General features: G+C 40.5%; 5 protein-coding genes and 1 pseudogene across 15 annotated transcripts; 4 read left to right on the top strand and 2 right to left on the bottom strand.

Annotated features, from left to right (window-relative positions):
* Positions 1–7,132: 7,132 nt before the first annotated feature.
* On the top strand, positions 7,133–11,179 carry fam169b (family with sequence similarity 169 member B). Of its 7 annotated transcripts, none has more exons than XM_023985446.1 (9): positions 7,133–7,245; positions 7,494–7,636; positions 7,897–7,999; positions 8,102–8,187; positions 8,527–8,701; positions 9,115–9,297; positions 10,045–10,170; positions 10,427–10,495; positions 10,856–11,179. In XM_023985446.1, the coding sequence occupies exons 1-8, from the start codon at positions 7,209–7,211 to the stop codon at positions 10,483–10,485; spliced, it is 912 nt and encodes a 303-aa protein (XP_023841214.1). In that variant the 5' UTR covers positions 7,133–7,208; the 3' UTR covers positions 10,486–10,495; positions 10,856–11,179. The 7 variants fall into 7 exon arrangements, with proteins under 7 accessions (XP_023841214.1, XP_023841213.1, XP_023841216.1 ...); XM_023985445.1 differs by having other exon boundaries at positions 10,807–11,179; XM_023985448.1 differs by having other exon boundaries at positions 10,045–10,186.
* Positions 11,180–12,385: 1,206 nt separating this feature from the next.
* On the top strand, positions 12,386–14,602 carry arpin (actin related protein 2/3 complex inhibitor). Of its 2 annotated transcripts, none has more exons than XM_070443037.1 (6): positions 12,386–12,604; positions 12,882–12,957; positions 13,187–13,319; positions 13,553–13,759; positions 13,879–14,067; positions 14,230–14,602. In XM_070443037.1, exons 1-5 carry the CDS (start codon positions 12,513–12,515, stop codon positions 14,064–14,066), a joined length of 696 nt encoding a protein of 231 aa, XP_070299138.1. In that variant the 5' UTR covers positions 12,386–12,512; the 3' UTR covers position 14,067; positions 14,230–14,602. The 2 variants fall into 2 exon arrangements, with proteins under 2 accessions (XP_070299138.1, XP_023841210.1); XM_023985442.1 differs by having other exon boundaries at positions 12,392–12,604; positions 13,879–14,042.
* Positions 14,603–14,927: 325 nt separating this feature from the next.
* Positions 14,928–30,279, bottom strand: LOC111962384 (aminopeptidase N). The gene is made up of 21 exons (XM_023985437.2): positions 29,609–30,279; positions 29,443–29,484; positions 27,984–28,126; positions 27,079–27,221; positions 26,666–26,792; positions 26,257–26,411; positions 26,009–26,122; positions 25,741–25,884; positions 25,545–25,610; positions 25,302–25,367; positions 25,011–25,159; positions 24,509–24,594; positions 19,777–19,910; positions 19,332–19,387; positions 17,263–17,410; positions 17,063–17,142; positions 16,871–16,981; positions 16,461–16,628; positions 16,227–16,367; positions 15,772–15,853; positions 14,928–15,553 (listed from the first exon to the last, which is right to left on the bottom strand). The coding sequence occupies exons 1-21, from the start codon at positions 30,196–30,198 to the stop codon at positions 15,392–15,394; spliced, it is 2,907 nt and encodes a 968-aa protein (XP_023841205.1). The 5' UTR covers positions 30,199–30,279; the 3' UTR covers positions 14,928–15,391.
* Positions 30,280–31,708: 1,429 nt separating this feature from the next.
* LOC111962387 (uncharacterized) lies at positions 31,709–37,576 on the bottom strand (annotated as a pseudogene).
* Positions 37,577–37,608: 32 nt separating this feature from the next.
* LOC111962386 (lysine methyltransferase 5B) lies at positions 37,609–45,362 on the top strand. 3 transcript variants are annotated; one of them, XM_023985440.2, is made up of 11 exons: positions 37,609–37,752; positions 37,865–37,916; positions 39,371–39,556; positions 39,719–39,866; positions 40,085–40,250; positions 40,346–40,455; positions 40,567–40,733; positions 40,841–40,860; positions 40,956–41,092; positions 41,198–41,394; positions 42,078–45,362. In XM_023985440.2, exons 3-11 carry the CDS (start codon positions 39,424–39,426, stop codon positions 43,751–43,753), a joined length of 2,754 nt encoding a protein of 917 aa, XP_023841208.1. In that variant the 5' UTR covers positions 37,609–37,752; positions 37,865–37,916; positions 39,371–39,423; the 3' UTR covers positions 43,754–45,362. The 3 variants fall into 3 exon arrangements, with proteins under 3 accessions (XP_023841208.1, XP_023841207.1, XP_023841206.1); XM_023985439.2 differs by lacking the exon at positions 37,609–37,752 and adding an exon at positions 38,619–38,842 and having other exon boundaries at positions 37,765–37,916; XM_023985438.2 differs by lacking the exon at positions 37,609–37,752 and adding an exon at positions 38,619–38,842 and having other exon boundaries at positions 37,765–37,916; positions 39,282–39,556.
* Positions 45,363–45,763: 401 nt separating this feature from the next.
* Positions 45,764–65,026, top strand: LOC111962383 (choline kinase alpha). 2 transcript variants are annotated; one of them, XM_023985435.2, is made up of 12 exons: positions 45,764–47,033; positions 47,450–47,558; positions 51,739–51,792; positions 55,823–55,936; positions 58,551–58,684; positions 59,230–59,334; positions 59,638–59,696; positions 60,590–60,677; positions 61,463–61,571; positions 61,675–61,781; positions 62,209–62,290; positions 62,665–65,026. In XM_023985435.2, exons 1-12 carry the CDS (start codon positions 46,798–46,800, stop codon positions 62,722–62,724), a joined length of 1,257 nt encoding a protein of 418 aa, XP_023841203.1. In that variant the 5' UTR covers positions 45,764–46,797; the 3' UTR covers positions 62,725–65,026. The 2 variants fall into 2 exon arrangements, with proteins under 2 accessions (XP_023841203.1, XP_023841204.1); XM_023985436.2 differs by lacking the exon at positions 51,739–51,792.
* The last annotated feature ends 7,063 nt before the right edge of the window (positions 65,027–72,089 follow it).

The following is a 72,089-nucleotide window of genomic DNA, read 5'->3' as shown; positions in this document are numbered from 1 at the left end:
TTTTGCACACCAGTACTCTACTTGCACATCATCTCATCTGCTCATTTATCACTTCCAGTGTCTGAAGCTATTTTGTAGATGACATCGCCGAAGTCGAGGATCGGTAGGATAGTCAGTTTTACTAGGGTAAGTTTGGCGGCGTGAGTGAAGGAGGCTTTGTTGCGAAATAGAAAGCCGATTCTAGATTTGATTTTGGATTGGAGATGTTTAATATGAGTCTGGAAGGAGAGTTTACAGTCTAGCCAGACACCTAGGTATTTGTAGTTGTCCACATATTCTAGGTCACAACCGTCCAGGGTAGTGATGCTAGTCGGGCGGGCGGATGCGGGCAGTGAACAGTTGAAAAGCATGCATTTGGTTTTACTAGCGTTTAAGAGCAGTTGGAGGCCACGGAAGGAGTGTTGTATGGCATTGAAGCTCGTTTGGAGGTTAGTTAACACAGTGTCCAAAGAAGGGCCAGATGTATACAGAATAGTGTCGTCTGCATAGAGGTGGATCAGGGAATCACCCGCAGAAAGAGCGACATCATTGATATATATAGAGAAAAGAGTCGGCTCGAGGATTGAACCCTGTGGTACCCCCATAGAGACTGCCAGAGGTCTGGAGAACAGGCCCTCCGACACACTGAACTCTGTCTGCGAAGTAGTTGGTGAACCAGGCGAGGCARTCATTTGAGAAACCAAGGCTATTGAGTCTGCCGATAAGAATACGGTGATTGACAGAGTCGAAAGCCTTGGCCAGGTCAATGAAGATGGCTGCACAGTACTGTCTTTTATCGATGGCGGTTATGATATCGTTTAGTACCTTGAGCGTGGCTGAGGTGCACCCGTGACTAGCTCKGAAACCGGATTGCACAGCGGAGAAGGTACGGTGGGATTCGAAATGGTCAGCAATCTGTTTATTAACTTGGCTTTCGAAGACTTTAGAGAGGCAGGGCAGGATGGATATAGGTCTATAACAGTTTGGGTCTAGAGTGTCACCCCCTTTGAAGAGGGGGATGTCCACGGCAGCCTTCCGATCTTTAGGGATCTCGGACGATATGAAAGAGAGGTTGAACAGACTGGTAATAGCGGTTGCAACAATGGCGGCGGATAGTTTAGAAAGAGAGGGTCCAGATTGTCTAGCCCAGATGATTTGTACGGGTCCAGGTTTTGCAGCTCTTTCAGAACATCTGCTATATGGATTTGGGTGAAGGAGAAGCKGGGGAGGCTTGGACAAGTAGCTGCAGGGGGGGGGAGCTGTTGGCCGGGGTTGGGGTAGCCAGGAGGAAAGCATGGCCAGCCGTAGAGAAATGCTTATTGAAATTTTCGATTATCATGGATTTATCGGTGGTGACCGTGTTACCTAGCCTCAGTGCAGTGGGCAGCTGGGAGGAGGTGCTCTTGTTCTCCATGGACTTTACAGTGTCCCARAMMTTTTTGGAGTTAGAGCTACAGSATGCAWATTTCTGYTTGAAAAAGCTAGCCTTTGCTTTCCTGACTGACTGCGTGTATTGGTTCCTGACTTTCCTGAACAGTTGCATATCGCGGGGACTATTCGATGCTATTGCAGTCCGCCACAGGATGTTTTTGTGCTGGTCAAGGGCAGTCAGATCTGGAGTGAACTAAGTCCTACATTTTTTGAAAGGGGCATGCTTATTTAAGATGGTGAGGAAATTACTTTTCAAGAACGACCAGGCATCCTCGACTGACGGGATGAGGTCAATATCTTTCCAGGATACCCGGGCCTTTGCCGATTTTTGTTAGGGAATGCCTACTCTGTGAAGTGTGCGTGTGCAATAACTCCTTCTAAACAACGTAATTTTTTGAAACTTTGGCAAAGGTTAAAGTCTACAAAACTTAGTCCACTTTGTTTGTAACATATTCTCGTTTTGGAAACTGAAAACTGTATTGAGATCAAATGTTTCATCATTGAGAAAATGTGCAGAATGTCGGCCAAAATCTCTCGCTCCATCTTCTTCCACTGCCGGCCACTGGGCTTCATCTCACCACCATATTTGGTAGTGAGTGGAAAGACCAACCGGATGCTTCACATTTATACATCCAGTGAAATATCTATCTGTGGTGGTATGCTGTCAAACACAAACATAAGTGACAAATACTTTAATAAATTAGCTAGTTGATAACCAGGGGTGAACATAGAACAAGGACCAACAAGGTTAACACTAACCATGTTGTTGTTAGTGATGAAAAAATAATTAACATGTTAGCTAAGACTTAGCTGCTAACGTTAAATAGCTATCTTCTTTCACAGCCTAACATTAAGCTTAACTAGCTAGCTTGCTATACAGTTAACGTAACAGATACATAAAGACGGTTATGTTACACGTAATTAAAAACCTAGTAGCTAGCTACATCTATGAAGAACATAGATACTGGTAGCTAGCTAACGTTRCAGCAAATACAGAGCTTTAAGTGAATAGCAAAATGTTACATTAGCTGAAATACCTAGCGCCATCTCTGCCGAAGAACACAACGGCCAAAGCAGCACCTAAAACGGTCCTGAGTGGCAACATATCAGCCCAATTGGCACTGCTTGTTCTTCTATAGTACCCCTTGCAAGTCTTCATATGTAAAATCCTTAAATCGCAAAAACTGCCGCAGTCACAATAATGTCCAGTTTCTTAGACTTCTTTGAGACTTGTGCCGTACAGTTTATAACTGTGGCAATGAAATCCACAAAATCCACCTTTTAACACACAGGGTATCTTTTGACTGACAGCAAACATTTAAACCAGGCTGTGGTGCATCCACTACCATATCTTCAACTAGCTTACAATTGGCTCATTCATCCCCCTCCTCTTCCCTGTAACTACTCCCCAGGTCGTTGCTATAAATGAGAATGTGTTCTCAGTCAATTTACCTGGTAAAATAGGGGCTTACCCTAAAATAGGGGAAATAAATAAATAAATGACTTGTTTTCTCAATTATTTTACCGTCTCCGCATAGGAGATTCGATTGATCGCTCTAACTGTTGCCACCTCAATCTGCTTCACCCTTACAGGGCACTCCAGGAACGCGGGATCATGATCCCCACCACAATTGCAACACCTTCGTCCTTCTACACACCGTTCTTCAGCATAATCTGTCCTTCTACACACCGTTCTTCAGCATAATCTGTCCTTCTACAGCACCGTTCTTCAGCATAATTCTGTCCTTCTACACCACGTGGTTCTTCAGCCTAATCTGTCCTTCTACACACCGTTCTTCAGCATAATCTGTCCTTCTAACACCGTTCTTGCAGCATAATCTGTCCTTCTACACCGTTTTTCAGCATAATCTGTCCTTCTACACACCGTTCTTCAGGCATAATCTGTCCCTTCTACACACCGGTTCTTCAGCATAATCTTGTCTTCTACACTACCGTTCTTCAGCATAATCTGTCCTGTCCTACACACCGTTCTTCAGCATAATCTGTCCTTCTGTACACACGTTTCTTCAGCCATAATCTGTCTTTCTGCACACACTTGAAACAAGGCCAAATCCTTTACAATTCTTCACTCTGGGTGAATGGGAAAAAAAGAAAGAAAGTATGTCGGTCCTGTTATATTTTTATAAAGAGCAACTACCTACTCATGTGAAGCTTGGTTATGTAAGATAGGCTACGTTGTAAGAGCTTTTGTCCCCAAACCACTGCAGTGTTCAGACGCTGGGCACCAACCACACCAGGAATTCTCTTCAGGTATTCAACTTGAACAAATGTCGTCACCCCTGAGATGACTCCTTTGACGGGTGCTCTACCCCGAAGTTCAAAACACAAAACTTTTGTTGTCTGCATTATTTTGAGGCCCACTGCAATCTTCCTCTGTTCTTCAGAAATACAATTACAGTTTTTGCCGATTGCTTACACACTGAAAGTGAATGCTTAAACAAAAGCATCAAAGCCTTAACTTTTGTAACCATGTCGTAAACAAAGGCACCAAAAGTACAAACGCATTTTCTGCTTTGCACTTTGTTTGCAATTCTGCACACACTTGCAAAACACTACACACTGTTTCTTACATTAGACACATCGTTCAAGAATGAAATCTCTTGCAATCATTGAAAAAACACTTCTATTCAAAATGCAAAACATACCTGAAATTGGCAACACCCCCACACACACACATGAAAACACTTCTACAGTAATTGAACACCAGTTAGTCTGAGCCTTAGCACTACAAATAGACCTCAGGTAAGATCACCTCTTTTGTGAGAACTTTGCAAACAAGGAGGCAGTGAGAGCGAGAGGAAGAGGAAGATGAAGAGAGAGAGGAGTAGGACCAGGACAAGAACAAAGAAGGGGACCAATCAATAGACGGAGACATATTTCTGACGACATTAGGGCCACTTTGGTGGACCATGTCATAAATCATGGCCTGACGATGAGGGAGGCAGAGAGTCCAGCCCAACCTGAGTCGCTACACGGTAGCATCCATAATACGGACATATAGACTGGAAAACAGGTATGTCTTCAACTTTCTACACTAGACTGTACCTATGTAATTGTTGCACATCATTCTGCATCACAGTACAATACAATGTAGTCCTACAATATTAGGTCTATGCTTCACAGTGAACAAAACAAATAGGTATAGTGCTATGAAGTACATGCAATACAGTTTTGATTTTACTGTGTACAGTATGACAGTACAGTATGTAAAAAAGAACCTAACCAATGACATCATATTCTTGCATTTTCTACAGAACTGCCAGACGACCTCTTGAGGGTGGAAGGCAACGTCTGTTAACCATGAACAGGAACTGGCCATTGTCAATCTAGTGTTGGTAAACAACACCATCCGCCTACATCAACTACGAGAGCAAATTATCGCAGGTCACACAACATTCCATAATATCAACCGTGTCAGTATGTCTACCCCTATTTTACCAATCTTGCATCAACACCAATTTACGATGAAGCAGCTGTACAGGGTTCCATTTGAGAGGAACAGCGTTAGAGTCAAAGACCCTCACTATGACTATGTGCAAGTAAGTGTCATTGTACTATACTGTAATACAGTAATGGCAGTAGATTGTGTCCTATTGGCACTGCATAGATACATTCAGACAAAGCAGTATCTGACCTGGGCAGTGTGGCGGGGTGTTGTCTGTGGGGGCACCTGCCTTGCCTGTAGCTTGTAGTTTTGACTGAATGTGCCTGACCCAACCCAACCCAACCCAACCCACCCCCCACCCCTACCCCCATCCTTGTGTGACAATGTAGACATTGTAGTCCTGTGTTTTGAGTTACACCATATTCACTGTACAGTGTATGCATTTTCTGTTGCAGAGTCCTGGACTTTGATGCAGCTGCACAGCCTCATGAGTTTATTTCATTGATGAAGCTGGATTCTAGCTAAAACCAGGCGTTGGGGCCGAAACGTTATAGAACAAAGAGCCATTACGAATGTCCCTGGGCAGCGTGGGGGAAATATCCCCTTGTGTGCCGCCATTAGTCTGCAAGGAGTTCTCCATCACCATGCCACCCTAGGTCCCTACAATACTGCACACATAATCATATTTCTGGATGCACTATATAATGCAGTTGTACAGGACGGACCAGAGCAGCCCAGGTTTGTTGTCATCTGGGATAATGTTAGTTTCCACCAGGCTGCTCTGGTCAGGGACTGGTTCACCAATCACAATAACTTCACAGTTGTATACTTACCTCCTTACTCTCCATTTCTCAATCCGATTGAGGAATTCTTTTTGGCTTGGCGTTGGAAAGTGTATGACCTCCAACCACATGCCCGCCTGCAAGCAATGGAAGAGGCATGCGGAGACATTGAGGTGGGGTCAGTCCAGGGTTGGATATGGCACGCAAGGCGATATTTTCCCCGTTGCCTAGCCAGGGGTGACATTGCTTGTGATGTGGATGTGGTGATGCGGCCAGACCCTAACAGAAAGCGGGATCCATAAACCATCCATCCCATCCCTTACAATAGCTTACAATACATTTTTTTGTTTACCATTGCACTGTAATTTTACTGTAATAATTTTTTCCCCTTGAGTTTACGGTAACATATTGTATTGATTACTGTACTGTAATTCTACTTTTCTTTGTGTTTATTTGTTGTTGTAAAAACCTGCAATGGCAAAAAAATAAGCTGTCTACATTTGTTTCTGAAGCCTTTCTATTTTATGTTCATTGAAATGTGAGTAGATGTACTGCACTGGAACAATCTTTCACAGAAGCCTGTATGAGAAAATTAAAAAGGTTTACAAAGAACTAAAGACATCAGTGTTTTGTATAAAGTACATCAGTGTGTTGCTGCTTTGAAAGAGTAATTCAAATGGTGCATGTGTGTATCATTTTGAGGCAAAAATGCCATTTTGAAAGGATTTAGGTTTTGATTGCAGAGTTTCATTCTGACATAGAAGTGAGATGTTTACCTTCAAGTGTTGTGTCTTATTTGGCTTGTGTGTAGAGTTCTGACACAATGAGCCAAATTCTGCAACAAGTGTGTAAGCAATCGCAAAAAAACTGTAATCAAATAAGAGCACTCCTGGTCACTCTGACAGACTCATGGTAACTCTGTGACATACTCCTGGTCACTCTGACAGACTCCTGGTCACTCTGTGACAGACTCCTGGTCACTCTGACAGACTCCTAGTCACTCTGTGACAGACTCCTGGTCACTCTGACAGACTCCTAGTCACTCTGTGACAGACTCCTGGTCACTCTGTGACAGACTCCTGGTCACCCTGACAGACTCCTGGTCACTCTGTGACAGACTCCTGGTCACTCTGTGACAGACTCCTGGTCACTCTGTGACAGACTCCTGGTCACTCTGACAGACTCCTGGTCACTCTGTGACAGACTCCTGGTCACTCTGCACATACTTCACCATTTTCAACACMTCAAACGGATTTCCCACATATGCATCCTTACTCAACAAACGCATCACAACAAGAAGTGATTCATTATCATTCATACACGTATCCTCCACTCCAATTTTAGACAATTTCCTTTTTGTTCCAGTTTTCGATACTACTGTTGTCCATTCAGGACATTCTTCCTCACCAACTCTGTTCAACGTGGTGCTTGTTTCGAACTCAGCATCCACTTCCGCCATCTTCTCCCCTCCTTCCGGCTTGCCAATTKGAATTGCTCTTGATCCTCCCATTTCTTAAACCCATTGCTCCCCATCCCCACACTTTCCTTGTCGCCACAAGGTGGTAGTGTTGCATAACATTCGTCGTCGTCCAGTTGACAGAATTTTCAAGATGGAATCCAATCGGACCTCGCAAACACAGAAGACAGGTAAAAGAGAGTAACGTAAGCCCATTATGTGACACAAATGGCTAGAATGTTCAGTAGACGATTTATTATACGTTTTGTATACTCTTAAGATGTTGCTGACAGTCAAACACGTTACACAGTCGTATTCCAAGCGTCTTGTAAAGTTCAGAGTTCATTTGCAAGCAGTCATAGACGCTAGACAATGTTTCAAGTTACGTTTAGACCTTGCTCGAATTAAAGTTTAATGTTATGTTTTACTTTTGCTCAAGGGGAAATCACGGAAATATATCCCATTGACCTCCCAGATCTAGATTACAGGGAACTAAGTTCAACCTCTGAAAACATATTGACCTCCCTGGCGTCAAACACCTATGAAGGAGAGCGTTGCTTTCTACCCTCAAATGGCTCAAAGGTATGTTTTTTTAATGATGAGTTTCTGGTTACACTCACTCCAAATAAAACATAATGCTTCTGTAGGCTACAGATGAGCATCTCCCCCTTATAAAAAAAWTATTACAGTCAGAGTGCAGTATAACTGCAGTACACTGCAAATACTGCATCCAAAATAACAGTGGACTGCACTTTTAAAACTGCAATCTTTTTTTGTACGGGTCTTACAAAAACAATGTTGGTGACAGATCTATCACCTGCCAAATTGAACCCCTTCATCAGGTGGAGGTGACACATGACAACGTGGGCAGACTCCAGCTGTTCGGTGATGATGATCCACCTTGCACTCTGCTGACTCTGCACATGCCTGCAGATGGAACTCAAGGTTGATACCCTACAGGGAAATGTTGCCTTTCAGATCTGCTGTGTTTGGTTGATGTTATGTAGGCTACAGTATAATGTTACATAGAATGTTATGTTTTCACAGTGGTGGCCCTGAACCTGCATGGAAAGTGGTGGTCTTTAAATGATGTTTTGAAGACATCCATCAAATCCAGATCTGGTCTTGTGATGGTAYGTTCTTTACATTTGTACTTGTGTCCTCCATGGAATGAGAGTAAAGGGCATCCCACTAAATGTAGACCTATACCATGACTTCCCATTACCTTCATTTTGAGATGGAGTAGGCATACATAAATTAAATATGCACTAAATTAAATATTTTTACATGGTTATTCCATCTAAAGGGTGTATTATTACATGTAATAACATGCAAAGGCCCCTCCATACCTTTTGATATAATTCGATTTAAATTACTAGTCCCACAAATACTTCCAATTAGGTTTTAAACCAGTGAATGTGGCTTTTGTCAATGTATTTAGGATAAGGCTTAGATGTGTAGGTCATTCACAGGTGCWGTCTGTTATGGAGAGAGTGATACTTTTCCTGCTTAGTCAAATCATTTTTGGAGTTTTGGAGAGGCCTTCAGGGGAAGAGGTTTACTTCTCACCTCACCCAATGAGGGAATTTGGCAAAATTCTATGGCATAATGGAGAGGCAGTTGGATTCTACACCATCAAAAAGAAAGGTAAGGCATTGTGTTAGTTTCTCATTTTCTGCCAGTTGACAAAAATAGTGTCTTACAAAAAGATTCTCATCTGCACTCAATTTATATTTTGAACAGGGAGGGTTGCTAGGTCAACACAGTGCATTGCAACAAAATAGTAAGGCTGCACAGGCAGAAAATCAACCCCCCAAAATATAAAAAGAATATGTACGCTGTCGGTTTACACAATAGGSTCTGTATTTGTATGTGTACATGTTGAATTTGGGTGAGTCAGAATTAAAGGAACGTGTCACATTCAATCATCCCATTCCTGTTTTCAAGTCAATCATTTATAAAAGCTAAACAGTGCAGGGAGGAATTTATTTTCTTTTGGGGGTTGCATATGTTTTTGATCATTTGGTCAAAGCAACATCATGTATAATTGGCTCTTTCAGGAAGTCTGTGTGATGGATTCACTCGTCGAAGCTATCAGCTTTCTGTCCTTGACACTGTGTTTGTGAGGACTCAGTGGAGGAGGAGTGGTCTGGCACTGCAGATCCTGGCAGACTTCTGTAAATCCCTCCCCAACGAGGAAGTGATAGGAATCAGCTGTCCCATATCCCCAAGTATGATTAAAGGTGGGTCAGTCAGTATAAGAAATTCAAAGGTTAATTACGTCAATGCTGGTTGTACCTGTTGTAGTCATCCATGTAAAGATTGCTGAATTTATATAAGGACAAAGTCAGATAATATGAGGTGCTTCCAGTCAATTTGGAGATGGCACACGCTATCACTTGGTTGGACGCACAACAATTTATGGTGTGTTATGAAGGACTGTTTACCTAGTCAGAGATCTATGAGCCAGGAGAGGGTGGGGTGGGGTAGGGTAGGGTTTCACACTAGCTGTACTTTATCTTCCAGGAAATGATTTACCTAATCATAATGTATGTAGCCTAATCTTTAGACATAGACCCACACTTTTAGATTACATTACATTTGAAATAATGCTAGCCACCTTGTCCTCTTAAAAAAGAATTGGGCAACACTTTCAGATAAAATGTAACCGCGATACCCATACTATACTGTATGTCTGGACTCCAAAACGTTAATAAGGTAATGAGGTTTTTAAAATGAGAAATTTGCTGCAGGAATTGTCAAGAAATGTACCTTTTAAACATTATAACGTCATGTTTTTGAGCACAATTTACAACGAAACAGAGGAATGTTACTAAAGTAATTATGCCTTATGGACAATTCAGGACAACATCAAAGTTGCCCCATTTAAGTCAAGTCTCAATTCCAGTGAACTGTCCATTGTAGATCTCMAACTTCCCCTCCAGTCATTTACTGAAATGTACATGGTATGTCTCCAACTCCCTCTTCAGTGTGCAGCAAGTATCTGCTGATGCACCAGGACCAAAGGGACCGGCTCTATGAGGTGGAAGCTCCTGGGGGCTGGGGCCAGAGACGGAACATATGGCTCAACATACAGCTCAACCGAAGCACAAACAGTGAGGCCCTCCCTAGGTTTGGATCAGGGTGTACCAATGCAAAGGTTGTGTGATAATGAGAGACAGACATATCACTGTAAACATCATAACATGGTCTGTGAATTGTAAGACAAGAAAGCACATTTTGAAAGCATTTCACTTGTAAATAGGGTTCATGTTTGATTATATGATGTCAGGATTTTAGAGCTATTTTAATGCTATTTTCATACATTTTAAATGTGAAGTACATCTTTGTAAAGTGGGATTGTCTTTGTAGGCTCAAGTGATGAGCAATGTCCAACAACATTGAACAAGGGGAAGAGAAACTATAAATAATCATCATCAGGTGAGGTCATTTTATTTTCTATTTCATTATGGTTACGGAGTAGTAGTTAGGAGGGACTGTTTATGACCTTGTTTTAGCTTTGCTCTCAACCTCAAGTGACTTTGAGTCCATCACAACAAATTTAGCAACCGCTGGATATTGTAACTAAGACAATTTATAATATGTAGGAGGAAAATAAGCGAACGTATCCATGGGTTAGGGAAATCAATGTGTAATGAAATATATTACATCTGATTTAGCCTACTCACATTGTCTGAGGAATGTGTATTTATAACTGTACTATCTGCCTCTTGCCTAACCCTTCCCTCAAGATGTCTCTTGATTATTGGTTTTCTGATGGTTTGGCTGTGATCACCACAGAAGTAAAAGAGAGAAGCTACCGGCAGACGAGGCTGAAGGGAGTGCTAATTCCAAACAGGCTGGGACATGATATTAAACCTCAGACCACAGATGGATCATGGTTCTCAGAAGACTTCGAGTCATGTTTTTTTATGTCATTTGTAGCAGGACGTAGAAGGGCATTTGTGTCAGTTGTTATTTTGAGCAACTATAACGTGTTGACTAAGGCTAGAAATAATGGATGTTCAAAATGTTAAACATTTTGGGACCTGAACTGCAAATAATACATATCAGTTTCATATTCTGCTTAATAAAGTGATAACATCATCACTGTGGTTAAATGGGTGTCTGTTGCAACGTGTTTACTGCTTTGTAATCATTCTCCTTCCATCTTAGACTATAATTGGGTGTTAAAGTAACTGCCCAGTGAAAATCTCACTTTTAAAAGTTCATATTCTGTTAACTACTATCCAAATAATGTTGTTGACTCRTCCTATACTCGTATTGGTGGCCAAAGCATAAATTGGAGGAAAACCACTTTAAAACCCCCACCTCAAACTTGGATCTCAAACAGACCATTTCARAAATGCTTGCTATTTCCTCATAGAAAATGATGTCATCTCCCTGAGGAGGGAGGATGATCTGACAAATCAGCGGCCTAGAGGAGAGTGAGCTAATCAATCAGCGGACTACTTGCTTTCATATATTTAATGACTGGTATACGCCCCCACCATTCTGTTGTTGGGGTATGCCCACACCATTCTGTTGTTGGGGTACGCCCACACCATTCTGTTGTTGGGGTACGCCCACACCATTCTGTTGTTGGGGTACACCCACACCATTCCAACACAGAAAATATGTTTTTTAACATACTTAATATGTTTTTGGAAGGAAAACTATTTCACTCATATTGTAATTATAAGTCATATAATATATTATAAGTCTTAGAAATCTGGAAACACTGGGCAGTTACTTTAAACGTATGTGGTTTGGCAGGGCAACATTAATACACACACAGGTAAACATTTTCAAAAATAGGATATATGAAAAATACACAGGGGGCACATGCAGAATGCTTAGCAGAACAACTCTATACCTACTGCGTAAGAAAGCATTAGTGGTGGAGAGTCCTGGACCTAGGAGAGGTAGTAGGCTGCTGCCCATCAGAGGAGGCTGGTGGGAGGAGCTATGGGAGGACAGACTCATTGTGATGGCTGGAATGGAATAAATGGAAAGGTATCAAACATATGGAAACCACATGTTTGACTCCGTTCCATGAATTCCATTCCAGCCATTACAATAAGCCCTTCCTCCTATAGCTCCTCCAACCAGCCTCCTCTCCTGCCCATTCACATCATCATAGACCGTTATGGGTCAGCCTATTGGAATCAGAGCCAATGTTCCAATAGCAAACAGAATAATTTAATTTCACTATCAAACATTTATACTCTTGTTTTTTCTGATCTGATTGATGTTTTACTCACCTGTTTTACTCAGTGCTTTTGGCCGTCAATTCCAGTGGTGTGCCGTTTACATAATTTCGGGACACACCGACTTTCAAAACGAGCACAACAAAACTTTTGCCTCATTGACGTAGAATCAGGAAGTCACGGGATAGTTTTGCTTCGGTTTTTCGAGTATCAAAACGGTGTGATTGTTGCTTTCTCTAGAGTAAAAAATGAGCCGAATTTATAACAATACGTCCTTGCAGAATAAACCTGTTCATAATGAAAAGATTGAGCACGCGTGGTCCCCCTCCTCATATCAGAGGTATGATGCCGTGATGCAGATCAAAGCTATTGCGCTGCCTGTAATTCTGCATAAAGATAAACTATAATACTGCATAGAGATACAATATAATACTTAAATATGCCTAATGTTTTATTAAATGCAGTAGATGGCTCTGTGAGTGTGTGTGTGAGAGAGAGAGAGAGAGAGAGAGAGAGAGAAAGAAAGAGAAGAAAAAAAAGAATTCGTGCATGCATATAGGCTAAACTACAGTCCTGAAAAATGGTATACTGGAGCCTACAATCCTTTTCTCCCACAGTGGTCTAGGTGTCATATTAGAGGGAAAGTTGGTTGATGTCTCACGCCATGTTATCACTGACGTCAACAATCAGAAGGTAAACTGACATCATAGAATAACCTCTTCAATAAAATATGATTAGGCTATTTGATTGTTATTAGGCTATTTTATTTATATCATTGTTCTTCTCTGCCTAAAGTAGTTCAACTGCTGGCTAATTGTACTAAAATGAAAGTGATGACCACATGAGGAACTAGGCCTACTTGGTTTTCTAGGACTCCTAATTTAAACAATCTAGATTGCCACATGTTGTGCTGTATTGGCAGGACCGTTTCTATGTCCTATACATCAAACCTAGTCGAATCCACCAAAGGAAATTTGATGCTAAAGGAATGGAAATTGAACCAAACTTCAGTGATACCAAAAAGGTCAACACAGGTTATCTCATGTCATCATTCAGTGAGTATTCTTATCCACTTCATACAATATTGTGAATAGGCCTACAGTCTAAGGTCAGATGATTTAGTTAGAAGATACCTTATTGGTAACACCTTACATTTACTTATCAAAGCTTGTTCAAGGACTCTCAAAATGATGTAAAAACATTAATTTACCACCATACTATATTCTTTGTAAAAACAACTCTAGTGGTGCTATCTGAACTGGTGTGTTTGTTTGTTTCTACCATGCAGAGGTGGAGGCTAAAGGAGAGACTGATTGCCTCACTGAGGTCCAGCTGGAAAACCTAGTGACTAAGGAGGATCTGGTGAAAGTGACAGGGAAACACTGTCTAAGTGGGACCTATGCTTTCTGGTACCCAGAGGGAGAGATGAGCAAGACTGAACTAGAAACAGGCCAGGACATTCGACTGAAAACCAAAGGMGATGGCCCATTTATTTGTAAGTTTGATGTTCAGCAATCCCTTGAAAATTAGCCTAAACCGAAGTTCCACTCCCAGTTTGATTGTAGCTCTAGACAGGATCAGCATTATGTACTTAGTTTTGGTCTGCTCTTTCAGTTTCCTTGGCCAAAGTCGATGGAGGCACAGTGACCAAATGCAATTTTGCCGGAGACAAAGAAGCAGGAGCATCGTGGACAGACAAAATAATGTCCAACAAATCYGATGCCAGCAGTGCAACGAAGTCTGAAGGCCATGGCGAGGGAGCAGATGAGGAGGAATGGGTAAGAGGAGCGGGAGATTCCTGAGGCACGATTTTTTTTCCCTTGCTAATTTTTGAAGAACATGTAAAACATTATCTACTGTCTAATTAAATGATCTACATACATTATAGCATTTTCTCTGTACTCTATATCTTTTATGACACCCCATTTCAAWTTTGAAACCCCTATCACTGTGTTTCTATTTTAGGATGATTGAGGAGATGAATGGAATTGCACAGTAAAACCTCCTTATTCCTGTGTTGGTTTGTACTCCACGGTTCCACCCTYCGACATTGCTTGTGCAGCATATGCACACTAAAGAGGAAGAGGGTCGTTTCATTTTTTATTCAGCACTCCTTTTGTAATATAGAGTTCTCTACAAGAAATTGACAAATCTGGCTATTGCAGTGTATCTTCGGTGTAGGGGTGTACATGTATTGCTTTGAACCTGTCTTTGGTAAACGTCATGCATGCTTTACTTCTCTATTATCTCTCTATTGAAAATGTATCCTTGTTTGTAGAAGGGTACAAATGATATGTACTGCACATATTAACCTTGTAATAAAACAAATGGCAATTTATCTGATGGGGTTGTTCTAATGATGTGTGTCATCCAAAATGTAAACCATCAATTGGGTAAGAGTGGTCATGCAAGGGCAGAGTTATAACTTTTACTAGTAGAGTAGCCATTGTCTGCTAATCAGATTATCAGTGTGTGCAAATGTGTGAAGTTGCGAAATAGATGTAGGCTACAGTGGGTGATTTTAAATCATGCATTCTCCAAAAAAGATTAGAAACTGTTTGGGTTACCAACATGAATGAATACATTACTTGTGTACATGTAACAAATAAAATAAATGTCTCTCAGTTTTTCTGAGCCCTTTACTAACAAATRATACACTTAGATACAATTATGTATATATTTATTGTTGAATATTCCTCACGCCTCCTGACATGATAGCACAAACATTTACATTGATTTAAAAAAGGAAAATGGCAAGATACAATATGCAATACTTTGGTACATAATACTTTTACAAATACATAAAGACATATTATTGCTATAGTTGCGTGTTGTTTGATAGTCTTAACAAAATAATCGTAGTTGTCAATGAACCTGAGAAAGTACTTTCTTTGGATTTGACTTTGTCAGTGTAAAMAATATTGGCAAGTCTCAAAAATAAATGGTGGATTTGTTACTTGTTGAAATAAAACAGAATTTCCTGTTGAATTAAAAGTGACGTAATTCCTTTCAAACATTGAAATATACATATTTATTTTAGAATAATATTGCATGTTGATTATATGGAACCTGTTTTCGTATGTAATTAGAATGAAATAAAATCTGTTTTTCATCCCAACAGCTCAGTTCAGCTGCCCTCACTTGATTCTTTTCTGAACCACTCCAGAACAGTCTGCTTGTTTTCCTTCACCCATTTAATGTTGGCCTGGGTTCTCTCAATGGCTTGCTCTAGGGCCCTGCTCGCAGAACCCAATTCCTCTTCATTATAGTCGCTCTGGAACTGCCTCAGCTGCACAATAACAATCAGGAAAAAGTTAGAATTAGGGCGGAAACCAGTAATTAGTGCTATTACTCAAAATTCAACTCCCACCAGCTGAACCTAGTCTCTCATCCCCAGACATTACAACTTAATCACTACATTCTATTTAGTCATCGAGGCAAAGGAGGAGAGGTTTGTGACTCAGATATTGTTGTAGGCCTGCCTGTTACWAATAGGGAGAAGCTCACCTCTTGGAGCTCAAAGTCCGTGGAAAATCTCTGCGTCACTCCCTCAATCAGGCGGCCAAATGACATGATCCCTCCTCCGTASCTGAGGAAGAGGGCGGAGGGCAGAGGTGAGATTAGCATGTTTGCTCAGCAAGCAGTTTGATAGAAGCCAATTTAGATGACTGCCTGGCAACTCCAAACAAATGGAAGATAAATTAGAGCAGAGGTGATTTCCTCTGATTGCCCAAGGAGACCTTAGTACCAGACATGGTTGATCAGTCTACGCCTTCCTTATTGKTATATTGCTTGAGGTTTATTTAGGTGATTTTTATGAGACACCATACAAAAAACATAAGCTGTATAATTGCTAGTAGATCATGGGTCCATTATTTCAGTTGGAAAGGAACTTAGTTCTCTGGCTTGTTTGTCGTAACATTAACCCTATGTACAGTACTTAACAACAGAAACAAACATACTCCAAGCTGATGTAGTTCCAGTGGGCGCGTACAAAATTCCAGGCTATTGCTTGCCCTGCCACATTCCTGGCTATGTAGTTGATGGTAGAAACGGCATCCATTTTTCTTATCTTGTCAGGGTTCAAAGTGTACTCAAGGTATCTGCAAGATAAGAAGGAAAAGTCTGTTAAATKGTTGCACAGTAACTAAAGTTAATGTCCCAGAAGAGGGTGGTACAGAGGGAAACAATCTAACCTGTTCAGGAGCCAGATCTTCCTGGTGCATGAGAGGGAAAATCTTAATTTGTCTTTCTCCGATGCTGTGGTGGCATTCTGGAACTTGCCCCAAGCGAATTCCCATTCCTTCTCTCCCCCAGCAGCTATAGCTTGGCAGTAGATGGTGGCCTTCAGGTTGGGTTGTATGCTATGACAGAGGGGATAATCATAGAGAAGCAGTATCTGTTCATTAAAGTTAAAAGGATCAAAACACTCAATATATCAAAAATACCATATAACATTCTGGTATTATGTTATTGAATCAATATCATGCATATTACAGGTTATAAATGTGTATGTTTTATGAATGATATGACTACCCCATTCAACTGTGGAATACAGTGCTAAGTGCATCTGGCTATGTTGGTTTGATGAAACTCAATTCCTTACGGATTGATGGTTTTGTTTGTCATCCAGTTGTCAAAGAGCTTTTTTGTCATTTTTTGGCAGTCTTCAATGTCATTGCTGCATGCGACTGAGATGGCATTAATCTGGTTGTACCTGCGAACAAATAATAACATGTTAATAACATACTTACAGAGAGGGAATATCAGATGATTATGGGAGAAGAAAAGATCTCACTGTTCAGAATGATCCTCGGGGACTGTAGTGACATTTTCAAAATGTTGATAAAGGCCACCAACTTGCTTTCGCATGTATGCCTGGGAATAGCAAAAAAGAAAATACTATTACACTCTTATTTGTCACTCAACTGTGTAGTAATACAGTTTCCTATGATAACAGGGTGCTTTAATGTACAGTATCTGTATTTGAGTACTGACCTGCATTGGGCCATAGACCTCGGAGCGATCAAACATGAGAATGAAATAGTCCAGGTTTCTCAGTGCTGATTCCCATGGTATGTACTCTGTGTCATTCCGGAGGTACTTGGTAGTTCTCAGAGCCAGTGTCACATTAATATGATTGGCCCTAGATAAACATTTAATACATCATATACAGTTGAAGTCGGAAGTTTACATACACTTAGGTTTTTTAACCACTCTTGTTAACAAACTATAGTTTTGGCAAGTCGGTTAGGACATCTACTTTGTGCATGACACAAGTAATTTTCCAACAATTGTTTACAGACAGATTATTTCACTTATAATTCACTGTATCACAATTCCAGTGGGTCAGAAGTTTACATACACTAAGTTGACTGTGCATTTAAACAGCTTGGAAAATTCCAGAAAATGATGTCATGGCTTTAGAAGCTTCTGACAGGCTAATTGACATCATTTGAGTCAATTGGAGGTGTACCTGTGGATGTATTTCAAGGCCTACCTTCAAAGTCAGTGCCTCTTTGCTTGACATTATGGGAAAATCAAAAGAAATCAGCCAAGACCTCAGACAAATAATTGTAGACCTCCACATGTCTGGTTCATCCTTGGGAGCAATTTCCAAACACCTGAAGGTAACACGTTCATCTGTACAAACAATAGTACGCAAGTATAAACACCATGGGACCACGCAGCCATCATACCGCTCAGGAAGGAGACGCATTCTGTCTCCTAGAGATGAACGTACTTTGGTGCGAAAAGTGCTAATCAATCCCAGAACAACAGCAAAGGACCTTGTGAAGATGCTGGAGGAAACAGGTACAAAAGTATCTATATCCATGGTAAAACGAGTCCTATATCGACATAACCTGAAAGGCAGCTCAGCAAGGAAGAAGCCACTGCTCAAAAACCGCCATAAAAAAGACAGACTACGGTTTGCAACTGCACATGGGGACAAAGATCGTACTTTTTGGAGAAATGTCCTCTGGTCTGATGAAACAAAAGTAGAACTGTTTGGCCATAATGACCATCATTATGTTTGGAGGAAAAAGGGGAACGCTTGCAAGCCGAAGAACACCATCCCAACCGTGAAGCACAGGGGTGGCAGCATCATGTTGTGGGGGTGCTTTGCTGCAGGAGGAACTGGTGCACTTCACAAAATAGATGGCATATTGAGAGAGGAAAATGATGTGGATATATTGCTGTCTCTTATACACATCTAGATGTGTATAAGAGACAGATCCTAGGTATTCCTTAAAGAGGTGGGGTTTCAGGTGTCTCCGGAAACCTGACTCCGGAAGCCTACAAACCTGACTCAGTTACACCAGCTCTGTCAGGAGGAATGGGCCAAAATTCACCCAACTTATTGTGGGAAGCTTGTGGAAGGCTCCCCAAAACGTTTGACCCAAGTTAAACAATTTCAAGGCAATGCTACCAAATACTAATTGAGTGTATGTAAACTTCTGACCCACTTCTGACCCACTGGGAATGTGATGAAAGAAATAAACTCTACTATTATTCTGACATTTCACATTCTTAAAATAAAGTGGTGATCCTAACTGACCTAAAACAGGGAATTTTTACTAGGATTAAATGTCAGGAATTGTGAAAAACTGAGTTTGAATGTATTTGGCTAAGATGTATGTAAACTTCTGACTTCAACCTGTCTCTTATACACATCTAGATGTGTATAAGAGACAGCCCACTGGGAATGTGATGAAAGAAATAAAAGCTGAAATAAATCATTATCTCTACTATTATTCTGACATTTCACATTCTTAAAATAAAGTGGTGATCCTAACTGACCTAAAACAGGGAATTTTTACTAGGATTAAATGTCAGGAATTGTGAAAAACTGAGTTTRAATGTATTTGGCTAAGATGTATGTAAACTTCTGACTTCAACTGTAAGAAGACCTTAGCAGTCCAAAGAGGATATTAATTGCATCATGAAAGTATGATTTCCATCAGATTTCAAACCATGAAAATGCAATCCCTATAATGTGTAAGACGTGTACCAGAATATACATTTTGAAGGAAAACCATGAACTTATCAGTCTTAGATGAGACTACCTTGCCAGGTTGAATGCATCATCAATAAGCTGTCCCCGGTTGATGAGTGGAATTTCCTGTGAATAAATCAAATGAATTCTAATTATTAAAGCAAACTACACAAGGRAGCTAGCATATTATCTTATTTGACTTATTARGGGTCATGCTCCATGGTCTGTGACAAGGGGTTTCAAATAGMTGATGCATGCCAGGTGTCCGGCATTCTTCAATGTACTCACAAGAATGTACTTACAAACACCTTGTCCAGCACATTCTCTCCAAATATTTCTTACCATAACAAAATATCACCTAGTCTCCTTAGAAAATGCTACATTGTTTATTCTGTCAAGGACAGTTCATGATTGTACACAAGTTCAGCCTTCTAAGCACCTGCAATAATGTGCTGTTTTGTGTCCGACTAGGACTGTATGAACAATACTGTTCCACACAAATGAGGAAGACTTACATGAATATTCGTTTCCAGCTGAGAGAGCAGTCTATCCCAATTTGCTGGATCGTAGTTGACTCTGAAATATCCCATACAGTTTATGTTGGCAAGCACCCACTTGCCATCTTCAGACTTGAATGCTGACTTCCGCTCTGTTGAGCAAATACAAAACATGAAAGTAACATTTTGACTCAATTAGGTTTTTATTGACAGAACTACTGACTAGCACCATTTAATTAGTTGGGTTTGCTGTTATCATACAGTATACAGCAATGTTGTGTTCGAGGCCACCTAAAGGGAGACCAATTCAAGACTGAGGCGAGGGGGTGGAGACCGAATCAAGACCGAGGCAAGGGGGCAGAGACTGAGTCAAGACCGAGGCGAGGGGGCCGAGACCGAGTTAATGATGCGATCAATGCGAGTCCAATTTAAGGACATGATTGTAATTGTTTCAAATCACCTCCAGAATTTGACATTCAGAATGGTGAAAAAATGCAAGCAGAGGGAAAATAGAGAGCTACTCTACAAATGATCACTAACCCAAACGGGTCTCTAAATAATAGATAAAAATACTAAATATGTAACAACTTCCTGTTCTGCCCTTACCAGTGGCGACCTGTCAATCAGCCCCACATTTTTAGCACAAAAAATATATGTATATATAAAATATCTATATATTTTTTTTGAGGGGGMTTGCCTGTTTTGYGTGTTATTTTGGCATKAATATGTGTCACATATCAGTTTGCAAACAATGTAAAAAAAKATATATMATTGAGTTAATGCAGGTGTTTCAGCCTAGCTCAGTGCTTTCTGTGGTGGGGCAAGCCAGCAGAAAATACGGAGCATTGMGCCGTGATTGGCTYAGTGTTCTGTCACTCATTGGAACACTACGTCACCGCCAACTCTAAGGGTATAGCTAGACAATTCAAGCCCCTTGGGTGCTGCCATAGAGTTACATTAAAAGTGCCCATCCAAGATGGCTCAAGGTCATTGGACACAGATAAAAATGATGTCAAATCACGTTATGTCTACAGTAGCTTTGATTGGACTGATCATGTCAACATCATACTTTCAAAATCTTAGCTAGCAGTCATCATCATGAATCAAGTCGACAATCTACTATCAAATCCTTTCAATYCTTGTCATATGAAGAKAAATAATGAAGAGAAATTATAGATAAAACGTATYGGTGCTCATCAGCCATTGCACATAAACATTACACAACAAGTTGGAAATCGCAAATTCAACAATGAGTGGTTTGGAAGGAATCAGTGRCAGTGGCTGTGTGGTCCCAAATCTGGGTCTCTTTTCCAAGTTTAAAATKATAAACATTCAACATTRGCCATGCTGTCAATGAAGCATGATTTGTGCCAYGCTCAAAACAACTGCGAAAACTTGACTTCAGTGAGTTCAAGACAACTGGGAAGTCAGGAATAAACGAGCTCCGACTGGGAAAATACATTTTGAACAGTCATCCAACTCAGAATTGTAAATCGGGCCTCTTTCTAGAGCTACGACCTGAAGATCAATGACGTCATCATGATTTGACCTCATTTTTTCAGAGTTCCCAGTTGTTTTGAAAGCACCATAAATCTAGAGAATGCCAGACTTTGATGACAAAATTTGCCCATGAAGGACTGCCAAGCCACCTTCCTGTTCAAGTGAGCATAGCACAACAAGGYGAGTCCAAAAATGTAYTGTATGCAGCTACATAAATTATGTAATATGCCAGGGAGATATGTATACTGTAACTAACAAAGTAATACTAAGTGTATGCTGTGTAGTAAGATGTTAGTAGCCCATGTGCSTCACCCTAATAATTTGGTCTATTTACCCCCCTTTATTTATMCAACGGTTCTGACTTGGTGTACAGGGAGAACACTGTAAGAACGGCTCATGTTCTGAATTCTGTCTCTGTACATTTCAAAAGTGCTAAACAAATAGTTATATTAACTACGTCAGTCCTAGCTCGCTCATTAATGTCWTCATTTAAAATAYGGATTGCCCTCTTATCCGCTTCTCATCCCCTTGCGCCATAGTTTGTACAGCTCAATTGTCAACCACATTTGTTTAAGCAAGTCAGTCATATCAGCTATGTTTTTTTAAAGGCAGTAAATGAGGCTGAATGAACTGTTTCGCTGCCAGACAAGGCTCCGCTGATAGCCAGGTGTAGCAGCGGTAAGATGTTGGGACTGCTGTTGGGACAGCTTTATGTAGGCCCTATCAGTCTGTGGGCAACGTTTGTCACCRTTATAGTGCAATTAATGTATTGTTTAGTGTTGTGGCTTTTCTGGCATGCATCCCACTTAATTTTTTTTCCCCCCCACCAAGATGTACAGTCGTGGCCAAAAGTTTTGACAATGACACAAATATTAATTTTCACAAAGTCTGCTGCCTCAGTTTGTATGATGGCAATTTGCATATACTCCAGAATGTTATGAAGATTGATCAGATGAATTGCAATTAATTGCAAAGTCCCTCTTTGCCATGCAAATTAACTGAATCCCCAAAAAACATTTCCTCTGCATTTCAGCTCTGCCACAAAAGGCCCAGCTGACATAATGTCAGTGATTCTCTCGTTAACACAGGTGTGAGTGTTGACGAGGACATGGCTGGAGATCACTCTGTCATGCTGATTGAGTTCGAATAACAGACTGGAAGCTTCAAAAGGAGGGTGGTGCTTGGAMTCATTGTYATTCCTCTGTCAACCATGGTTACCTGCAAGGAAACACGTGCCGTCATCATTGCTTAGCAACAAAAAGGGCTTCACAGGCAAGGATATTGCTGCCAGTACGATTGCACCTATATCAACCATTTATCGGATCATCAAGAACTTCAAGGAGAGCGGTTCAATTGTTGTGAAGAAGGCTTCAGGGCGCCCAAGAAAGTCCAGCAAGAGCCAGGACCATCTCCTAAAGTTGATTCAGCTGCAGGATCGGTGCGCCACCAGTAACAAGCTTGTTCAGGAATGGCAGCGGGCAGGTGTGAGTGCATCTGCACGCACAGTGAGGCGAAGACTTTTGGAGGATGGCCTGGTGTCAAGAAGGGCAGCAAAGAAGCCACTTCTCTCCAGGAAAAACATCAGGGACAGACTGATATTCTGCAAAAGGTACAGGGATTGGACTGCTGAGGACTGGGGTAAATTCATTTTCTCTGATGAATCCCCTTTCCGATTGTTTGGGGCTTGTCTTCTCTGGACAAAAGCTTGTCCAGAGAAGACAAGGTGAGCGCTACCATCAGTCCTGTGTCATGCCATCAGTCCTGTGTCATCCTGAGAACATTCATGTGTGGGGTTGCTTCTCAGCCAAGGGAGTGGGCTCACTCACAATTTTGCCTAAGAACACAGCCATGAATAAAGACTGGTACCAACACATCCTCAGAGAGGAACATTCTCTCAACCATCCAGGAACAGTTTGGTGACGAACATTGCCTTTTCCAGCATGATGGAGCAMCTTGCCATAAGGCAAAAGTGATAACTAAGTGGCTCGGGGAACAAAACATTGATATTTTGGGTCCATGGCCAGGAAACTCCCCAGACCTTAATCCCATTKAGAACTTGTGGTCAATCCTCAAGAGGCGGATGGACAAACAAAAACCCACAAATTCTGACAAACTCCAAGCATTGATTATGCAAGAATGGGCTGCCATCAGTCAGGATGTGGCCCAGAAGTTAATTGACAGCATGCCAGGGCGGATTGCAGAGGTTTTGAAAAAGAAGGGTCAACACTGCAAGTATTGACTCTTTGCATCAACTTCATGTAAYTGTCAATAAAAGCCTTTGACACATATGAAATGCTTGTAATTATACTTCAGTATTCCATAGTAACACCTGACAAAAATATCTAAAGACACTGAAGCAGCAAACTTTGTGAAAATTTATATTTGTGTCATTCTCAAAACTTTTGGCCACGACTGTACATGCTAAAATCGCTACTGGCCCTTACTAATAGTAATCCCATACTTCCCTACTAGCTGCGCAGGTGACGTTTATTGGGATTAATCTTGTCCTGGAGGCAGAGCTAAGCGATTTCCACTAGATTGGCCAGTGGCAAAGTAAAAATTGTCTTTAAATACTAAAAATTAATGAAAACAAAAATTAGATTTTTGGTCTTTATTCAAGATCAGTGTTAGGCATAATGTTATCAGCGTGGTTAGGTTTCAAATCAGATGATTGTATGACTGTGCCAGCTATTGWTTACCCTGCAGAGCTTCCTCCAGTACATGAGTCATCCCAACAAATGCCAACCTGCATTAGCGGAGCAAAGAAATTCGGTCCGTGCTATAACAGAATCCTTGGGATGTCCCACCCCCCAGGTTCCAATAGGCGACAAGATATTAATGTATCATGAAATTAGTGTGGATATTTAACCCGTGGAAGCGTTTTAATCCGTTGACTGAATGGGAGCTGAAAATTATGCGTTTTCTACTCTGCTAGTCTCGGGGAGAAATAACGAGTCCTCATTGTTCGAGACCGAGTCAAGACCAAGTTAAAAACCAAGACAAGACCGAGACACTCAATATGTGGTCTCGAGAGCGGACTCGAGACACACAACACTGGTATACAGAAGGATATTTGCCATGTTCAGTCTATCTATAATAATGGAGAATTACTGTACATAACATAGTTCATCCGATCAGATCTCTCAATTACCCTGGTGAAAAGGTTATTMATTAGGTGATACTAAGACATACATATACATAAACAATTGTACATAGTGTACGTAAGTTAATTCAATGTAATATTCCTTACCTTTAGGAACAGCCAGTACTTGTGTAGCTAGTGCTGTGGGAGCTAAACCTTCCTTCATCACTTTGATTGGGACATGCCATGTATAACTAATGAAAGAGATAAATTCATCAAAATCAATGGCATACTCTTATGACCTACAGCCATTGATATTTACATATGCGAATAAAATGCTTCAATGTAGGCCTAATTCATTACAATGTCATCCAATTTAAAGGATAATAATATAGTAACGTCTTAYTTGAAATATACATGAGAACAGCGTCATAATATTGTCATAAACATGTCATAACTGAATGYTAAGGCAGTGTCATTTTGCATGTATTAGAAACAGTTATGACAGGTGTTTGGACATATGTTGATTTTTTTTTACAATTTAAGATACAATTTTTCAAGTTACGCAACATAAACTGGGGGGCTATATAAGCATCTAATTCTACATGATCGTTGGTTCAGGAAATCTCTTCCATTTGTTTTCTCTCTCTGTGGTGTTTCTTGGAATTACTTGTAGTCAGATGGTTGAATTAGGAGGAAATGATCTTGAGAAACGTCCCCAGTGGTGGTGTTGATGGTGATGACTGGGTAGCCCATTTGCATTGTCCAAGTTGCCATGACTTCAGCAACTTTAATGTGGCTGCCGTCRTTGTCCACCGCCTAGAAAGTTCTTGTCATTAGCATTTTAGACCATGTATTCATACCGCTAAAGCATTCTATACTTTTTACGTGCTTGAAAGCACAGAAATACATATGAGTTTTGTGTTAATAGGCCTAGTAAAACTACTGTATCATATTTTACCTCTTGTAAATATTCCCACAGGTCCTTGTGTACAGCATTACTATACTGGAAAGCCTGAAGGTATTTCTGAAACAATTTGAAACAATATTATTTACACACACTTAAGAATTGGATAGAAAAATGTAATTGATTATTGATCCACAAAAGGTTCCCATTAGTTTTGATACATCCATATGGAAAACAAATATACCACACAATAAGTCATTCTACACCTTTAATGGACAGAGACATATTTTGACTTACTTTCAGACCATCCATAAACACCTTATCCTTCAGATAATCTGAAAGCATTCTCAGCACAGCTGCCCCCTGAAGAGTGGAAAGATATGTTCATATTCATAGAGTACATGAACTCCTTGCRTCACTATATAGAACATTCCTGTACAATGTTAAAAAATAATTTTTTGATATTGTCTCTCTTCCCCCATTGGGCTCGGACCTTGCTGTAGGTGATGGAATCAAAAAGCTCAGTGATGTCACTAGGAGTTTGAACATCGTCCTCATTAGAGCTTAGAGGATGGGATGAGGCCAACGAATCCACTTGAAATACAGTCTGGATGTCATTTAGAACAATCAGATCTTTCTGGAAAAACAAAACATTTGAAACCTCTTCAGAGTGTGACCACAATTTGCAATCGTATGCAATAGATGCAGAACAAATATACTGAGAATGGAAGTCAAATTATTAAATGTTGATGGGGACATACTATGTTCCATTTTGGCTCAATGTGATCCACTCCCATATAGGATATATATGTTGCAAATCCCTCATTCAGCCACAGGTCATTCCACCATTTCATTGTCACCAGGTTTCCAAACCACTGAAAAAAATATATAAGTGGTGTTACAGTAAATGCCACTACATTACAAGATCATGTTTTAATGAATTGTAGTTAACTTTACATTATACATCTTTTACTACATTTTGACATACAGTAATTATKAGTTTTCATACCTGATGGGCAAGCTCATGTGCAATAACTGTGGCAATCCACTCTTTGTTTGATGTGGAAGACACCCCTTCCTCATATAGCAGAGCTGTCTCACGATATGTTACCAAGCCCCAATTCTCCATGGCACCTGCACTGAAGTCTGGTAGAGCAATCTGATCTAAARTAGATATGAAAGAGGTTATTTTATATTGCATTAGTTGTACATAACCGTATGCTGTTTGAATACATTTCAGCTGATGATTTAATWGAATTTCACAACATTATCAGTGTTCTTCTTACAATGTTTTAGTCAGGTAATTTATTCAAGTAAAGAATTGAATTGATTAGATGGATTTGATCAAAATGAATCGTTGAATAGTGATGATATACCCAGGCTTATTTTAGATTGTTAYGGTGCAAAAGTGCACATACCTAGCTTGCTCAAAGGATAAATCATGCCAAATACTTCTTTACTCTCATAGAACGCCAGTATATTTCCAGTGATATCTGCAGCATATTTTGCATGTCCAGCTTTTATGGCCTCTGGTCGAGCATATGTCTTTAACAAACCGAACAGAGAATAAAAAAGTGAGTTTTAGTATCATATCAATATGATTTGGTGAGTAAACACATCTCTACCATGAAAATTAGCAGTGTAGTCTAAACTGAATACATATAAATAGTATGGTAGTTTGCCTGGAATCTAGCTGGAATTGCCATTCATTTTTCATTTACTACAGTATCAACTTTCTTTGACATGGCTATTGAAATGTTACAAAATACAAGTCATTTTGTTGATATCATATAATACACTATTACAGCTATGATTCAACAACTATACATACCTTAATGTCAACTCGTTCATGTTTAGAACCTATGAAATCAAAATCAGACACTGTGAAAGCTAAGAGGTATGTTGACATTTTCTTAGTTGTTTGAAAGCCAGTGACTTCCCAGGTCTCTCCATCGATATCCACAAGGGTTCTATCTAAAAGTAAAAAAACAAAATACTTACTGATTACTTTGACTTTGAAAGTAAGAAAGAAAATAGCTTTGTTTTGACACAATCTACAGCAAATAGCAGACTCAATGTAAGCAAAAATAATAGGAACAGTATATGCATGCATTAGCCTCATAATTTGTGAATTAATAGCTACAGTAGGTGACACATTTTCATGGGAATATCAATCAGTATTCTAAAAGGTGTCATCGCGTGACTCCCAAGTTTACTTTCGATATGATGGTTATTATTTGCGTATAATAGCTTTCCACCACTATTTCTCGCATAATACTGTAATGACCCTGGGTTTATAAACGCGGAAATCGACTCTRCCGCATGAGCATGCTTTTGCGGCACAGTCGATAGCGCGCCRGACCTCGGGCTAGAAGGTCAARRGTTCGAGACCTGCTCCCTGCCTGTTTCATTACAATACATTTTACCGACACAAAAAKATCCCATCTTGTCTACCGTATTTCGTTATGTCAACATTTGTAGTTTACAGAAAAATGTGCTGTTTCCATCAGGCCTGTCTTGGGATTTTTTTTAAATCTGATAAGTACTTTACTCGCATAAAAATATTGGATGGAAACCTGGTTATAGTTTACAAAGTCATGCATATAAAATGATGARTTTATTGAGAAGTCATAAGTGTATGTCTATTTTATTGAATATACAGTATAGCCTACATACGGTATGAATGTAAGACACTTTTTGGCCTAGTATGACAATAGAATGAAATGTGCTTCTCACCTATGGGTTTCCCATTTGCTAGTGCGTGCGTGCCAAACCTATGGATGATAGTGACTTTAAATTCAGCCTTCATGGCTGGCTCATCGAAACAAGGAAATACTTTCCTGGCATCTGTTGGCTGCATTTGGCTAGTAGCAATGAATCTGTGTGGAAAGTATTTGTTGAAAAATAGGATAAATATTACAACTAGAATTGAACAACAGCAATACAATACAGAAAATAATTGCTTGTTAGTTCATTTTGATTTGATTAGCTTTTCAGTTTTTCAAAGTATCCAAGCTTCCAATGTCTACAGTATGAACTGTGATGGACATTTATTGTGATACAGTACTGTAATTGTAAAGCCAATGAGGAAGTAACAATTTGTGTCAAATGACTGTCCTGATCTATTCAAGGAATGAGARGCAAAGCTGTTGCTGAAGTGAACAGAGGAAAAATGTGCAACATTCTCTCMGGGGGTCTTTTTACAATAAACACTTAAGTGGAGCATATACTGTAAATACGAGCCAGGACTAACAACTGCTGGGTGATTTGATATGTCAAGAAATAAGGAAACATATTCCCATTTCGAGGGACATGTTGTATTTCCCTAGAAAACATGACACCTTGACACACATGAATATGTGATCGTTACCATGCTGTARATCAGTGACCTGCTAGTTTACAGACCACTGTGCTTGAACAGAGAGCGGACACAACGTTTCTCATGATTTGTATWCTATTGTACTCTCATGTTCCCCTAAAAAAATTTTTTGCTTGCAGCTCGAGCCCCTAATTCTTATAAAAGAGACAAAATGGTTTAATCAGAGGACATGGGAACACACGTCTGTACACGTATCCACTGAAGAGGCCACTTTGGGCTCTTTTTTAAGAAATTGGAATTCCATCTGYAAGCAAATCATGTTTTTTAGAGAAACGAGAGTACAATAGAATACAAATCATGAGAAACTTTGCGTCCGCTCTCTGTTCAAGCACTGTGATCTGTAAACTAGCAGGTCACTRATTTACAGCATGGTAACGATCACATATTCATGTGTGTCAAGGTGTAATGACCAAGTGGTTTCAGAACCATTAATACATTGAGGAAGCACTGCATATTAAAAGAGTAAGATACTGCCTTACCTAACCTGTCAGGACTTAAGAGAMAGGAACAGAATAATCTTTCATACTATAGACTCCTACATGTAACCATAAAACAGCCTTCGCCAAAAGGTCTGGATCTAATGACACAGTAGGTCAAAAGGTCTGGACATTTTACAGGTTCAGGAGTTAAGTGTGCTTCTCTTATAATCAGAGTCGCTGGACAACTATTACCTGTAAATTGCCCATGTGATCATGCCTTTATCATACTGAAAGCTCTATCCAACCAGAGCACTGTTTAGGGTGGTGGTTGGCGATCAATCCAGTTATGTAATGCAATTGATGTAAACATATATTATCAGATTTGTACAAGTCTTACCTTTCGTCAAGCTCAACGATAATTGTTTCATTCCCGAACCACCTGTAAATGGGTTTTCATATAAGAGTCAAATCTATTTTCCATCTCACAGCATTCTTTTCATATTTGTCTGACAACAAATAATTGATATTTTTCATTTTTCAGCAGTTATCAAAGAAACACTTACGTTTTAGTGTCATCCTTTGTGCTTGGTTCTTTTTTGTATGAACTCATGTAAAAACCAGCCAGATCATCAAGGAGCTCTCCCTCAAATGCAGTAAAGAGACTGTAGTTCCCATCTTCCTCTAAAACACCTTCCAGTCGAATCTCTAAGAAGTTGCTTTCATTATTATACAGTATGGTGTTCTTAACGTTGATGGTCTTTTTATTGTCAAGATCTTTCACTGTTACATCAGTCACATTCTGTTTACTGTGAAGGAAGATAGTTTTGGTTTTCTCCACACATCTAAAATACACAGTGGAGTTTCCAGTGAAGATGAGAGATTGGTTGGTAGCGTTGGTTATAACAGTGTAGAGGCGAGGCTGTAGGACGATTTCATATCTCTCTGGAATGAGGTTTCCAGGGAGTCTCAGGTTGGGTGGTGGTCCAGTTGGATACAGAATAGTRGCATTAGGTGTTGGTGGTGGTGTAGGATTTATCTTGATTCTTTCGGTCTCATACACAATCATCATTGTAATTATTCCTCCAATAGATGAGACGGTCATTACCACTGTGGCTATGGCCAGAACCTTTGAGATATACACTCCTATGGCCATGTCCAGTCCTTCTGGAAGAGCCTCCCGTCTCCTGTTGTGTTGGTAAAGCTTGAAACTCAGAACTGAACTTGAAACAGAACTGAGCTGCTTTTAATTGGCTCTGTCTCCATCTGACCTCTCATAAACATGCACACGGCTATGGGCATGTGCTAACCAGTTATTGCTCATAGATTAAGCATTAACTTGCCATTGCGAGTAAAGAGTAATACTGAAGGAGGTCGATGTTCATTTAAATGAAATCAGTCAGATTGTTCTCCCACACATCTGGCATTGGTTATCCTCTCATACCACCAATCCTGGGTTAGGTGAACCTCAAAAGGGAACGATTTGTCTCCCAACCATCCCCAGCYTCTCAATAAGTGCTGGGTACAAAAAGTGATACTTTATAATGCGTAAGCTCCTCTCAAAAGAAAAATGGCATTTAAGAGCAAGAAAAAAAGCATGTTGGCCCTCTGGTGTCTATGTTGATCCTCACGGTTCTAAGTAATGATAGAACCAGCTGTGTGGGACAGCAGCAGGCGCTGCAGCCCTCTAAGTCCTCAAYAGTTCCCTACTAGTCTTCCAAACAACGTCGGAGTGTACTGGTGGGTCTGTGTCCCACCAGCACTGGATTATTATGCATTCAGGGAAAATTAGGAGCATGTGTTTGCGCGAGGAGGGTGAGTTATGGGGAAAGGGATTTTAGCACATTATTATTTGGAATACCCCCCCCCCCCCCTTCACCACACATTCTTTACCTCAAGAGAAAAAAATTGAAGAAAACAAAACATTCTGGGAAATTGGGTCTGTGACAAATAGAATTACACTCTAGGAAATGTATTTGCGTGGTAAACCAAGATTCTACAAAAATAGACGCATAGGCCTACTGTATATAACATTTATAGATTGAAGTACCTGTAGATGCTTTTATGATAGCAAATCAAAGAAAGCTTGTTAACCCTCAGACTATTTAGAATATTATTGATATAAACTACTTTGTATCAATACTTGAGATTGTTTTCCTCCTTTACCTGACCAAATAAATCCAAGCATGACAATACCTTGCCAGACATTATGGTACGTGTTTACAATGGTTTCCAGTAGTAATTMATGTTTGTATCTAGTCATGGTAGAAAGTTTAATGTGCTTGATTCAGAGAATTGAAACAACTTCCTGCTTTTTTTACCAGTTCATGATCATTGCATAGAATAAAACAAAGTGAAAAGGTTCCCAAGTTTACCGTTAATATATTCTTTGCATTCTGCATTTTAAAAGTTTAAATACTGTATTTGGACACCCCCTTATTCAGTGTTGTCTTACTGTGAACMAGGTGTCTTATGTTAAGCTGTGAGAAACATTGCCATTAGGTATTTTATTTCCCATGACAGGAAAGGCTCACTTTCAACTAACCAACCCTACACTAGTTAATGGTCTTCCTTTAAGTAAAATATCCCTAGGCACATATGCAATCACACATACAGTAAATTATGTTCCCTCCACCCCCTTAAATTACAAACAATAGAGCAGCAAACACTGTACATGGGTCCTTTAATGGATCCATATTCTAAAATCACAGCAAAGGAGTTTTATATCAACAAAACAGTGGTAAAWAGGAAATGTCAGCATACAATTCAATGACTTGTTGGAATGTCATTAGCCCTCAGTAAATAGGCTTAACAACATTTCTGGTTACAACCTGATTAACGAGAGCACAGGCATTACTCATTGGCCTTAGATTATGTTTTACAAGTGCAGTTGGAAATACAGGCAAATTGCACCTTTTAAGAGAAATCTTTAGGGTTAAATGAAAACATGAAGGATAAGGTCGTCTCATGATTAAGGGAGGCACTGCAGCATCACTAATTCCATTCTTGAAATAATTCATATTTGGATTTACTGTACTCTACATGTTACACGTATACAAAACATTAAGGACACCGGTTCCTTCCTTGACATAGCTTTCACCTGGATTCACCTGCTCATTCTATGATCCCTTATTGAGGTCACTTGTTAAATGCACTTCAATCAATGTAGATGGAAGGGGAGGAGACAGGTTAAATATGGAYTTTTAAATAAGGATCAAAAATCAAATGTACAATAATTTTGTGCAATGGAATGGTGAGGGAATGAGCTAAAATGTTCCAGCTAACATTGGATTGGAGCCTGAGCATTTCGTTTACCAGAGCCAACTGTCCAGGTGTTGGAGGCAATAACAGGACTGCTGGAGGATAGACGACAGTTCTCTGGAACTCTGCCCTCTCCAATCAGGAAGCAGTCGCTCATTGTTGAGGGCCTGTAGATTGGTGGTCCCCTCTCTTAGGACCTGGTACAGACAGGGCCACCTGCTCTGTATCCTAAGCCTGGTTTGACAGTCTAAAGTAATGCCAAGGGCAATCTTTTTGGCCCTTAGCTCCCGTAATGTTGGCAGATTAAGACTGGAGAAGACTAGACCACGACTAGGTGATACATCCAGGAACTCTAGAGACATGGACTCCAGCATGTAAGATATGCCAAGGTTTCTGAGTGGCACAAGGATATGAAATGTCAGGGACTTAAGGTTGGGCAGTGACTTGGTCAGGATCTGCAAAGTGCTTGGGCTCATCCCTTTGAAGACCCCAAAGTACTTGAGTTCAAGGACACGGAGGTGCTGGAACTGAGTGAGGAGTGACACTGATGTCTCAAACCAGTCAAAGTGCAGGCGCATCTAGGTGATCCGAGGGCAGCTGTGGGACAGTTTGCCCAGKAGTACCTGAAAGTTAGTGAACTGGTCCATCTTGATCTTGGTAATGTTGTTGTGGTGGGAAATGGAGCCAACCCGCAGGTCCAGTGGCTCCAGTAGTGCGAATGTCTAGTTCAATTCCAGTTGGGTGAGATCCCTGCAGCGGACATTTTTTAGAAGGTCAGAGAGAAGCTCCCCCCACTTGTTGCACTGGTCCCCCAGGTCAAAGCTGGCTTTTAGGGTGAGTAGGCTTGCACCACAGGATATGAGGTGGTGGGTGTAGTGATGAACCCATACCTTCCAAAGTTCAAACTCTCTGTTGGACACCAGCAGTCCTTCCTGTCCAAGGTTGAGCACTCCATGGCGAGAAAAGTCTGCCACTCTCCAAAGCTTCCCTGATCGCACAAGGCAAATCCAACTGAAGCATACAAGCGCAGAATTTCACTTGTCAACCTCAGGAAGGAAAGCACACGGAGCTGGCATTCCACCGGCAGAAGATTGAAAGGGAAGAAGTCGTCCCCTGCTTTGGCCATTCTTCTTCTACTGACAGGGACAAGCTTCTTCCTTGGGGACATGGTGTTGACTGGTGGAGGTCAAAATCCCCACAAGTCTGATATAGGTAGCTATGCAATAAATATTCTGGTCCGGTTCTTCTCAGAGCTGAGAAAGAGAATCAAATGTTTGTCAGCAATCATCTATAGTATACTAACTATTGTAACTATAACATTAGTCTTAACTTAACAATTCAAATAAAATWRWATTTGTCACATCCACATGATTAGCTGATGTTAATGCAAGTGTAGCGAAATGCTTGTGCTTCTAGTTCCGACAGTGCAGTAATATCTAACAAGTAATCTAACAATTCCCCAACAACTACCGAATGCACACAAACCTAAAACGGGGTGAATGAGAATATGTACATGTAAGTATTTTGAAGAGTGATGGCCGAGCAGCATAGGCAAGGTGCAATAGATGGCATAAAATAACAGTATATGCATGTGATATGAGTAATGTAAGATATGTAGACATTATTAAAGAGGCATTATTTAGAGTGGCATTGTTTAGAGTGTCCAGTGATCCATTTATTAAAGTATGCAGTGATTGGGTCTCAATGTAGACAGCAGCCTCTCTGACTTAGTGATTGCTGTTTAGCAGTCTGATGGCCTTGAAATAGAAGATGTTTTTCAGTTTCTCGGTCCCAGCTTTGATGCACCTGTACTGACCTCGCTTTCTGGATGGTAGCGGTGTGAACAGGCAGTGGCTCTGGTGGTTGATGTCCTTGATGATCTGTAGAAGTGTCTGGTTACTGGGTTCAAAGGTTCTGTGTCCATGGAATAAAAGTCCTATTCCAGCATTTGCGAAATAGTACAACCTAGCTAACCGGCAGCACGAGAGCTTGTATAAAAGTAGTAAGTTAGCTAGCTAGCTTGAGAAAAACACAAACGTAAATGCCTGAGCTTGTCATCGATGTGGCAACGAAAGAATGGAACAAATAMGTTTTTACCTGCTCGAAATCTAACGTTATATAGCTAGCTAACAACTGGTGTGTTGTATTGAACCGCTTGTTAGCTCGCGTTATTTAATCATGTAACTTAGCTAGCTAGAAATTGTATGCAAAGAGACTTAGCTAGCTATAATGCTAACGTTAAAGAGCAACCTTGGTAATTTTTCTTGGTAGCTAGTTAATTATATTACATAGGGTGCCGATCTCAAATGTCTAATTATAAGACCAATTGGATAACAGCTAAGTCAAACACAGTAGTTAGCKAGACACAGTAGCTAGCTGTTTGAAAACTGTGGATAAGTTGGGTCAGGGCTAAAAGGATACCAATTTTGTAAAAGTTACGTCATAGTCCCGTTCACTACAACGAGAATGCGTCTTACACAGCGTCGAGTTCTACAGCAGACTGGACTTGATTTCCATTAGCACTTGCTGGCTAGCGGAACCACTGGGGAAAAGCTAGTTACAATTCGGCAATAAATATCATTCTACTGAGCATTACATGATGTAAATACAAACATGAATTTCGCTATCAGCTAGTAATGTTGCCCTCGTAGACCTTAAGAGGACAACTGCTAGAGATCCGTGTATGGAGGTTCTGAGTAGTGCTGTTTTTCAGTTTTACTTGACAATTATTGCACCCACGTGGTGTCCCAGCTCTACGAGTTATTTATTTTCATATACTAACTGGCCACCAGACTACAGAAACTATAGCAATGGAACTGAAGTAATGGAATAGCAATAAGTATAATGTTAGCAATGTGAATATATATATTTTTATTTAATTAGGCAAGTCAGTTAAGAACAAATTATTATTTACAATGATTGGCCTAGCGGGGAAGAGTAGGTTAACTGCATTATAGCGGTACAACAGATTTGTACCTTGTCAGCTCAGGGATTCAATCCAGCAACCTTTCGGTTACTGGCCCAAAGCTCTAGGCTACCTGCTTCCACGAGATAGAAAAAAAACGTACAAAGTCATTGGCTGCTTAATTTCATTTGTATTTTTCCCCCTTTAAAAACAACAAATAACTGGAAGTCTTTAAAAGAGTGGAAACCTCACCTAATATAAAGTCGTACCCTATCCACCCCTATTCTCTTCCTCTTTTCTCTTCCCTCCCCTCTTTTGACTCACCACTCCTCTCCCCTAAATGTTCTCGCCTTTCTCTTCACCTGAAAAGTCAAAAAAATGTGTGAGGATGGATATGTTAGAACTACCCCCTATGCACTTATRGAGATTTTTGGATAGGTGTAAGTATTATGATAATGGTTGATACAACCCTAACCCTTGTTTGATTGGTTAGTGTGTAGTCCTAGATGTGTTTTATCTGCTATATTTAGAGTGGTGTTTGTATGTTTGGATGTGTTATGTATATTTAGATGTGTGTGTGTGTGTTAACTCCCACTGAAGTTCATTTTTTATATATTATCCTTACCTTGTTTTACCTTGTTCTCAGCCTCTTGGTCTTGTGCTTTTCTCCTCGGCCTCCTGTTCTGAGACAAACCATACCACAAATACAATAGGATTTTGAGAGTTTTCTTTGTCAAAGGCCATATTGTAGAATGGAAAYGTTAAATGTACCGTAGATAATCATAGAAAACAATCTTTATTTTGATAGTATTCTGGAATAATCTCATTGTCTAGAGTATGGGCTGGTTTCCCAGACTCAGATTACACCTAGTCCTGGACAAAAAAGCATGCTCAATATAAATTCAATATAAAATAGTTTGTGCCCAGGACTGGGCTTAAGAGAGGAGAGGAAGAGGGTGAGATGGAATACTCAGTATTTAGCTTAGGTACAAGCATGCTAGGGAGTGTGGGGAGGGGCTATGGGTAGGCATGCCCAGAGTCCTCAGCCACAGTCCAGGTAGGCTTGGGCCAGACACTTCCGGGAGTTATTAGATGTAGAAAAGGAYAAAAGAAGGGGGTTAGTGGGAGCGTGCTTAGGTACATCAGATAAAGACAGTACGGTACACCAGATGAGACAAGCTGACCATGGCCCCTAGGCAAATAAAAACTGAGTGCAAAAAGCCAGGGACTCAGCCCATGTAATAGAGTCAGTGGTATGGAATCCCAGTTGAGAGTGAGGAGTCAATCAAGCAGAGACAGCAAGGATGGTTCATCAGTCCAGTACCTTAGGACCTGAAGCCTCTCTGTTTGGTTCTCAGCATTAATGAATTAGGGAACTAGCRTCCTGTCCAGGGGGTATAGGCTACTTGTACCTCAAGCTGCCTGCCTTACGTGAAAGAAACAGGAAATAGGCTTCTGCCCATATGGGTCGTTCATGCTCAGACAATAATTATTTGACCAAGGCTTAGCTACAAGTTACTTACTTTAACTTACAAGACTGAAACCAAGTATAATTCTCTCAACATAAAAGAGGAGCTCTGTATCCATCTGTTTTCTTAGATATTGGSGTAACAAGGAGTCCTGCATCTTGTGGTTTTCCCTTTCTAACACATACCCTTCTCAACCTCAACATTCCTAACCGACATMCCCTCCTCCCAATATCAGTCAATGATAATCACCTTTATTGTGCATCTTTATAAACATTAGCCAATTTACCATTTCTGCTTCCCTCTTCTTATCACTCGCATGTTTCTCCTCGCCCTGGTGGCAGGCGTAGGTTCTCCTCCCGACCACCAGGAAGGGGGTTCTGTCATAGGGAACATATTTTAKTTCCCAATGCAAGTTTTTTCATGATGCGAGATCTGAGAAGTTAAACAAATGACACAAGTTAGAATGGCAGTTCATCTCTATAGTCAGTTTGATGGATAATCTAACATCAATTAACGTTAATAAACACACACGTCTCTCTACTTACAGCTAACTAGCTATCGAACTAACGTTACTAGTCAACGGAGTTTGCTAGCTTGCTATCTAGTTTACTAACGACCTAGATTCATATCACTCCTTGATTAAATTCGAACTCACCCTTCTGTGCAGACGGTTTATCATTTTTGTTTACAACAAATGTGGTACTTGTCTCCTGTTTATAATGGCCCAGACTGTCTTCTAAATCTTGTAGACAAGTAAAATACTATACCTGATGCAACTCGATTGGCACAAACGGGACTGTGGCGTCACTTTTACAAAATCGTATCCATTCTAGCAGTGACCGGTGATATTGTTGWCAACGTCATCAAATCGCGCGACTAGGTTCTCTCAAATGTTCATGTGTTTCAAGTTTGAGTAAGCAGTGCGCAGGCTACTTCAATTTATAAAGCGTCGGCTACTGTGGTGTTATTTAAACAAAATTAAAAAAAAAAATAGTTAGCTAATACAACAGTTATTAAACTTMATGTACTCATGGATTAATCTAAGAAACTGCCGTAACATCAAACAATGCCAATTGTATGTCCAGACATCTTTATTCCCATCTTCCCCTGGCCGCCATCTTGAAATGTAAATGTTTGTTTCCTCTGATTGACGTTTAAACTAAAGGTAGCAATTTATATTTGTTCAGATCTCGTCGTGCAGGATGGATCACATAGTAGTACAAACGCAGGAATAACAAAGTGAGTATTTTGGACAGTGTGTCTCATCAGCGACACTTTTTTTACGGAGATTTCATGGCCTTTGTTTTGTTGGAATAACGTTAGCTAGCTAGCTGTGGCATTGTTCGTTGTGATGTCTTGGCCCAAGCTTTAGCTTTCGCTAGCTTTCATTTATATARCTAACGTTAGCTAAGTGGGAAGCATATATTTTCAAAAACAGAGTAAGTACTAATAACTGCACGTAGCCAGCATGAAGCCCCAGCTAACTTGGTAACTAGAACGCGCATAACATCTGCATCAGTCCTGAGGCATGTGGTGTTAGCATGCTAACGTTAGCCTAGATTTTTAATTCGACTGGGATCTTGCATTAGTTAGTTGAATGTTGTGCCACGTTACACTGGCTAGGACGACCCTATGTGTGCAGGTGTAAAGTTGCCTGTCGAGAAAGACGAAATTAATAAATAGACCAGATTAAATACTATGCTATGGAAACTCATGAAAGTTGCCATGCAACCACAAGGTGTCAGCCTTTGATAAACCATCAGCTACCATCTGTTCAGGGTCTTTGTTAGGCCCCACTTTCTGCTTAGTTGATGCGCTTGCAGTTTCTCCATCAGGAGTAACTATCGATAACTCAAGGGGCTTACAGTTAAGCATTTCACTGTACTGTTTACAGCTGCTGTATCCTGCGTATGTGACAATAACATGTGAAATTTGTCTTAGGTTCTCAACTGATGGTATGGAGCAGGKGTTCCCATACGTTTTCACTCAGGCCTCCCTTCCTGAATTGGGGAACATCCCGCACCCCCCTTGTGCGCACCACGTCTATTTCTATGGGCATAAACACTGTTCATGACTGATTGTTCACACCCCTCTTGTTGGCGGAGAGCAAATGTTGCAGGTTTAAAGCTTATTCCCTGCAATTCTACACATGTCATGTAGTGCAGGTAWTTTTTTTTGCAGTCTTAAAGCACATTTTCTTTCTCCGTGTATAATGTGTATTTATGAGATATTTGAGTGACTCCAACATTACAACAAAATATATGGGCTAAAAACCTAGAAAAAAAATCATTAGCTGGCTAGTTGATCAGGACATTTCTGACAAGGTATAACTAGTTCTCTAAGGTATGCAATGACTGACAAGAGGAAAATTACACCTTGTACATTCTACTATTACAACGATCAACCCCCCCACACACACACACAAGGTGCAACTTCGAAATTTGGTAGTGTATCATCAGTTTTCCTCTTGTTATGTCAGTCATTGCATATCGTGGAACTATTTCTAACTTGACAGAAACATAAATAGACCCTATTTGATCTTTGAAGTTCATTGCCTACAAGTCTACTCTCTAACCATTTTGTTTCTTTGTTTATGTTGTTTAGGTCCAGAATGCATAGTGCTCAATCCCTGTCAGTATCAAGATACGATTCAACCACCCTGGCCTCCTAACCTCCCCTCATCCTCACTGCAGATCTTCAAGCACAGACTAGGGTAAATGCTGCTGGATCTGGCATAATGAGGTAGATGGGRGAATCCAAGAACATGGTGTTGAATGGCAGGCGGCATTGCAGCAGATTCTCCAGTGATCGATCCATAACCTCGACCAGGTCCCTGCGACAGAGCAAGGGCTCCTTAAGAAGTAGGAGATGTAGTCAACGTAAGTGCTGTTCTCTGGCAATGCTCACCACAAAATTACAGAACCATAAATTACCCCTTTCAGCTTCATTAATAAATTACACTGCACTATTGGCAGATTTTTTAAATTGTCCATTTTTTGGGGGGGGCTCAATCATTTACTTTTCAAATTTTTTCACCTCAGGTGTCATCAGTTCTACCCTTGAGGCAGAGAGACGTTATACCCCGTCGTCGGGTATGACTCCAAAGGAACTCTGTGAGAATGATGACTTGACTACAAGCCTTATTCTGGACCCCTACCTCGGCTTCCAGACCCATAAGATGAATAGCAGGTTTGTCTCTTTCTGGCTCACAATTGTCCACATTTGTCATAATAGCTTGTGCTTAAGCCAGCAGCCAAAGTTTCACAACATCTGGGGAGGCGGTTTACTCGTATTTCTCAGACGAACTTGCCTATCACGATAGGCTATGACTCGATGCACCAGCTGCATAACATTTGTATTGAGAATGGTTTGGAAAGTGGTTAAAAATTGACTGATGGTGTGCTTAGGTTTCGACCCATCAAGGACCGACAAGGACATTTGAAGGAGGTGCTTGAGTGCTTTAAAAAACATGACAACCTCGAGAAGGCCTTCCATGCCTTGACTGCTGGGGACTGGTCAAGACCCCACTTTCACCACAAGACGAAGGCTCAGGGCAAACTCTTCAAAGAGCATGTAAGTTATCTAGAAATATCCGTTGTTGAGCAAAAAGCATGAACCATCATCAAAACAAAAATATGTGAAAACTATTATTTTGTGTGTTTTGGCAGGTTTTTGTTTACCTACGAATGTTTGCAACTAACAGTGGGTTTGAAATACTTCCCTGCAATCGTTATTCCTCTGAGCAGAATGGAGCCAAAATTGTAGCAACAAAAGAGTGGTAAGGATCTGAATTAAATTGTAGTAGGATACATTTTGTTTAAAGAAAATGTTGCACTGAGTATATAGTCAYTTTACAATCTCAAATATCCCTCATTCATATTTTCCCAAGGAAAACCAATGATAAGATGGAATACCTGGTGGGCTGCATTGCTGAGCTATCACAGCATGAGGAAAGCATTTTACTGCGACATGGTGAAAATGACTTCAGTGTGATGTACTCCACCCGCAAGAACTGTGCTCAACTGTGGCTGGGACCTGCAGCCTTCATCAACCATGGTATACATCCCCATGCACTTGACAATAGCTATATGCCTCATTCAACACACTTATGATAGAATTCAAATACCTATATTAAGAGACTAAACATATCTTTTGTTTTCCAGATTGCAGGCCAAATTGCAAGGCAAGTAATACCAACGCCTGCAAATCAAAAGTATTGTGTAAAATGAAGTGAATTGTACAAATGCCTAACAAATGTTTCTGTATGTGTTATCGCAGTTTGTTTCCACTGGGCGAGATACAGCATGTGTCAAGGTTCTGCGGGATATTGAACCTGGGGAAGAGATCTCCTGTTACTATGGGGATGGCTTCTTTGGGGAAAATAATGAACTCTGTGAATGTTACACCTGTGAAAGGTATAATTTATTGATGTAATATCAAACTTGTAGTTACTTTATATGTATAATAATGAGTCCTACATTGGCTAGGATTTGCTATTTCACATCTTCTGGTCCCTTCAGACGCAGTGCTGGTGCTTTCAAACCGAAGACTGGGCAGTCTACAGCCACTCCTATAATCAACAGCATGTATGGCCTGAGAGAGACAGACAAACGGCTACATCGACTTAAGAAATTAGAAGATGGCAAATGCTCTGACAGTCAGTTGGAYGGCTCTAATATGGATCCAGACTCTCAGGAAAATCGTGACACACATTCATGTAAGTGCACCTTTGAGGTTGAGCAGGGATTGACGTTAAGGTTTGCCATATTGCCTAGGCTAGGGCGAGTGAACTGAACCAGTCACGCAAGTTGAGCCAGCTCYGTGGTTGCCCCATTGAGCAGGTGATTTCAACAATAAAACTGAAAACAACCAAAATGCAAAGAATTCCAGTGGCCTTAAACTGAGCTTTTTGGTTTCTCCCCATTTGGTTTCTCCCCAGTGGAAGATGTACCATTTTTGGCTTTTATGGCAGTTAGGCAAGTTGTGTTTACTCTGGTTGCCCCAGGAAATTCAGGAAATGGTTATTGATAACCAAAATACGATGATTTCTAATAGTGATCTTTCTGGTTCCTCTGCTATGTGTAGGAGAAAGGCAGGCTATATATGATATTTCTGCATGTAAAAAGCTCATTTACATCTTCGGGCAACTAAAAAATACTCCAGAGTCCAGATGGGCAAGTGATTTTCAGACCTTAGGGTCAATCCCTTGGTTGAGGATATATAGCTGCTATTGGTCAATTATAAGATTGACTGGACACACATACTTGCATTAAGAACTATAACATGCTACATAATAATATTCTAATACATTGCAATGATTGTCATTAGGTTTAGTAATGTTTGTCCAACTTTCTGATGACTGTTTTGCTGTTATTTCTTATTTTCCGGTCCACATCTTAGCATTAGGGAGGACAGCCTGCTCCAGTGTGACAAGGCTCAGTGACGCAAAAGCCCTAAGCARGAAAACTCTGTCCAAAATGCCTATGCCTACCTCATCATTCAATCAAAGACACTCAAAGAACTCCAACGTGCCAGAGAGACTAAMCTCAAAGTCCGTAAAGCCTTTGCACAAGCTAGGAAGGTGTCAGGTAACTGCTCACAGGTTCCCCATTGAGGTGGAAGCTATGGGTTTGTGCCTTAAGGACCCCACAGAATTAGTCAGTAACAGGGTCTCACGAAAGAGTGCGATGGATAAGCAAGGACCCATGCAAGTGGTGGGAACAAGGGGTTGTCTTGTGCACTATGCTGTGAAGGAACACAATCAGAACTCAATGAAAGACGGTAGTAGGTGCCCTGATGGTTTAGCTTGCACTCACAGAACTCGCAGTTCAACCAGAGCATCAGTTGGCACACAGGGGTCTGACAACATTAATCTTGAACCAAACTGCGGTGTGGTTAGTAAGACCAAGCCTACAGACCTCGGAGAGTATGTCACAGATGGTCACTGGATAATCAGCCCAAGCCTGGATATCAAGTGTYCAAGTGAGACCTGTCCCAGACAGAGGCAAATGATAAATCAGGAGGAGCAGCACTCTTTCAGACCAGCATCCCTTCTCCAGGAGGAGGTTCCAGGCCTGCACCATGCAGCACGTACCCCAGACATAGCTGAATGCAGGAAAGAGTTGAAATGCCTGCCTGATGGTCGTGAGTACTACAACAATCTCTCTAAGGGAGACAAGCTTCTCCACCTTGGCAAGGGGAAGAAGAAGCAGCAGATWACGCGCTATGATTCCCAGCTGATCCTAGCCAAYAACAGCTCAGGCATTCCCAAGTTAACCCTGCGGAGACGAAGGGACAGCGGCAGCAGTAGGATTGAGCCTGGTGAGTCTGACCCTGTCAAGTCCTCCAGCTCCACAAAGACCAGCATGAAATTTGTGAAGAACCATCACCATGCAAAGACCAAGAGGAGCTCTTATGCAGCCAGATGGAGTAATGGGACTTTCAGTCCTGTGGACCACATCCATTCCTCCAAACATGGCCTCAGTCCTGTGGACCACATCCATTCCTCCAAACATGGCTTCAGTCCTGTGGAACACATCCGCTCCTCCAAACATGGCCTCAGTCCTGCGGAACACATCCATTCCTCCAAACATGGCTTCAGTCCTGCGGAACACATCCATTCCTCCAAACATGGCCTCAGTCCTGTGGAACTCATCCATTCCTCCAAACATGGCCTCAGTCCTGTGGAACTCATCCATTCCTCCAAACATGGCCTCAGTCCTGTGGAACACATTCGCTCTTCCAAACTGAAGATTCAGCTGCAGCATGAGTGGGACAGCAGGAGGCTCAGCCAGTATCGCCATGGTAGTGCGCCCTTCACAGGTATAGTAGAGAGGGAGGCAGGGGAGGTCTTTGGGCCCACAGTAGCAACATTTGGAATGCACGATGACACAGAGGAAGACTCGTCCTCTTCAGAAGAAGAGGATGAAGATGTATCTGACCATGAAGAGTTTGACGATGATTTTATTCCACTTCCACCAACAAAACGCCTCCGGCTCATTGTTGGCAAAGACTCTATAGATATTGATATCGCATCAAGGAGACGTGAAAATCAGTCACGAACAGTCAATGCATGAGCTCTATGGGTCTTTATTTATGTAAAATCACATGCTGTTGTAAAATGTTAACTATTTTTGTACATGGTGGAACTTGGTTCGTTGTTCATATTGTAGAATGTGTACATTTTACATGGCATACAATGTGTAAGCAATTATTTTTATATCTTCAGCTTTATTTTGTACAATTGGTAATTATATTTAAAGCATTTTCTAGTTTGTGTTGGTAAACATGCTAAATGTTGCTCCACTGACATCGCAAGAATGGAACCTTTTGGGAACACACTGCAAACAAAATGTGCTTTTGTCAACATGGCAGTGTATACATGCATATAAAATAATATGCATTTTATATATTGTTTTGAGAGCTTTTAAAAGGAACAYAATTCTTGTTTCTTGCTGGAGGTATGTGAATATGTTTGACTTCCAGTGATTCCTGGGAGCTGGTYGCTGATGTTTTAGTCCCGTTGTAATCACTCATTCCTTAATCAAAATGTGTTGGTGCTTGCATAATGATTATCTTTGTTAACTTTTTAGTTTGTGCAGATGTGATTATTTTGGATGTTATTTTTATTTTTCTATTAATTTCACTTAAGTCACTCAATTCTCGAACTGTATAATTTCTCATTCTTTATTTAGCAATCACAAATTCAGAACTTACTTGGTCTGGCTTAGATATTCAAACACTTTTCTCACTTTGATATTTTGTTCACCATTTGATCATCAGTTCACCTGAATGACTTTGTCTGCTGTGTCTGAATTGGGAATGGTGTGGTGCATGTCTCAACTTTTTAAATGGCTCTTTATATACTGGACCAGTCAAAAGTTTGGACACACCTACTCATTCCAGGGTTTTTATTTTATTTATTTTATTTTTAGCGGCTCAAATAAATGCCTCACAGAGTTCAAGTAACAGACACATCTCAACATCAACTGTTCAGAGGAGACTGCGTGAATCAGGCTTTCATGKTCGAATTGCTGCAAAGAAACCATTACTAAAGGACACCAATAAAAAGACTTGCTTGGGCCAAGAAACACGAGCAATGGACATTAGACCGGTGGAAATCTGCCCTTTGGTCTGATGTGTCCAAATTTGAGATTTTAATTCCAACCGCTGTGTCTTTGTGAGACGCAGAGTTTGTGAAGCGATGATCTCCGCATGTGTGGTTCCCACCGTGAAGCATGGAGGAAGAGGTGTGATGGCGTGGGGGTTCTTTGCTGGTGACACTGTCAGTGATTTATTTAGAATTCRAGGCACACTTTACCAGCATGGCTTCCACAGCAATCTGCAGTGATACGCCATCCCATCTGGTTTGCGCTTAGTGGGACTATAATTTGATTTTCAACAGGACAATGACCCAACACACCTCCAGGCTATGTCAGCATATGTGGGAACTCCTTCAAGACTTTTGGAAAAGCATTCCATGTGAAGCTGGTTGAGGGAATGCCAAGCATGTGCAAAGCTGTCATCAAGGAAAAGGGTGGCTACTTTGTAGAATCTAATTTTTAATTAACACTTTTTGTTGTTGTTACTACATTGTTCCATGTGTGTTATTCCCTAGTTTTGATGTCATCACAATTATTCTACAATGTAGAAAATAGTTCAAATAAAGAAAAACCCTTGAATGAGTAGGTGTGTCCAAACTTTTGACTGGTACTGTATATTTTTATACTAGGTTGATTTAAAGTCTGTTGTACAACTTTGGACCTGTCACTAATACTGTGTGCTGTCATATGTAGGCTACTGTCTGTAGTCTTGATTACGCTACCTTTTTGAGTTGCTTGTATAATGTTGAGAATTACAGCTGAATTTGATAAAACATGGCTGTGTTTTCTATAACTTTGTTTTTCTTAACATTCATCTACTTTGGAAAAGAAAAACAATAGTAAATGTGTGCTTATTATTTATTATTAGTTTTTTTTGCAAATCACAAAATCTTCTTGTTTTTATTTTACAGTTTGAGTACTCAAATTAGTTTGAGTACTTCCAAATGTAATGTCTTCGTGACCTGATGCACTTCGCTGCTCTTTAAGAGAGACGTGGTCAAATCCAGAAACTTTCTGGAAATTTCGTTTCCATTCTTAATTGCTGCCCCCCACAAAGATCATGTGAATTCCCTGAATTATAGGATATGTTTTATTTATTTAACCTTTATTTAGCCAGGTAAGACCCATTGAGGTTAAAAACCTATTTTGCGAGGATGACCTGGCAAGAAGGCAAAACAGATATGGCTGCCCTACATTCTTTGTAAACTGTAGGGGGTGTCTTGAAATAATATGTAGTATTTTTAGAGAGACGTTGATTATCAACTTGAGAATGGGTAATGGGACAAATAGCATTTGAAGTCTACACTACTCCTTGGRTACACAGACTTGACCTCAGCTTTTGCCATATTAATTGACCCTTTTGTGCACACAGATCGGCACAWACATTACATAGTCAAAACATTTGTAGGAAATGCATTGTGGAAATATGAAATTCCCAGAAGTCTCCCGTTGAGGTGTAAACTGTTTTATAGAAAGTATTGTTGAATTAGATCTTGAATAACGAAAGCATAATTCATAGCATGGCATAAAGTCAGTTGTCTGCCCACCACTGGCAAACAGAATAATTGTTTTTCACGGATAAAAGCAATAGCAAGAGGACAATGGTTTGCTATCTATCATTTGTGAAATAACTACAAGGAGGCTTTCATTATGCATGGGAAATGGTGCTGGGTTGGCTTTGTTTGCTCGTGAAAGGACGTGCCCGTGCCAACCAATGAGGGGAGAGAATGAGTGTGGTAGTATGACGTGTAGATGCAAATCCCCTCTATTTCAGCCTATTGCCTGACTCAACCAGCAAGTGTGTCTTCAGTCTTCATTCCTTGCCACGGAACGAACCTGTTAATTCTGCTGTCTGAATATAACGGACGCTTGTTTTTGTTTTGCTGGGGATTAAAGACACATTGCTTGAAATCAAATCGTATATTTTTMTTCCTCAACGCAAGACTGCGTAATTATAAATTTACTTTTATCTGATTAATTCATAACTGTACGCTATTTAGTATTCATTTGAAGACAAAATGAAGACAAAATTTATCAACGGTGTGTCATCCTCCCCTTCTATGGCCTTGGGTTTGTTGGTCACTGAAAACGCACTTGAGGTCCAGCCAGAYACTGAGGATGAATGCAAGGAAATCATTCGGCCGGATGAGCCCGACCAGGAAACGAAGCGCAAGGCGTATTTATGGTGCAAAGATTTTCTCCACGGTACGTGGAAAACGGTGACAGAAGAGGATTTTCAAATCAGCATAATAAGGTAGATATGTTCTTTGAGGACTTTCACSATTATTTATCACTATTTAGTTGTCATATAGCCTACTACACAGATAAAGAGTTACTGCGTTTGCAACTGCATATAGGCCACATTTTCTCGCCCTATAATTTAAATGAATGGTCATGATGGTRCCAGTGGCATGATGCGGTTAATATACAGAGAATTTGATACTGGGTTACACCTAATGTTATTTCAAATTAAAATGGTAGCTTTGCCTATATGGGATTGTATTGTGTGTGTTTTTTTTCAAAGCATCGCTTCTTATTTATGGGCTTTCTATCCTAGAATAAAACCGTAATTTAGGCCGTCACATCCATTGGTCTAATGTGTACACGCTGGAGATAGGGAAATGTGACGCTTTTATGAGCTTCATTTGTTTTTTTGTGACGTTGTGACAGGGGTGGCCTCAGCAACAAGCTCTTCCTCTGCGCCCTACCCGACATCCAAACCAGTGTAGGTGATGAACCCCGCAACGTCCTCTTGCGTCTGTATGGAGCTATTCTACAGGTGTGTATGACAACAGACAATTCAATGTTGAGTGAGTCAGTCACATCTTAGCTTCTACAGGTGTGTATGACAACAGACAATTCAATGTTGAGTGAGTCAGTCACATCTTAGCTTTTTTTTCTCTTCAGTTTAATTGAAAACCTCCTGGTTCTGAATCTGAAAACGTAATCAATGTTCTTTAGGCTAAATGCGTAGGCTACCGAACGGTCCACTCTTGGACCGTTGAAAGTACAATTTGATTTACTCAGATTTTCTGGTCATGCTTTAGAATATAATAGAATGTGATAATATAAAAGTTTAGGAAAATACATAGCTTACATGTATTCCCTGAGAGGTTCTGAACAGGCTGAAGGGGTCTTTGCTTTGCTGCTGGAATTTGGGGTTGGACAGAAGGGAAAGGAGATTTATCTTCTTCCTCAAACATCTTTGAAATGCCCTTTGGGGCAAATACCCACATGATGGCATGGTCTAGGGTGGCTCAAGCTGTGTGTGTGTGTGTGTGTGTGTGTGTGCGTGCGTGCGTTTCTGTTGTTGTGGTGTGATGTACCACCATGGCTGTACATGCGTATGTTTTTTGCCGTAGGCCTTCCAAAAGGAGCGTGCCTTGAGCACACTTGTTTCCAGGTGATTCCACCATACCATACACGGTAGAGTATGAGATCCCTGAAGTCTCAGTATTGTCCACAACAAAGTTCATCCACATTGTTATGGAAGGCAGCTTGTGAATTGATGCACTTGTGAAGATACAACAAAGTTCATCCACATTGTTATGGAAGGCAGCTTGTGAATTGATGCACTTGTGAAGATATGGGGGGAATGTTTTTTTTGACCTCTCCTATCCTTTTATTTTCATATTGGAAGTAAGTTGTCAAATACCATAGTGATACAAAGGAGAGAACTCCAGGTGCAAATCAATTAATTAATTGGAGCTCACCTGACAGCAATTAATATGTAAGGTGTTGCGCTGTAATGATAACAACTAGTGATGTATTTTTGTTTAGGGTGTGCATCATGAGCTACACACAAAGGACACAGGATGATATCATTCCTGATGATGTGTCAGTAGGGGAACACTACATTACTCATAGGTCACATGATGGTAGACTAGTTAGGGCAACCCCAAGTTAACCTAAAATTAGATGACCAGATATATATATATATATATGACAAAGAACTGGATGTTCCTGTAGTTGGATGGGGATGACAAAAGCAACTGCTCTGCTCTAAAACAGTTCAGTGATAAATGAGTGAAGTAACACTATGAAATAGAAAATAAAAAGAGACATGCCACATTTCTAGTAAGAAGTAATACACCATTTGGAACTGGAGGTTCCAGACCACCACCGAATTATGTATGCTAGCTATGCTACCAGCTTATACAAAAGGGAGTTAGCATTTAGCAGTCACTTCTTCTAAACCTGTAAAGAGACCACTTCTAAATGTTATGCAGCGAAACCAGACAAATATATCCAAATCGGACTTTAGTTACCACATTGTGGGCCAATTAGAATACATGAAATATGATGGATTTGACGAATATCCACTTTGTTAGATCAGATTTGTTGAACGTGCGCCAATCCGGCATATGAGTRGTTACCTGGTTACATGCACACAATAATGTGATTATTGTGGATAGTCRGATTAATGTCATAGTTCGATTAAACCGTTTACATGCTTTGCAAGAAGAACGATTTCCCTAATAATCCTGTTTACATGGACACATGAAATCAGGCAACCTGGTGGCACTGATAAATGCAGAACATTGGTAATCAAAATCAACCTTCTTCCACAGCGACAATGTTATTTTTGGGAAGAATATTTGAATCTGAGTTCGGACATGTAAAGTTTATATGTGAAAACGATTTCTAAGACGCACGCATACATTCAGTTGTTCCGAACTCACTTCAGTCGCGCTACAGAGGGAGGTTCGCTAAGCTGGTGCTAGCACATGCACAGATAAAATACACTGTGCTCTTATCAATTACCTAATTTAATTAATAACTCAGAAATTCGTTGAGTAACTGAGTTTCCTCAGAGGAGAAAATATTAAAAGTGCTAGTTCATAGATAGGACAACAATGTCAATATCTGCATTTTATGCCAAAGCATACAGTCAGTGCCAGCTGCCTTGATCAGGAGATAATAGATGCCTTTCAGAGAGAGCGAGAGTTTGTTTCTTTAACAAGAAGGTTGTTAACCTTTACTTAACACCCATCCCGGATCCGGGAGCATCCTCATCAGTAAAAGCTGACTAGCATAGCCTAGCATARCGCCACAAGTAAATAATAGCATATAAATATCTTGAAATCACAAGTCCAATACAGCAAATGAAAGATAAACATCTTGTGAATCCAGCCATCATTTCCGATTTTTAAAATGTTTTACAGCGAAAACACTATGTATTTCTATTAGCTAACCACAATAGCCAAAGACTCAACCGCATATTTTCACCATGTTTCTACCGCATAGGTAGCTATCACAAAACCGACCAAATATAGATATAATTAGTCACTAACCAAGAAACAACTTCATCAGATGACAGTCTTATAACATGTTATACAATACACTTATGTTTTGTTCGAAAATGTGCATATTTGAGGTATAAATCATAGTTTTACATTGCAGCTACCATCAAAAATATCACCAAAGCAGCCAGAATAATTACAGAGAGCAACGTGAAATACCTAAATACTCATCATAGAACATTTATGAAAAATACATGGTGTACAGCAAATGAAAGATAAACATCTTGTGAATCCAGCCAATATTTCCGAATTTTTAAGTGTTTTACAGCGAAAACACAATATAGCATTATATTAGCTTACCACAATAGCCAAAMACACAACCGCATTTWTTCACCGCAWAGATAGCWTTCRCAAAAMCCARCMAARRRWWWAAAATWAWYCACTAACCTTGACCAACTTCATCAGATGACAGTCTTATAACATCAGGTTATACAATACACTTATGTTTTGTTCGAAAATGTGCATATTTAGAGCTGCAAACCGTGGTTATACATTGTGAATATGTAGCATCGATTCACCAGAATGTCCGGAGCTATTTTGGACACTCACCTAATCTGACCAAAGAACTCATCATAAACTTTACATAAAAATACTTGTTGTATGGCAAATGAAAGATACACTGGTTCTTAATGCAACCGCCATGTTAGATTTTTTAAAAATAACTTTACCATAACAAACAGCTTGCGTTATTGCGAGACAGCGCCCGCCAAAACGGCAGAGAATAGGAATCAACATTTTCCACAGAAATACGAAATAACATCATAAATTGTTCTTACTTTTGTTGAGCTTCCATCAGAATCTTGTACAAGGAGTCCTAGGTCGAGAATAAATCGTTGTTTGGTTTTAGAATGTCCTTTTCTCCTGTCGAATTCGTGCCACAATGCTAGCCAATGTTGATGACGTTCCCAGTTTCTCTCGACGCAAAGAACGGAAAACTCCAAAAGTCCCAATAAACGTTGAATAATCTGATAAAACTCGGTTGAAAAAACATACTTTACGAAGTTATTATCACATGTATCAAATAAAATCAGAGCCGGAGATATCTGCCGTGTATACCGAACGGTTTTCAGAAGCCAATGTTGACGTACTTCGCGTGCCAGAGAAGACAAAGACATTTCCAGACCTGTCACTCCAAAAGCTCTTGTTCGGCCTCAGATCAAGCTAGACACCCCATTCCACCTTCCACTGCCTGTTGACATCTARTGGAAGGCGTATGAAGTGCATGCATATCGATAAATATTAGGCAATTGAATAGGCAGGCCCTGGAACAGAGCATAGTTTTCAGATTTTTCACTTCCTATATGGAAGTTTGCTGCAAAATGAGTTCTGTTTTACTCACAGATATAATTCAAACAGTTTTAGAAACTTGAGAGTGTTTTCTATCCAATAGTAATAATAATACGCATAGTGTATGATCTAGAATAGAGTACGAGGCCGTTTAAATTGGGCATGATTTTTTCCAAAGTGAAAACAGCGCCCCCCTATTGACAAGAAGTAGGCACTGAGAGTTTTCCTATTGCCTTTTTGGCCGTCAGACTTGGGGACTATACTGTACTCTGTCATTGTCYCTTTGTGAGAATGCTATGTAGCATGATGTGTCTTTTGAGAAAATACATGTACTCATGGTTAGTTTCTTGCTTTTTCTTTCATTGATAGATGTCCTGTAATAAGGGGGAGCCCAGACAGTCAAACAAAGAAAATCTCTTTCAAGTAAGTAACTAATGGCAAAGGTGATTTACCCAGACTATTAGTTAGATTTGCTATCTGATTGTGAATGACCCCACAGCATGTGTCATTGTTCTGGCCTYGAAACTATGTTTTTGTATACATTTTCTGGAGTCTGTGATCAAATTAGTCTGTATAGTTTAGCATTACAGGTTTTAGTAATTGCCAATGGACTTAGTGATCACTTTGAAAAATGTCAATCCCAGACCTTTCTCCCAACTGGATGATGTAAAATGGTGTAAAAAATAGCACTGTTGAGTCATCTCTTTGGATTKAGGTGACCTCTGTTAGTCAGTTGATGATAGCAAGATAAAAAGAGGGTAAACATTAATATTCATGATGTTATAGCGTAAATCTGCAATTACTATCTTTTGCATGAGAGTCACATAGAGTTTGATTCCATAGAGGCTAATCCTAGCTTGGCTAGCCAGTCTGTCCCCTCGTAAACCTCACYGCTCCTTAGCCGTCATTTGCATGTTCATGGCTTTTTCACTATATTGTCTCGAAACAAGTTCAAATTGACAACAAGATTGCCCATTAGGTTTTCAGAATACAGTTTGAGAACAACGTGGCATACTTCACTATAGACTCTCACCTTTTATATGATGACTAATTCCAGTAATAGTGAACACACCACTCATAACAAATGTTCCCTCAACGTTTTTTCAGCACTGAGCAAATTTTAGATCTGCTGAGCGCAAATTTGAACGTTGTGAAAATTCTGTGCAACTTCCAGTGCGTGTTTACTGTGAACACTGAGGCTGTACCCACTTTAAGTTAGAGTTTTAACAGTGGCCAAGGAGGCTACTGTGGCTATTTGATCATAATGTAGGCCTAAACCATTATTACAGAGAATCAGACAAATTATGCTACCCTCTGCCTATTGGCTACTTAGCTTATTCAAGCCTGTGTGAACATACAACACTGCCCCTTTAAGACAAAAAAAGCTATTTAACTGACTTGCTTTTCAAAGATGGCTAGAAATGTAGCAATCACTTCCCTATTGCTGACTACAAATGATATATAACTGGACTAATAACTCACTAACTACCAAAGGATATTAACAAAATGTGCACAAGTGGCTACATGCACCTCTCTCTTTAATCTCAAAACAAGCGTAAACAGTCCAGTTCAAAGTACAGTAAATGTCATAGGACCATATATGGCAATGGTCTATTTGCATATAGGCCTACTGCAGCTCTGATTGGTTATGCCGCACCGGTCTGTGTAGATAGTATGGGTAGTAATAGAATTCTACTCCGATGCGTTCTACCTACAACAAAATCTCTTGCATAGTTAGTTTTGCATACTAAGTCTTGCATAGTTCGTTTCGTTTCGGTATGTTACATTGAAAGAAATTTCCACAATAAAGGGAAACGTTGATAGTGTTAACTAATGGGGGAAACTCTAGAAAGTTGAGAGGTTCAATCTTGTGCTTCTCTAGGTGGTCTGATATTTATTCTGCTTGCGCACAGTAATGAGGGAACATTGCTCATAACTGGAGCTTCAACTGGAAAATCCCCACAGCTACTCTCCCATGGTCATGTGACCGTAGCCATGGTACACAGGGGGTAGAGGGAGGGGAAGTGGTATTCAGGGGATGGTACTGTGACATTGAACCTACTGTTAATGTGTTTTTAGCAGAACTTTCAAATTAGCATTGAAACTATTCATGCTTCATTTATATTACAGAAGGTGAGAGCGTTGTGAAACTACGGAGTTCATTCACACAATTGTCAACAATGATTTTTTTAAGGTGGTGGAGTATGATCAATCTTATTTTCAGTCAATGGAGGTACTCATTACCCATGGCCATGGGTACTACTGATTGAGTTCATTATTGCTATCTGTCTTGTTATCCGAATGCACAGATATCCACGTCAGAGCTACAGGGAAACAAATCTAAGGCTAGAAAAGTGACATGTTTTTCCAAATACATTGTTTTGTCAACATTATGAAACATGGACCTCGGTAGTGTTTTTGAGGAAGTGTGATTTCCTTCCATTTCTCAGGATAGTAGTGTTAACATTAGGACAGGCCACAGTGGACTATGGCATCCTGCTGAAAGGGACACTTCATTGTTTCCCTTCCTGTTTCACAGAATAAATGTAATCAAGTTTTTCAATTTACAAATCATATATTGAGTTGCAACAAAGGAAGTGATAGCCATTCAAAAATTCACTTTTTCTTTTTTTCAATAATGAGGAAGGTTGGCGGAATGGAATGCTGAACAATTCCACAACAATGTCAACAGACCAGTAGATAGCATTGCAGATTATTAACCTGAAAAGTAGGCTACTTAGTCAGTTTAATTTGACAAGCAACCTGTTAGGGATATAGGTCATAGAAATAGGTCATAGAAGGTTAAATAAAAGTCATTGGGAAACTGAGGCTGGCTGCTGACCCACTTTTAGAGGGACTTTCTGGACATAGAAATGCACTGAACACATAGATCTACATGCCACGATGTGTGTCAGGATGATCATGATAACAGAGATAATACGTTGAGCAGATTTGCATTTGGCATCCAACAGCACTACAGAGCCCATCTGTAAATGTGTCAATGTATATGAATACTTTGCAGAGTATGGCCTATTTTTTCTTTTAGGTCTGCCAAACCAAGGGTCATTATGGTTTCATATACGTATATTGTCTGTGGTTGATGGGTCTCACCCCTTTTAAGGCAAGACATCCACACAGTGGATATACTGTACCTAAAGATGGATCACAATATCTGTCTTTTGACTAAAGGGAAAGCTGTCTTAGATGAGGACTATAGAATACCCCCATGTTGTCATTGATTATTGACTAATAATGTTTTTCCCATGTCTATCGTCATATGAGGTCAGTCCACAGTGCATACAACAGCTCATAAGCAATGCACTACTATGATCTGTTTTCCTCCTATCTGTTTTCCGACAGGAAGCGCCAAGCCACTTTGAAGTGCACCACTTAGCGCATTCCTTGGCCAACTGTCAGAGTCCACAGGTCACTGCCAGCTCATAGCAGGTTACACTAGACTTAGATAAGGGCACCATTTGAATTGCACCCAGTGCTATGGGTTATGATTAGAGTTACTACTGTACAGTGTAACATTGGAAATAGTTTTTATTGGCAATAGTTTTTAATGTACTTTCATTAATAACTACACAGTAACAAGGACCCTGTATTTATAAGTGTTAACATAGATTTATTTGTAAGTTAACATCATTTTTTGTGGGCCTATCTTTTGAATTCTACCTATATCAGAGCACTAGCCTCAGATAATTGCTCCTGCCACCATTTTTACTCCCCAGTAGAAAATCCCAGGTGTCTTCTTCGGTTAAGCAGCCACAATTACTGATTGATGCTGTTGGCAGGCTCTGCCTCTCTCAGTACAATTGGCCCCTTGTTTTATCATTCTCATCATGTGGAACGCAACTCAATTCTCCCCTGTCTGGTCCAAATCTGCTTTTAAACCTACCACCATGACGGACGAAAATATCTGCCAATTCACTGACAGAGTTGGGAATGTAATTTGTTTAATTGAGGTAGCCATTTTACAGTTAACATGCCTCAAAGATCTGGATGTGTATAGTTGATTTATCAATTGTGAATGCTAGATCCCTGGAAAAAACACTCCCATCTCTTCCAGACAGCCGCAAGGTCATGTGCTCATCATCAGCTTCCTCTGTCTAAGCTGTTCCTCATTTAGTCCTATGTAATTGAATGAGTTTMTGTCCTACTGACCCCCACCTGATGGTGGTAGTTATGGACAGTTCCAGCTAACAATGGACCACAGTTTGGCTGCAGTCATCCAGCTCATCCTATTAATTGTCCTCACGTCCGGTTGCCATGAAAACATTAACCAATGACTAAGTCATTTAACCTCATCATTTCTAAGGACGGGGTTGATTGTGCAAGGCAGCAGTGACTGACAATCACAAGGTTTAATAGGAGAAGTCAACAACCACAACTTTCTCTCAATCACCTATCTGTTTGTGTGCATGCTAATTCCTGTTCTCTGTGTCTGCAGGGTGCTGAGGCCATGGTGCTGGAGAGTGTGATGTTTGCCATTCTGGCTGAGCGGGAGCTTGGGCCCAAACTCTTTGGCATCTTCCCTCAGGGCAGACTGGAGCAGTTTGTCCCTGTAAGTTACTCTATGTGGAGTGATAATCATTGATAGAGGGGAAAAAATCATTAATGACTATGTGATTGCATGCTTGCTTGTGTGCATGCGTGCGTATAGGTGTCTGGATCTGTGTCTGTGTGTGTTTTGTTCAATGATGTGTGTTTAATTGATATTAAAGGGAATACATGAACCATGCTAAATCTATTCCCTTCTTAAAGTGGCAAAAATAGCTTGAAGTTATGTAATTTAACACTTTGTGCTAGCGAGAGTATTCTTGGTCAATTGCCCACGTCCACGTTGCCCAGGCATTCTCCCATAGCGAGAGTTCTCTTGCTAAATTCAACCCACACCTAGTCTAGACAGTTTGAATTTAAATCGGTACAGACCATCAGAATAGTCATGTTCTATCTGAATCACGAGTTTTGCTTGTATAATGTACAGGTAACTGCCAAAATAAAATAAACACACACACACGCACACTGTAAATCCCCTATGCTCCTTTGAGAGTCACTGAGATTTCCTCTTCTAGCCATGGTAGCGAAAATAATGGGCAACTGGGCATTTTTATACATGACCCTAAGCATGATGGGATGTTAATTGTTTAATTAACTCAGTGACCACACCTGTGTAGAAGCACCTGCTTTCAATATACTTTGTATCCCTCATTTACTCAAGTGGGTAACGATTTACTTTGACTATCCATAACACGTTTATTACACATCTATAGGCATTTCATGAACGTGTTATAACAGGTCCCAACCACATTATTAAAGGTTAGTTAAATAAATCCATAGCATATCTATAGCTCACGCATGGCATGCTATGCAAGAGCTCATATTTAGGTATCTTAATAGATGCATCATTACAATGACAGCGTAGTGTCATCATTATCGCTGCCATAACAGTGTTAGTGAATATGCCAAAAGGCTAAGCCACGTTTAGAAAATTATGCTGATATACAGTACTCGTCAAAAGTTTGGACACACCTACTCATTGCAGGGTTTTTATTTATTTTACTATTTTCTACAGTGTAGAATAATAGTGAAGACATCAAAACTATGAAATAACACATATGGAATCATGTAGGAACCAAAAAAGTGTTAAACAAATCAAAATGTAAAAAATTCAAGACCTTTGAAAGTTTCTTCAAGTGCAGTCACAAAAACCATCAAGCGCTATGATGAAACTGGCTCTCATGAGGACCGCCACAGGAAAGGAAGACCCAGAGTTAYCKCTGCTGCGGAGGGTAAGTTCATTAGCGTTACCAGCCTCAGAAATTGCAGCTCAAATAAATGCTTCACAGAGTTCAAGTAACAGACATATCTCAACAGCAACTGTTCAGAGGAGACTGCGTGAATCAGGCCTTCATTGTCAAATTGCGGGGGGGGGGGAAAACACTACTAAAGGACACCAATAAGAAGAAGAGACTTGCTTGGGCCAATAAACACAAGCAATGGACATTAGACCGGTGGAAATCTGTCCCTTGGTCGTATGAGTCCAAATTTTAGATTTTTGTTTCCAACCGCTGTGTCTTTGTGAGACACAGAGTATGTGAACGGATGATCTCTGCATGTGTGGTTTCCACCGTGAAGCATGGAGGAAGAGGTGTGATGTGTGGGGGTGCTTTGCTGGTCACACTGTCTGTGATTTATTTAGAATTCAAGGCACACTTTACCAGCATGACTGCCACCATATTCTGTAGCCATACACCATCCCATCTGGTTTGCGCTTAGTGGGACTATAATTTGTTTTTCAACAGGACAATGACACAACACACCTCCAGGCTGTGTAAGGGCTATTTGACCAAGGAGAATGATGGAGTGCTGCATCAGATGACCTGGCCTCCACAATCCCCCAACCTCAACCCAATTGAGATGGTTTGGGATGAGTTGGACCGCAGAGTGAAGGAAAGCAGCCAACAAGTGCTCAGCATATGTGGGAACTCCTTCAAGACTATTGGAAAAGCATTCCAGGTGAAGCTGGTTGAGAGAATGCCAAGAGTGTGCAAAGCTGTCATCAAGGCAAAAGTTGGCTACTTTGAAGAAGTTTTGATTTGTTTAACACTTTKTTGGTTACTACATGATACCATCTGTGTTATTTCATAGTGTTCATGTCTTCACTATTATTCTACAATGTAGAAAATAGTACAAATAAAGAAAAACCCTTGAATGAGTAGGTGTGTCCTAACTTTTGACTGGTAATGTATAGCCTGTGACTTACCTTCTTCTTCTTCTCACTGAGGTCAATAGTGCATGAAGATCCCCACAGGGTTAATGAAATGGCCTGTATATTATTAATCATTTTTGAGAATAGCAGTAAAAATGAAACATTTGAGTTATTCACTAGTACTCAGAGACCAAGAATCCACAGAGGTCAAGCGAGTGGCCTTTAAACATCTTCCTCTTTGATAAGATCTTAAACTGTCAGGTTGACAGTGAGCAAATTAGAGGGCCGAAGGGCAATGGAACTGGTTATACCCTCCATTCTTTTTGACAACACTGTCAGCAGTCTATTGGTAATGGTGTTTCTGCTTATTGTTGCATATAAAGCTGTCAGCGGGAGGGGAATGAAGACAACCTGTATTCAGCTAAGACTTGTAGACCTTACTTCCTTGACCTCTTTGTGTTAATAGAGTCGTAAACTGGACACGGATGAGCTGAGCATGCCTAGCATATCTGCTGAAATAGCTGAGAAGATGGCCAAGTTCCATGGTATGAGGATGCCTTTCAACAAGGAGCCCAAATGGCTGTTTGGAACTATTGACAAGTGAGTTGGTATCTTATTAGAAACTGTAAATCCTCTTTGCCTAACTTGACCYCACTGAACGCTCCAAACAAACATTAGCTGTCACACATATATCCTCTTACAAAATGGTTAGCTAGTTTGCTTTTGTTGGTCGATTCTCAAGTCACCTGGTTTGAGGATAACAGAGAGGAATTATGTTTTCCTATGGCATTTGTAGAGTAAAACTACACATCAATAACAGTCTTGGTCAATTTTTTTTGCCCCCTCTTTGATGTGTTTTATGAATGTCTTCTTTGCTTACACTTAAGGCATTTAAGTTGTTAAAGGGATTCACTTATCAGAGTGACCTGCTTCGTGGTCTGAGGATAGTTTCAGGTAAATCACAGAGGAAAAGTTGCTTGTCAGCAAAATAATGTGTGATTTGTACGAGTGCTGTGTAAACATAAGTGCATCGCTGTGATAAAATAGTGATATCTGTCTTATCTATAAACTCTACAACGGCTTGTATCCCAGTGTTCCCATACATACAGTACCCTGACTGTCCTGATGTTTTCCCCCATCCACAGGTACCTGAACCAGGTGATGAGACTCACCTTCACCAGGGAGTCCCACATGCTCAAGTTTGCCCGTCTGATGAGCTGTAACCTGCCCCAGGAGATGGAGAATCTCAAGTAAGGCCCACATCACATCCACCCTGGTCCCTGCATAACGTACACAACAGTATTTAGACTAAGCACACATGAACGGACATGATTACATGTATATGCAGTAACTTAGTTATGTACTAGTCATATGGTGTTTTCCACTAAATTGGTGTGGAATCCAGTCAACAACAATAAACCAATAATTATATTAAAATATGGTTGAAATATGTTCTGGCATTTTGCATCCTGTTTTTGGGGGTAAACAGTGAATTAGTGGACTTATATCTCTTGCTTTTTACCTGCTTAAATATGGCTTGTTTGTCTCTGTAGGTCTTTGCTGGACTCCACTCATTCCCCTGTGGTTTTCTGCCACAATGACTGTCAAGAAGGTAAGGGGTCTGAAGGATTCTGCATGCTTCGGTTTGGCTGGCAACTTGCCAAACTCAGCTAGGCGAACCGAACGAGTGTGCTTGCATACTCCCTTAAAAGACCGTCGCTTGAAAAACATGGAAAAAGCGACAATAGTACTGTTTGTCCATATTGAGACTCTGTAGCCAGTATACACTTCCTGAAAATAGTCMGAATGAATCTAAGATAACTCAAGAAATCTGTCATAAATTTGTCAATTTTTGCAGAGATCTTAGTCGCAGAATTTTATTTTATTTAATTTTTATGTTTGGTGAAGTATTTCTCAGGTGAAAAAATTTGCATGAAAACAAGTTGTCTATCGTTGAATGGCAACAAACACTTCATTGAAGAATCCCTACTGTTGACCAATAACTGACGAACGGGTGTAGATTTTCGGCTTGCCTCGAGAAAAAATGTAGTGTGCACAAACAGCCGAAAAAAACCTGGCCAAAGACCAAAACCAATAAAATGTTGTCATAATATATGCACTAACTGTTCTGATTTGTTTCGGATGGGAAGTGTATACACAGGGRTGTACACTGGCATAGCACACACCCCCACAGGGGGCCAACCCTATGACAGGAAATTAGCTTTAAAGCTGCTGAATTTTCTCTCAGCCTCATGGCAAAATGTGTAGAATAGCATGACATTAGCTATAAAACTGCAMATTTTTCTCTATGCCCCATGTTTTTGTGGGGGTTTGCCCATGCTCGAACCTTACGGGGACCCCGCGAAAATGTGCTAGGCCACTGTTAGGCAAAGTATTGCAGTTTGTATAAAGCTAGTGAAGAAAATCTTTGAAATCCCTTACTAATGTTTTGTACTGTGTGTATGTATGTGTGTGTGGTGTAATAATTATTTGCTCATCCTTTAGGAAATATCCTTCTCCTCAGTGGTTGTGAAGGCACTGACAGACAGAAGCTCATGCTGATTGACTTTGAATACAGCAGCTACAACTACAGGTGTGTTCATGCTCAGGGCACTAGTCAGTGTATACTGTAATCATCCCCTTTACAACCGATTCAAATACTTTGGTCACAAATTGTAGTGAATGTACAACATTTTGGGTGTCTAAGAGCCAGTAAACATTGGCCACACTGTACGATGTGGGAGGGCTGTGTCTATCCAAGGTGACACTGTCTCGGCAGACRGTAAATCATACCCCCCATGGCCGATCCATTGTCACATTCTTTCACCCTTCTGAGTGTGTCTGAGTCTCTGGAATCAAGCAGACTGGGCTGGTGGGGCAGAGCCAGACAACCTGTTCAATCTAATCATCCAGCTAGCTTTATGCACAGAATCTAACAGTGGATTCCCAAAGCTCCCGTGACTGTTCTCCAACCATATTCCTTCACATTCATAATTCACAGCTTCTGCCTCATGAAATATTCATAGGAACTCTAATGTAATGTCTGCTGCAACACAGCTATTGATGGAAGGAATTTACCCTGGTATTTTGTATTTGTCATGTTTCGTTCCCTTTGTGAGAAATCATCTCATATTTCTCTTCCTTTGCTATGGTAACAGTTTACTGCAGCCCTAGTTTTCATTTGGGCATACAAGGAAAAGAGCCCAAACAATCGTAATCCTCAATCCATGTGKCAATTCAATGTACATTGCAAGAATGTTCAGTTCTGCAACATTGAAAATAAGATTATCAAATATCAGGTGTAACTGACAGGACTGCTGACCTGGCAAATGTGATATCATTGTTAATGTTTTTTCTCTCCATATTTTGTGTTTTCAGGGGATTTGACATAGGAAACCACTTCTGTGAATGGATGTATGACTATACAAATGACAAGTTCCCATTTTTCCATGTCAACTCAAATAATTATCCCACTAAAGCCCAACAGGTGAGTAAGGATGACAGTATGAAGACTTTTTGTCGTCTGAATCTGAATGAATGGCTCTCTAGGCAAAAGACAGCCAATAACATTGTGATGTTCCTCCTTTCAGCTACATTTCATTGAAAGCTACCTATCAGAGACTGAGCAGGGATTTGAGAACCAGAGCGCTGAAGACCAGATGAAACTCAAAGAGGAGCTGTTTGTGGAAGCCAACAGGTGAGTACCAAGTTGAAGTGGCCAAGGCTTTTCGCTGGAATGTGAATGAGGGGTGAAATTGCTCACGTGTCTCTGACACACCATATGAGTCATCATGACACATGAGGACAAGTTGACTTACTGTTTTTTTTACAACTCTGAGGACACCTGTGGTTTAGTACTTAGAATGGCCTTMKGTTGAGAGAGCAGCAGTAAATCATAATAATAATGAACCCCTCAGACTGGGCCTCTTGGTTACTGTAAAATGCTCCCTGGGAAATAAAACTCTGCAATCAGTCCAGTAGTGATGAAATAACATATTTCCATGTGGCCGTTGCTGTGGACCAAAGGTTTTCTCAGTTCACCCATATGTATGTTTAATGGACCATACTGCCATTGTGCTCGTCCACTGTTTTATTAAAACATTTGTCTGTTGGTAATTACACAGGTTTGCTCTGGCTTCGCACTTCTTTTGGGGTCTGTGGTCGATGATCCAGGCGAGAATCTCCACCATTGAGTTTGGGTACATGGTGAGTGTCCATTATCTGGTTGCCATGCCTTTGTTTTACACATTTATATGTGTGATATAAACAACACAGCCATTCTCCCTCAAACAAAATAAATGAGAAGTGCATATTGCATAAGACAGGAAATGGAAGCATACAATTTATACCCAGACAATCAGAAAGCACTGTCAGTGTGTTCCTTGCTATGTTTGGTCTCACAGACTACTCTGAACTATACACAAATATTTTCCATGGTAAACCTGATAAAGATTATCTCTGTTATATTTCCTTTCTTTGCTGAAATATATATAACTGACACACATACTGTGCGAGGCGGATTTTCATTTTGATTCCTTTTCTCTCGGATTTTCATTTTTCTTTCCTTTGTCTGTCCATAGGAGTATGCCATGGCCAGGTTTGATGCATACTTTGAGCAGAAGCGGAGCTTGGGGGTCTAAGCGAGGGACCACATACTGTAACAAGGAGGTGGAGGATGAATGGATTAACAGCGCTTAATTGAAAATAATGCAGACAGGCAATCAGGGTGTAGGACCATGCTTTAATGGCGAACCTGTGCTTTGGGAATTAAACGCTCGCTACAGTTGGTATCGCATGGACCAAAGTGAAACCATGAATATCTGGTTTGGTGTTGAATTATGCCCCATGCATTGCTGCTCAGTGTTTGCACATTACTACGCTCCTAATATTACACACGCTCACAGGGTCAAGATTGTTCTTGCCCTGTCTTTTCTTCAAAGAACATCAGGAAGATTAAGACAGGGATAAAAATCTTCATTCTGAAAGGAGGTGTAAGTTACATCTCCAGGAAGTCCATTCCTGTTTGGAAATGTTCTGGCGTAGCTAAAAAGAACAGAAGTCTCAATGAGCCTTAAAAACCTTGCTTATTGAAAACCCAGTAATCTCTTATCTGTGACCCAACGGCAATAGTACATTTTCTGTGACATAAAAGCAAGGTTCAAAACATACTCCAAATAACTAAACTCTGTTTCAATTGATTGTTAGTTTTTTTGCATCCATGCTATACATGTCAGTTTTCCTTCATTCTTTATCAACAAAAAGTCCTCTAAGATAAYTTACATATGGAAATATTTGGAGCCACCAATTAGATGGGTGGGTCTCTGGCTAACAGCATTCCCCACCTGCAGTACTGTAAATATAATCTGATAAATGTGACCTGAAACACAGTATACTCTTCGAAAAAAGGGTTCTTCAAAGGGTTCTCCTATGCGGACAGCCGAAAAAACCCAAAAGGGTTGTAGTAATGGTAACCTCACAACCCTACTCTGTACTTACCATTTCTGCGGATTGTGTAGAGTAAGAGTATCAGCTCTGAATAGGTCATTGAAATGTTATTGGTATTCAAACAGATATATTCATAATGAAAATGCAGGTCCTTCTACACCTGCATTGCTTGCTGTTTGGGGTTTTAGGCTGGGTTTCTGTACAGCACTTTGTGACATCAGCTGATGTAAGAAGGGCTTTATAAATACATTTGATTGATTGATTGAATATATCACAGATAGTACATTGGATAAGTAAGGAAATGGCAAACAGGAAAGCTCTCAGCTTTAACTCAAACAGAAAAACATTAGAGATGCTTACTGTGCTATTCAGCTGGAGTAAACAGTTGCAGATGAAGTTGTGAGAAGAACTGTAAATAAGTTGTAAAAAAATCCTCATGTAGAGGTTTTTAATGTGTATAATGATATATTTAGAATGTGTTTGGGGACTGGAAATATTTACTTAACTTTTTTTGTGTGAAAAATTCATAACTGAACTGTGATAATTAGTGCTGTTTTAATATGAATTTCTATTCTGTATTTCATCATTCTATTTGTTTTATGTAAACATGTTTATTTAATCTGGTTAATATAATATTGAAACAAATATGAACCTTCACTTTGAAATTACATTGTTGCGTAGGCTACAATGTCAGTGGCACTTCAATCGCATTCACCAGACACTTCTTCCCAATGCTCATACGTTATTAGCCTGGGAGCGAGATTAGTGGCACTTTCCTGACCAGTTGCATTTTTAAGGATAACGTTTTAAATGTTTTCCTTAAATGGAATATGTATTTTTCTTAATAAGAAAGTTGTCTCTTTCCTTGTTGAAACACATCTCACTCCTGTTTTCTCAACACCTGCTATATCATTATTGTGTGATCAACTACATTCCATTTTCAGGTATATGTTGTGTATATTTGTATATACATTACACCTCTCTTTCATGCTATATTATTCGTTTGAGACAATAAAATAAGAATTGATCTAACTGTTGTCAAATGGAAATGTAATTCACAGTGTCACATACAGTTTTCTGAGTATATCCTTGCTGTATTTCATGTCTTGCCATTCAATACAGAGATCAAATAAAATGTGATTGATTATCAAAACWTAAGGGAAGAAGGAACTCCTCTACATTACACTGAATATTGTTGATTATGTATATTGTAATCTTATGGATAATTGAACTGAATGTCCAATTTGTATATGCTGTGAAAGGATCCCAACTACTCTATTTTGTGAGTGCAAACGTTTAGCCTTGCTTAACTATAAAGATAGCTATGCAGATATACACTAAAAGAAGAAAATATGTACCGTATAAATTCTTCCCTTGTAAATAGCACGGGTAAAGTCATTTGAAAATGTACCACTATGGCAAGTTCATTATATACATTTACTGTACCTTCTACTGCTTTGCACAAGTGCTACAATAAAGATAAAGAAATAAAATGTGTATTCTTGCAAATCAGTGTGTATAACTGAGGGGAAAATATGATTAACTGACATTGTACCGTAGATTTGCGCCAATCACATTGTTTAATCTCTGTCAAAAAACCAAAGGAGAGATAACATAAGAAATACTGTAGTTCCTATCATAACTGTTATGCGTTGTGTGTGGCTAGCACCATCATGGTCAATTACTGGACATGATGTATGTTAATAAGTAGACAAAGTGCTGGATCAATGATAAGTGTATGAACAATTAGAGTTCAATTGGATGACTGGATAAGATGACTCAGAATRGGCTGACAGTCACATGTTATGTCATTCCTCTAAACCTTGCCTTCCTTCTACAAAGCAGTTGTACATTCACTTCCAATGACACATCTTTCATCTTGTTGCTTTCATCAGTTTATGGCACATGCCACGTTGTCCTCGGCGATTATGTAACTACTGTGTGTTTTTGTGGTCATGTYACCATCTCCTCTCCTCTTCTTTGGCTCTTTTGCACACTGATCTCTCTGAGGTGACAAATGGGGTTAAAGGTATTATATTCTCCAGGACACAGAGGTTCGACTATTCTAATGACACTGATAAAGACTTTGATCTACGTTCAACCAGTTCAAACTAACGCTACAAAGGAAACATCTCACAGAGCTGCCAGAATATCGGTGGGAGAATGGCTCTAATCTACAGCTGGGAGCAGAATACAAAAACATTTGCTCCAGGTGGTCCTTGTTGTTTTAAAATACAACCCCTGCCTGTTGACCTTAGCTGACATGCCAGCACCACATCTGATCTGGCCTTGTCTTTTCTTGTTGACCCCATCATGGTGTGACTACTGGGCACATGCAGGGATGAGCACAGAATCACATTCCTCAGCTAAAAACATGTTTGTGTTATCATTTAAATGGGTGTAGTTTCACGATAGACACAAGGTCTCTAGAAACTTCAAAGAAAGGCAGAGCCTATTACTTTAAGTGTAAACAGATGAAGATTGATACTCCTGCCCTGTGGAATTGCAGTGTTTCTATGAATACATTTTTACTCCAATCTATATTTCATCATGTTTATCTGATGTACTTTACAGAGTATGTTACCGATGACTTTCTTTGTGTTACATCTGGTGCTCTTCAAATGCCCTTTTCTCTGYCTTTTCTGCCAGGCTAATTGGACATGTATCTCTGGCCAATTGGAAGTTCTTCTATACAGTTGGAGGGACATTTGAAGGGCAAGTGCTGTGCTGCAGTAGCAGAAAATACTAATCAGGGAGAATGGAAGGCACAGAAGTGAGCCAGAGACCTGTCCTTGACAAAGACAGCTTTTATTGAGGTGGAGATGGGTCTATGGCTCATCTCTAACTCTGCCTCAAAGATGGTAATGTGTGGGATTTGGAAAGTGTTCAACAGGGAGGATAAACAAGAGAGAAGACAGAACAATGCAGTGAGAATAAGGGAATGATGTATGATGTGTGATGTGTAGCCCTCACAATAACCTGAGGTCTGTCTGCCAGGGGCTTCCTGACGGACCGCCCCCAGGTGTTGAGGGTAGGCAACAACGCATCCGCCACGCTGACCCTCTACACACAGCTGCACCATTGAGAGCATCTTGACTGGCTACATCCCCGCTTGGTATGGCAACTGCTTGGCATCYGACCATAAGGCGCTACAGAGGGTAGWGAATACTGCCCAGTACAATGGGGCCGAGCTCCCTGCCATCCAGGACCTCTATACCAAACGCTATCAGAGGAAGTCCCCCCCAAAATGATGCTGTTCTGCTCTTGAGCAAGGCAGTTAACCCCCAACAACAACTGCTCCCCRGGTGCTGATGACGTGGATGTCATTTAAGGTCGCMCTCTGCAACTCTCTGATTCAGAGCGGTTGGGTTAAATGCAGAAGACAGGTTTCGGTTTAATTCATTTGAGCAATTGACTAGGTACCTCCCTTTACATGCACACACATGCATGCTGACACCACATATGCTACTGTCTATTATCTATCCTGTTGCCAAGTCACTTTACTCGTACCTATATGTACTGTACATAGATAGCTACCTCATACCCCTGCACATCGACTCTGTACTGGTACTGCCTGTAAATAGCCATGTTATCTTTTACTGATTATTTTATTAGTTATTCACTGTGTATTTATTCCTTGTGTCACTATTTATATTTATTTTTTATTTTATGATCTTCTCTTTAACTCTGCATTGTTGGAAATAACCTATAAGTAAGAATTTCAAATGTAGTTCCATCTGTTGTCTACAAAGCATGTGACAAATACCATTTGATTTGATTAGGGCTTGGTAAAGTCTAGAAGTTTCTCCTTTCTGCCAGGGAGAACCTCTCCCCAAGGGAGAATGTGGGAGAAGCAGAATGAAATGAGTCCATTTTTCAGCGGGGAGGGCTGACAGGCAGAAGGCCACAACACCAACTTCACACAACTCCAATAATGCCACACTAAAAGTAGATATTTGAGTATATTTTTGTTGTCTCTCAACATAGTAACGCTCATACCCCACCTCTGTTGAGTCTTATGTTTGTTATTTTATCTTTAATTGAAACGTTGTCCCAAAACTAAGAATGGATGATACTACATGCTAAATTCAAACAGTTTAACTCTAAAACTCAGGAAAAATTGTAGTTCCACCCAGCCTTTTTCTGTGTATCCCTGATGTAACTCAACAACAAGGCCCCTCCAGAGGGGGGATATAAGAGACAATTGACATACAGTAAGAACATGCAATGTCTGTAGTCTGTATATCAAGTGTAAACCATATGGAATGTACATGCTTCTCTCAGACATATGGTTGGCTGCATGTTATGAAATCATCAGTGGTGCCTGACAGATATCCTCAAGAGTCCTGTAAATCCAGAGTCCTGTAAAGTCCTGTGTATCAAGTTCTGCTGTAGCTTGCAGTAGCTCAGAAATAACACTCTGCATTGTTTTTGTTTCCAACCACGAGACTCCACACTCACGTTTCAAAGCCAARCTTTAAAATAAACATATACCATCTCTGACTATTAGTCTGTGCACTGGAGGAAAAATACATTCTTCAACTTTAAATTACATCCCGTCATGACATTTATTTATCATTGTTTTTATTGTTGTTATTCTACACTGACMAAAAATATAAATGCAACATGCAACAATTTCCAAGATTTTACTGGTCACCATTTGCCTCATGCAGAACCATTTGCCTCTCCTTTGCATAAAGTTGATCAGGCTGTTGATTGTGGCCTGTGGAATGTTGTTCCACTCTTCTTCAATGGCTGTGCGAAGTTGCTGGATATTGTCGGGAACTGGAACACGTTGTCGTACACGTCGATCCAGAGCATCCCAGACATTCCCAATGGGTGACATGTCTGGTGAGTAGTCAGACCAGCTTCCATAATTTGTGTACAGATCCTTGTGACATGGAGCAGTGCATTATCATGCTGAAACATGAGATGATGGCGGCTGATGAATGGCWTGACAATCGGCCTCCATCGCCACCATGGGGCACTCTGTTCACAWTGTAGACATTAGCAAACCACTCACCCACACAACGCYATACATGTTTACTGCCATCTGCCCGGTACAGTTGAAAMCGGGATTCATCCGTGAAGAGCACACTTCCCCAGCGTGCCAGTGGCCATCGAARGTGAGCATTTRCCCACTGAAGTCGATTACGACGCTGAACTGCAGTCAGGTCAAGACCCTGGTCTTGGAMGACGAGCACGCAGATGAGCTTCCCTGAGACGGTTTCTGACAGTTTGTGCAGAAATTCTTCAGTTGTGCAAACCCACAGTTTAATCATGAWAATGGCACCGGAGGGGATGGCTGCCATTTTACGGGCTCCTAACYAATTGTGCTATTCAGTGTGTTTTTTTAATGAATCGAAGGCGAAAGATTTACATCTGCTCCCAGACCAGGCACAAATCCCCGTCATTCGCAYGAAGAAGAGACGCAGATACAGGGGCCAAAAATCTGTATGCTTGGTGAGAATTCGTTGGGGAGTGGAWAATTCGCCTTTACCATCCGTCCTATTGGCGAACGTGCGAATGAGCTCCRTTCAAGAATATCCTACCAATGGGAAATTATAAACTGTAAAATCGTATGCTTCACCGAGTCGTGGCTAAATGAAGACATGGATAATATTCMGTTGGCTGGGTTTTCCGTGCATCGGCAAGACAGAACAGCAACCTCCGGTAAGACGATGGGTGGTGGTCTGTGCCTATTTGTCAACAACAGCTGGTGCGCGATCTCTAATATTAAGGTCTCTAGGTTTTGCTCACCTGAGGTAGAGTRCCTCATGATAAGCTGTAGACCACACTATTTACCATGAGAGTTTTTAGCTATAATTTTCATAGCTGTTTATTTACCACCACAAACCGATGCAGGTACGAAGACCACACTCAATGAGGCCATAACCAAACAAGGGAATGATCACCCAGAAGCGGCGTTCCTAGTGGCAGGGGACTTTAATGCAGGAAAACTTCCATGTTACCTCATTTCAACCAGCATGTCACATGTGCAACCAGAGAAAAAAAAACTCTAGACCGCCTTTACTCCACATACAGAGATGCATGGAAAGCTCGCCCTCAATTTGGCAAATCTGACCATAAGCAGTATCCCACAGTGACCGTACTTACATATCCCAACTAGAAGCCATGGATTACAGGCAACATTCCGCACTGGGCTAAAGGCTAGAGCTATTGCATTCAAGAGTGGGACACTATCCGGACGCTTATAAGAAATCCCGCTATGCCCTTCGATGAACCATCAAACAGGCAATGAATGCGTCAACACAGGACTAAGACTAAATCCTACTACACCGGATCTGACGCTTATTGGATGTGGCAGGGCTTGCAAACTATTATGGATTACAAAGGGAAACCCAGCCGCGAGCTGCCCAGTGACGTGAGCCTACCAGACGAGATAAATGCCTTCAATGCTCGCTTTGAGGCAAGCAACACTGAACCATGCATGAGAGCACCAGCTGTTCCAGACAATGGTGTGATCACRCTCTCCGCAGACAATGTGAGTAAGACCATTTAAAAAGGTCATTCACAAGGCAGCAGGGCCAGACAGATTACCAGGATGCGTTTTCAGAGCATGTGCTGACCAACTGGCAAGAGTCTTCACTGACATTTCCAACCTCTTCMTGACCGAGTCTGTAATACCTACATSTCCCTGTGCCCAAAAACTGCAAGATAAACTGCCTAAATGACTACCGCCCCGTAGCACTCATGTCTGTAGCCATGAAGTGCTTTGAAAGGCTGGTCATGGCTCACATCAACACCATCATCGCAGAAACCCTGCAATTTGCATACCACCCCAACAGATCCACAGATGACGCAATCTTTATTGCATTCCACACTGCCCTTTCCCACCTGGACAAAACACCTATGTGAGAATGCTGTTCTTTGACTACAGCTCAGCGTTCAACACCATAGTGCCCTCAAAGCTCATCACTAAGCTAAGGACCCTGGGACTAAACACCTCCCTCTGCAACTGGATCCGAGACTTCCTGRTGGGCCGTCCCCAGGTGGTAAATGTAGCCAACAACACATCTGCCACACTGCTTCTCAATACGAGGGCCTTTCAGGGGTGCATGCTTTTCCCCCCTGTACTCCCTATTCATCCACGACTAGGTGTCCACGCACAACTCCAACACCGTCATTAAGTTTGCAGATGACATGACGGTGATAGGGCTGATCACCGATAACGATGAGACAGCCTATAGGGAGACAAATGAACTGATCATGGACTACTGGAAAAGGAAGGCTGAGCACGCMCCCATTCACACCGACAGRGCTGTAGTGGAGTGGGTCAAGAGATTGACGTTTCTTGGTGTCCACATCACCGACAAACTATCATGGTCCAAACATACCAAGACAGTCGTGAAGAGGGCACGACAATGCCTTTCGGAGACTGAAAAGATTTGCGCTATCGAGAGTATCCTATCCCAACTGGTTGCCATCAYGTCTTGGTATGGCAACTGCTGTACGGCCCAGTACATCACTGGGGATGAGCTCCCTGCCATTCTGGACCTCTATACCAGGCAGTGTCAGAGGAAGTCCCAARAAATCATCAAAAACTCCTGCCACCCAAGTCATAGACTGTTCTCTTTGCTACCGAACGACAAGCGGTACCGGAGCGCCAAGTCTAGTTCCAAAACGCTTCTTAACAGCTTCTACCCCCAAGCCATAAGACTGCTGAACATTAATCAAATGTTATATTTGCATATTGACCCCCTTTTGTATGCTGCTGCTATTCACTGTGTATTATCTATGCATAGTCACTTTACCCAAGCCTACACGTACATATTACCTCAATTACCTCAACTAACCTTTACCCCGCACATTGACTCAGTACCTTGGTTATGGTTACATGTCATCTGCGGTTGTGAGGCCGGTTGGAGGTACTGCCAAATTTGGTTGGACATAGTGCCAAATTCTCTAAAACGACATTGGAGGAAGCTTATGGTAGAGAAATTAGCATTCAATTCTCTGGCAACATCTCTGGTGGACATTMCTGCAGTCATCATGCCAAATGCGTGCTCCCTCAAAACTTGAGACATCTGTGGCATTGTGTTGTGTGACAAAACTACACATTATAGAGTGGCCTTTTATTGTCCCCAGTACAAGGTGTGTAACAGTACAACATGTGTAATGATTATGCTGTTTAATCAGCTTCCTGATATGCCACACCTGTCAGGTGGATGGATTATCTTGGCAAAGGAGAAACGCTCACTAACAGGGATGTGAACAAATTTATGCAGCAAATTTAAGATAAATAAGCACGTATGGAAAATGTAGGGGATTTTTCTTTTCAGCTCATGAATTATGGGACCAACACTCGTTTATATTTTTGTTAAGTATAATTTTCTTGGTTATGACGGAGTTGTTATACAGCAACACTAACTAAAGAATGTTGTCTCGCTATAGCAGGGGGGGGCCACATTTTCTGAGCAAAATAAATAAATAAATTGTATTTTTAAGGGATGTAAACAAATTTGTCCACAGAATTTGAGAGAAATATGTTTTTTGTGTGTATGGAACATTGCTGGGATATTTTATTTCAGCTCATGAA

This window comes from Salvelinus sp. IW2-2015, linkage group LG4q.1:29 (genome assembly GCF_002910315.2).
Source record: "Salvelinus sp. IW2-2015 linkage group LG4q.1:29, ASM291031v2, whole genome shotgun sequence".
NCBI classification, from domain to species: Eukaryota; Metazoa; Chordata; class Actinopteri; order Salmoniformes; family Salmonidae; genus Salvelinus; species Salvelinus sp. IW2-2015.
This window is presented reverse-complemented; position numbering and strand designations above follow the sequence as displayed.